General features: G+C 37.2%; 2 protein-coding genes, 1 non-coding gene and 1 pseudogene across 6 annotated transcripts; 1 reads left to right on the top strand and 3 right to left on the bottom strand.

Moving 5' to 3' along the window:
• Nucleotides 1-12447: 12447 nt before the first annotated feature.
• On the bottom strand, nt 12448-12521 carry LOC114237595 (small nucleolar RNA SNORD107). The gene has a single exon (XR_003623123.1). It is a non-coding gene; the product is annotated as a small nucleolar RNA SNORD107 (small nucleolar RNA).
• A 3407-nt stretch (nt 12522-15928) lies between these two features.
• Nucleotides 15929-21826, bottom strand: SNRPN (small nuclear ribonucleoprotein polypeptide N). The gene is made up of 7 exons (XM_007179114.3): nt 21690-21826; nt 20253-20404; nt 17877-17988; nt 17272-17424; nt 16681-16819; nt 16199-16324; nt 15929-16093 (listed from the first exon to the last, which is right to left on the bottom strand). Exons 1-7 carry the CDS (start codon nt 21690-21692, stop codon nt 16056-16058), a joined length of 723 nt encoding a protein of 240 aa, XP_007179176.1. The 5' UTR covers nt 21693-21826; the 3' UTR covers nt 15929-16055.
• SNURF (SNRPN upstream open reading frame) lies at nt 21699-35805 on the bottom strand. Of its 4 annotated transcripts, none has more exons than XM_028165708.2 (4): nt 32837-32976; nt 30956-31051; nt 27343-27474; nt 21699-21835 (listed from the first exon to the last, which is right to left on the bottom strand). In XM_028165708.2, the coding sequence occupies exons 1-3, from the start codon at nt 32920-32922 to the stop codon at nt 27363-27365; spliced, it is 294 nt and encodes a 97-aa protein (XP_028021509.1). In that variant the 5' UTR covers nt 32923-32976; the 3' UTR covers nt 21699-21835; nt 27343-27362. The 4 variants fall into 4 exon arrangements, with proteins under 4 accessions (XP_028021509.1, XP_057398297.1, XP_057398295.1 ...); XM_057542314.1 differs by lacking the exon at nt 32837-32976 and adding an exon at nt 35661-35805 and having other exon boundaries at nt 21703-21836; nt 27308-27474; XM_057542312.1 differs by having other exon boundaries at nt 21703-21836; nt 27308-27474.
• Nucleotides 35806-48978: 13173 nt separating this feature from the next.
• Nucleotides 48979-52530, top strand: LOC103014093 (centromere protein K-like; annotated as a pseudogene).
• Nucleotides 52531-72089: the final 19559 nt, after the last annotated feature.

Consider the following 72089-nt stretch of genomic DNA (forward strand, 5'->3'; position numbering starts at 1 on the left):
CAGAATATGGCATAAAAGATGCTACATGACTTCTGAAACTAGTTCAGAAAGGCCATGCCACTTTCACAAGGCTCTCTTCTAACACTTATTTTTATGATTCATGTGGGAACCTGGCTGTGTGAAGGTACTCTAGTTGAAAGCCTCAGCTAAGCCCAACCTTCCAAGTCATCTAAAACCAGTGCCAGACGTGAGTGAAAAAGTATCCAGAAGACTCCAGTGGTCTGAATCACTCTCAATCATTGGATTGGGCCTTCCCAATTGATCCCACAGACATTCTGGCAGAAATTTTCACCCACAGAATCCATGGAAATAACACAATAATATATTATCCATAACTAAGTTTTAGGATAATTTGTTACTTATATGTTACCCTGAACAATATCCACTAGCTGCCACCAAAAATCCATCAAGCTTAAGAAAAGCAGAATAATCAATTCCTGTCTAACCAAAGTGCCCCTCCCTGAATCAAATGAGCACTCAAAGTGTCCTTACACAATCATTATCGCCAAGGGGTTCTCCTGGGCCCAGGGATGGATGGGAGTGATGAACACTTGAAAAGAGGAATACTGCCAACAGGTCTCATGGTACCAATTATTGATATTAAAAACAAAGATGGCAAAAGTGTCTTTTCTTGGAACTATCATCTCCCTATAGAGAAAAACAAGAAACATTATAAGGTAAAATACATAGCATTTTGACCAAACACTGAAGTAGCAGGTAAATGGAGGCTCATGTTGAACTTTGTTACAATTTCAGTTAAGGCTTAGTAACAGTTCCTCATTAATCAATCCTATAGCTGATTCAACTCTCCAACTTCAACATGACTTTATTACTACTACTATTCTATATCAGTATCTTTTTTAGGTTGCCACGAACTTCTCTCTTTATCATACCACAAAACTACACATGCAAACATAGCTGGTCTAGTCTCTAATTTATAATTATTAAAATATTGATCATTTCCTTTATAATATTAGTTGTCATGTTTAGTCATAAGTAAATTAATTGAAGGAAGGAGTAAGTAACCACCTACATTATTCACGGACTCCATCTTTAATAAAATTATATTTTTAAATAACTGGTTTACTTATTCTCAGGAATGTTTGTAACTCAAAGATACTCAAGAACAAAGTCTACCCCCAGTGTTATTTTCCTGAGCCTAGCCAAAATCTCATCCTAATACAGCATTTCTTGATCCAGAACCTTCTTACCTGTGGTTTACAGTTGAGATTTATAAATTAAGGAACTTCACAGGAAGAATGTTCCTGATGATGTCAGGCATCCTCAGGTTATCTGCATGTTATGTCTTTCTTTCATCATGTTCACCTGAGAAGCAAGTATACAATATTTGACTTTAGAACTGATAGGAATAGTGAATGGAAATAATTAAACTAGCAAATATGACTGCCCAAAGAGACTTTTTTTTTTTTACTTTTTCACCTTTTCAGAGTACCTTTAGCACAAACATTGAGACTACTGAAACATTTTTCATGCCAATTCTGAATAATCTAAAAAGCCATAAAGACCTATTTGAAATCCGTCTGACAGACTCAACTACCGTAAAAGAAAACAATCCATTCTCCAATTATGCCCATTACTAAGAGTAATTCGAGTTTATCCCAAGAGATTCCTCCCCTGTACAATATGCCACAAATATGGCACTGCCTTATAAAATTACCCGTTGTGTTGGTCAACCCAAATGTAATTGTTTAGCACCTACCTCAAATGCCATCTTCTCCCTTCTTTCCATGGATAGTCCAATACTCTGTTTCACTGTGTAAAACTCTCTGCCGCACTAGCACTAGTATCTAAGTCACACGCTCTTCATGATCACTCAAAAACTATTTGTAACAGTCACTGGGAATACAAACTTGGATACAACAGCCCAACACTTCCGAGATGTCAATAGGTAACGAAGACAGGCACAAATTGGTTGTATCTTTAAAATTTCCTCTGTTGTTTAAATGTTGCTTCTGAAATACCTTTAAAGTTTTAAAGGCAGAAAGTGGCAGCAGTCCCTTCTTTTCTGATTTATACAGTAATGTTAAAATTTTGCCATGTTTTTCCAGACAACTTTCTATTCAATAATTCACATTTGTATTTTAGATTGCCATGTAGCAATACACAAATATATAAATAATGTTTTAGTATTTAACTTACACATGTACAAAAATTTCAAAAAGAATGCTAAAATAATCACCATGGTAGTAACACTAATGAGTAAGCATTACTTAACTCCATTATCATGTCTGAATAATCCCATTCCCAAGGAACAGTAACCATTAATGTTTCAAATAGAAAAACCAGAGGCATATGGACACACCTCAGCACACACACTTAGTTGATATTTGTACAAAAATGACAATGTAAAAATCAACTTAAAACACCCTTCAATATCAGAATACTTTTCCAGTGTTTGAATGATATTCATATGAATTAGCTATCATTACAATCGTTCTTTTAATGATGTGTATTTCATACATTCAAATTATTTGTTATACTTGGTCTATAACATACTTTCTTCTTTATGGATTTGAGAGTAGGAATACATAAAAACCCATCAGCAGATTATATCATTTCAAAAATTTTACACACTCAAATTTTGATTGTCATTGCCAAACTGTTGTTCAAAAAGATGTACTGATTACACTTTGATAATACTGGATAGGATTCTAAGAAATTTTCATTATTTACATTATAGGCAACTGAGAATAGTTTTAACATTGGTTACTGATTATAACATACAAATTAACTACTCTCCAGAAAATTTTCAAAAGCTCTCAGAAAAATATTCATAATCATGGAAATTCTGTTCTCATACAGATGTATATATGGAAACATTAAAAAAACATATCCACAGCTGCTTAAACATTTTATATAAAAATTAACATTCATTTAGATATAACATGAAGTGGGCTTCTACACGTTTAAGCTTACAATTGAAATACTATTTCCATAAAAAAAAAAAAAAACAAGTAAAGCAATAAGCTAATAAATGAGAAAGAACACTATCATATCTATACCCCTAAAACTAATTTTACATATGTACATATATATACATTTATAATATGCATGCATATGCATATACATATATAAATTTGCAAATAGTAGGTTTATATAGCATAGCAAAATAACCATTACTTCAGCAATGTTATGTAACTATGAATATACCTGCGGTTTAAAACGATAATTCCCTTCTCATGTCTTCCTTTTTCTTCCTAAAGATGAAAATAAATCCCATGGGCATTTTTCTTTGTTAAAAGTATACAATCTAATCTTTTCTTATAACATGAGAACCTAAAAATCTGAAGATATGGAGACAATCTGTGTACCCCTATCCCCAAAAACTCACTACATAAACACCAAAATGTTACAAAGCCCTAAAAGGCCAATTACTAGTTACCTATTACACTGCTAAAACATTTATAGAAGCCACCTCATGATACTTTACAATGAGATATTTACAAATTTGTACTTCGTGAAATTCCATGCATCTAGAAAAACTAATTTTTAAATGATAAATTTACTGTTATTTACAAGGTTGTCTTGAATGTTGTCATGCAGTCCAATTAAACACAAAACTGTATAATTCAAAGAGAATAAAATCTCCTCTGATTAAAATATGTAATGCCCTATCAGCAACACAACTACAAATTATGACTTGGCTTTTTTAATGTATAAAAATCCAAGCACTAAACAATGATTAAAATGTAAAATTTTCTTTTAGATGAGAACGCAGAAGTGAAAAAGTACCCTTTTAACTTTTGCTTTCCCATAACTCAACAGATCCCGAAATATGTATACAGCTCAAGAAATCCACAGTTCCATCAATTTCACTGCTGAGACATAAGAAGAAAACAATGAAACTTTACAGTGAATTATTTACAAAATTATACTTTGTGAGACTCTATACATCTAGAAAGTCTAGATGATAAAAATTAAAAACTCGTATCTGCCTATTTACAAAGTTGTCTTGAATATTGTCATGCAACCAAGGGAACACATACAGAACTGTGTATAGTTCCAGGAGGTAGTATAAAATCTCTGACAAAGTCATTTATTAATTTGAATATAAAGGGAAAAAAAAATACAAGGGGAGGGATGAGTAGTTGGAGCAAAGGATTTCTAGGGCCATTAAAATACGATGACAATGAATACATGTCATTATATGCTTGCCTAAACCCACAGAATGTACAACACCAAGAGTTAACCGTAATATAAACTACTGACATTGGGTGATTTATGATGTGATATGTCAATATGGGCTCATGAATTGTAACAAATGTACCACTCTGATGGGGGAATGTGATAATAGGGGTGGATTATACATGTGCTGGGTTGATAATGGGGGAGGGATTATGCATGTGTTGGGGCAGGGGGTATATGGGAAATCTCTGTGCCTTCCCCTCAATTTTTCTATGAACTTAAAACTGCCCTTAATAAAAAGTCTTAATAAAAAATAATAATATAAATGAACTATATCAGGAATCTCGGTACATCCAGAAACACCAAATGAATTTACATGGTGTAAGTTTTAAATATACATACTTGATACAATAGCAAATTCTTCTTCTATATGAGAACAGGGTAAATGCATAAACTTGTCAACATTTCCTCTTAACAACCAAACTAATATATGATAAATTTTGCGTAGCTCCAAGAGCCTGTTTGTCAACGTCATTGCCATGTTGATTTTAAAAGACAACAGTATCAATACTAACACATTTACAATGAAAGTTTTTACAAAAGTATACTTTTTGAGACTCTCAGTACATCTAGAAATACCAGATGTTTAAAACTAAATTATTTCTCTTGTCCCTTACTTACAAATTTGTCTTGGTTATTGCCATGTAACAAATGAACACAGAAACATTTCTATAAAATGTTCTTTAGAAAAATGAATTTCATCATGAACCTCAGCACATCTGGGAAAATAAGTTATACCTACATGTCCCACAAATAGAGGTAAAATTATATGTATATCAGAAATGTCTATATCTAGAAAGAACATGGTTTGTAAGGTAATTACATACACAGAAGTCAATGTCGCTCAGCTGAGACTTAGTGTACCATTTCATTTCTACAAGAATAAAAAAGCTTATGTGCTATTAATTTTAGGTAAATATACGTTCAAAACTATGACAGAAATTTCTGCACATCTATTGAATTATATGGTATAAAAAACAAACATCTGATCTCATGCACACAACTACCTAATAATTCCCCCCCTCCCATACAGACGAAGTATAAACACATAGGGGTCATGTAACACTTCTATTGGTAATAGATATTTTTCACCATTAGTTCAACATTAATATATTAATTGTGTGTATGTGTGTGTATGGAGAGGGAGTTCCTAAACACCTAGGAAGTTGTTATAGAAGAGCTTGTCTGTTCAACACACAGCAAATGCTTCCCTTCTCTGTCCCAATATTTAAAACTCAAAAATTTGATGGGAATAAGAAAAACTGTACAAGTTTACGTATTTAAAAATATGAATGGCAATGATTTCTACACTTTAAACAAAGAATGTCTAATTACAAAACCTCAAGAACATAAAAACAAAAAACCCTCAAAAATCAAGCCTAATTCATGAAGATGCTTACTCTACTAGATCTATGATCAATGATTACAACTTTAACATTTAAGTGAAAAGGTATTTCCAAAATTGACAAAAATTATATATCCAAAATTATTTCATGAAATAACATGTATCTTCAATACAGAAAACAAAGTAATAATACAATCCCGAGCAACCAAATATATCCCAAATAGACGTGGTTTAGCAATTCAATTTACCAAAACAGTGTTTTCACCTTTGTCTATCAGTTTGGTACTCACAAAATATATGCCTACTCAGCAAATCCTAGGCAGATGTTATTTAAAAAAAACCAAAACCAACATTTGTTTACCACATATCTAGCAGCCTCACAGTATCCTCCAGCAACTAAACAAAGTTCATAAACTAAAACCTCCTATATCTGCCCTCAAGGCCAAATGGTAATTGTTTAGGCCAAAAAATAATTCCATTCTATGACTTTTAATATCACTAGTTTTATAAAACACAAATGTGCATGTATTCATATGTGTGTGTATATGTATACATATGTATATGTTAAGAAATCCCTATAAACCAAGGACGAAAAGTTTAAAGCAAAACTATTATATATTCTAACTATTTTATTAACAACCATCTATAAAAACACCCCTTTAGCTGGCCAAATATTAGCTAAGATAACCTGACAATTAGCAAAAATTTTCACTCTATATAGTTAATATTTTACAAAACATGCAGAAATTATAGCTCATATGCCTAAAAAACATATAATAATGGTGTCTATTATATACACATAATACAAAAACATCCCTTTGGTCAGTCCACTATTTAATGAGCTCAGGTGTGATATACCATCACTAACATCATCCATAAAAATTTACAAATTGCCTATACAACTAGAAATAAGTACTTTAAAACAACAATTCACTATTTTCATTAAAAGTCAAATTCCACTCACAAATGAAAACTTTTCTAACCTATGCTATTTTACCACATGTGGAGCTTTCTCTAAGATATACAAAGAGCTGTGTTCTATTTGTACACAAATATATCTGAAAACTATAAACAAAGGCAGTCCAGTGACGTTTTCACCATGATGAATCCTGTCATAAAACAATGATATATTTATACTAAATACTACACAATGTATTTCTCACAATCTAAAAATTGAGTCTAGTGATCCAATGAACACAATGAGAGGCTAAATGGAACATTTTTTTTGGCAAACAAAAATATTTCTATCCTATTAGGTTGGTATGTATTTACAATGATGTTTATACATGTAGAAAATTAGAGGTTAAAAAAAAAAGAAAAAGAAAATCAGAGGTTAAACAAGAAAACATTATAACATTGTTTATAACAAACTGTTTAACAATTTCTACCAGAAATGAATTAATATTGATAGGCAATTCCACTGGCAAAACGAAAAAAATTCTACCTGTGTTTAACATTAGAATATTTATAAAATATTATGTAGATGCCCAACATCTGAGCATGGAGTAAAGCCCGTATGCTGTTTAAGAACTGTCTCTGTGCATATGCATATAAACACACAACCCTCCAAAACCCCCTAATTCTCTATCTCCTAAATTCAGCTTTTATTTACTTTTAATACAAAGCGGTCTAGAAATTCCTCTCAGTAACCAACATTATATTCTAGTAACTTAAGTGCCCAAAATGTCACCAACCTCTATGACTGATAGGATGGTACAGCACAGTAGTCTTTCTACTATATACAAAGCAATAAAAAACACCCACTCAACCCTGATCATACAAGTGTTCATAGAGGCTCTTCTCCTGTGCAAAAATTCCATCATGATAAGACAATCTCATACCATACAAATTTTAACATAAAAATCATTTACAGGATAACATCTACAACCAAATAGAGCACCCTTAATAAAATTTCTTAGGTAACAATTGTATACAGAAAAATCCTCCTCCCCCAAAAAACCCACCACAATAATCCAATCAAATGATTTCAAACGTACATCATTCAGAGATATTCTAACAATCCTTATTTCTATAATCATGTATTAAAAATAATTCTTCTACATATATTAGCAAACTCTTTGTTAGCATTTGCAATACATTAAGAAATATCACAAAGCAATTATATTTGGTTATTTCATATACAGTATTCTCAAAATGCATATAAACAGTAATTAGTGCCTTCCTTTGCTTTTATGATTGATGTATTAAACATTCCCATGTCCTTCTCTTTTCTGCTATCCATAAACAATACAGAATTGTGTATAGCTTACAAAATGTCCTCAGAATCCCTTTCTTAAGTCTTTTCCAGAAGACAATTTTACCAAACATGTTTTTAGAAACTTCCTTAGGAAACAAGCTGCATTATTACAACATTCATCTTAAAAAGTATCTAAAAATAATAGATTTATGTTTATAAATGTAGGCCTCTGTACTTGAGTATTAGATTACAAAAGATTAAGCAAAGAAATAATAAAATACAATAAACCCTTACATGTTGAATTTCATTCTCTTCATCTCCTAACATTCAATGAACAGTTCACACATATTCATCATTCACTGAGTATTTTAATTTCAATACCGTTACCCAAACACAATTTTTCTAAGTATTTAAATAAATTCATAAGGTACATATATCCAGTTAATTAGTTAATGGGATTAGATTTCAAGTTGTTTTAAAATGCCGTGGGGGAAAATAAGGTTTATCACATATGCGTAAAAATGCAACATATATAGGGCTTTTTACTGGTAACTTTCGAAGGCAAGTTGGTATTCCATGGCAAGGAAAATACTCCACCCCACCAATCCAAAGATTGCCAATGAAATGAAAATATACAAGAGCCAAGATGAAGTACAGGCCAGTATAAATCTCTATTTGGTCTGTAATTTTAAAGCTGGTGAAGCTTCCAGCTAAACTCAAGATCCGTTGTCCTTCCCTTCCTATCCACATATTCCTACAGGGTTAGCTTATGTTTACTTGAGTTTGTACAGACTAGCCAATACTTCAAGTTTTACCCGGCTGAAATAATTTTCAATTCAGTAGATACCCTTCACACACTTGAATCTTGGGGAGAAACCTGGAATGAGAGATGTTGTCCTAATGCTGTTGGATCAGGCAAATCAATACAGATTAAAAGATCTAGAAAATGTCTCTACAGGAGGGCCCTGGCCAAAGACCCCTTAAATTCGCATGAGGTGTAGACTTCCGTAGCAGTCCATAAGTACCATTGCTCAGGATACTCCAGAAAAATCTGCTCATCTATGTTAACAGAAAAATGGTTTGCGAAACTACCCTAAAATCATCCTGGGTTGCAATCACATTGTATCTTGCTGTGCAAATTTCTTGAGATTCTTATGGATCAAAGGGTAAGAGGAAAGGAGTGTCTGAAATTTATGAATCCAAACGTTCAGCCACTAGAACTGGAAAATTTCCAGTTTTGACAGTGGCAAAAGATGCTCTAAATATTATCAGTTTATATAATCTTTGTCCTCTTCTCTGATTATTGCTTATTCCTAACACTTTTAAAACATGTCAACTGCAGATTTATGAAGGACATGATGTGGTTTCGTCATCTTTCCCAAAGACTGCTATGGCAGACAGATCAATTAGAGAATCTGAAGCTAGAAGTAAGGGGACCAGTTAGAAGTTTCAATATGAAAGGTAGCTCCAAAACAGCCATCTATATTGGAGTATCTATTGTGCAAAAAAGATTCTAAGTTCCTGGATGAAATCCTTTGTCCATCTTTCTTAGGCTCCATTCATGTCCATGAATGATAGCCAGTCACCTTCTAGTTGACATCATGTTTCAAATCTCTGTAAAATTGATAGTGAAATATATATTACACAATGATTTTAAAAGGATGTTTATGAATTAATTTGAGATATTTCCCATTTATTTGCCATTATTTTCTTTGAATTATCTGTACATGTGTTTGTCATTTCAAAAACAAGTATTCAAAGTCTTTTCTTTTACAATGAGTTGTAGGACAACGTTTAAGGTGCATTATAAAAACCAAGAGAATAAATAATCAATATATTTTGCCAACCTAAATAATATCACAGATGAATTTTCACATACTTTTATGTGGTCAAGTACTCTGTTAGCCACTAGTAAGTAAACTCTGTTGTATATGCCTCAACAACTATGCCCTCTTGATTTCTAAGAGGTATGCTCTAGAAATAAATTCAAATAAAGACATGCCTTTTGTTTCTATACATGAAGATTTATTCTCCAGCGAGCTAGACTGAAACAGGGAAAGGTGTCCCTTAAGAAGAGACAACAATTTCTCTTTCCACCAAAGCCCCAAATCGAAATTTGGCACTTTCACATAAGTGAGTTGAAGGCAGTACCATCCAGGGAATTCCCTGGCGGCCCAGTGATTAGGACTCCACACTTTCACTACTGAGGGCCTGGATTCAATCCCTGGTCTGGGAACTAAGATCCCATAAGCCACACAGTGCAGGCCACGGGGCGGGGGAGAAAGTACCACCCAATTCCCTGCTCCCAGGCTGTGGCACAATAAACTTCCTTGTTTCTTGACTCAACCTTTACAAAAAAAAAAAATCAGAAAATAAAGGTTAAACTGGAAGCCAAATTTTGCCTATACTATAAGGCAAATTTCTTGTACCTTTTGTTCATTCATGTGTTGATTATACCAGTAATTAAGACAACAATGTAACAAAAATTACTATCCATCAAAAACCTACTAGATGTCAACTTTTATGACAGGCCTTGGAAAAAGAACAGTCATAATGACACCAAGACCTCTAGTGAACCATTAATGTTTCATTCTATCTATGCACATTCTTGTAACCATTTTTCCAAAACTTGTCATGTTATAATCTTAGACAAACAAAAATATTATTCAGTAACTCAAGGCCTTTATAAAAGTTTCTTCATTGTGACTTCAGCAATTTTGGGGGGTGGAATATTTGTATTGTTACTTTGACATCACTTAGGGCCATAATTCACTCTTTTAGTGGAGAAAACACCCCGTCTAAAATTCAAATCCAGTGTCCAGCCAAGTTCTCTAGAGAGGGTTATACATTATGCAAAAGATAATTAGAAAAATATAATGCCTGAATTTTCTGCCATCCTACAAAAGAAAAATCAGTATCACTGCAATAACTTATTCTCATAGTAATCATATCACAATTTTTAAAAATCCTCTGTGATTTCTTATTTTATTCAGTCCAAGCCATGGAAATGAAGTCTCCTTGTTTCAACTCTGGGTTCATTCTTCAGGTGCTATAGCATGGGGAGTGACTCTGTTTTGACTCATTTTATATTCTTTACCACTTACAAACCTAGAGGAATCCCAACTAAAGTGACTAATTTTCAGATTTCATAAGTAAAGTGGACAGTTCATTATAACACTAACACTACAGAGAACCATCATTAGAAAACAGTACTAGATTTCAATAACCAATATGGCCAACAGAGTATTTATTTACTGCTAAGCTATAACATATTTGATGAGATTTCCCCAGAAAACAGGACACCTGGAAATCTATTGGTATTGCCGGTTTATGGTCCACTTAAAATGACCCAGAAGTGAATGCTTAAAATAAAATATACATGCCTAAATGCAAAGTAATTCAAGTTATGCATAGTTCAGTGACTAAAACAGAATATAAACTGGATAAACCTTACCCTAAAAGTAATAGGTAGAAGTTACCACATCTAGGAAATCAACACACTATTCACTGAGATCATATCTACTCTTAGAAATATTTGTTAAAACATCTACTGTTTCCTAGAAATTTTTGTTTATTGGTCATTTTTATGACTGAAGGGCAGAAGTCACAGAAACAAGGTTTCTTCATCTACCATTTGAGAAGCTGAATGAAGTATCCTGTAGCAAAAACCCAGCAGCTCCCCTGTACTAACTGCTCCTATTCACTGCTGGCAAAGATGGACTGGCCATGTGAACACCTGAAGCTGTATATTAACATTCACATCTAGAACAAACATAACTGGATTTCAAATACTGCTCTTCTAGTAGGCCTTCACCATGCAACTAAGCAAGAGAGGTACTCTCACCCCTATGAACTCAAACAGCACTTTATTTCCACTTTTGACCAAAAATGACTAAAATGTATCCCTATAAATACATCGTAAACTTCATGACAAAGTATTTAGCTTTTCTGAAACACATCCTGGTATACACTAAATAGCTATTCCCAGATAAGGGCCAAACTGACTACTGAGACTACTGAGTATTAAGAGTATGAAAATAGATTATCAGACAGCCCTAGATTCTAATTTCAGATATTTCACTAAAAGAAGTTAACTGTAAAGTATCTAATAACATTTAAAAAAATCAGTAATGTCATATTTCTTAAACATTTACTCTGTGATAGGTTCTGAACCCACTGACCAACTGCAAGCAACTGAAGAAAAAAAAAAAATAAACAAAATAAACTATCCTTAAACACCAACATCCCTGTGAGGGCACTTACCACACTCATTGCGTTTCATATGTGTTCCATAAATATTCTTTCTGGACATCACTTAGACACCTAGAACTCTGTCATTCAATGTTTGATCCAAGAGGTGGCAGCTTCCTTTTTATGTCTTTGTTTCCATCTCGCCACCTGTGTGCCTTCTGAGATCCAAGGGTGAGCTCCCATTTTTGCTTTGAACAGTGTGTGTGGGCACACACACACACACACATATATACACACACATATATGTATATATATGTATATATAAAAAAAGAAAAAAGAAAATAATTAGCTCAGAAAAATCTATGAAAAGAAAAAAAGGGATGTTTGAAGAACTGGCAAAGTGTATGACTACACCTGCCATTTCTAGCTATTCAGTTTTCACATGTCAAGCCAACCTTTTCTGCCAAGAATAATGTCCTCTGAAAAGTCTATTGAGGCACATTGACTGGATTTCAGAGTGTCCTTTTAAGCTCAAATTTTGAAATCATCATGTTCAGACAAGGTCCTGTGTCATCATAAACCTAGCCAAGGCCTCTGCAATACACTCTTACTTTTTTTCTTTAAACAAGGTTATTTTACCTTGTGGTTTGGTCCACAAAAGGAGTGGTTTGTTTCTGTCCTAAAGGCAGCTAATACGACTTTTAGCCTCGTTGCAACACTACTGGGTAGGATCCACACTGACATTTCAGAAAATTCAATGACCAAATTCTCTCTTCCTTTGGCATTGCATATGACTGCAAAAGTTTCAAGACCAAAGAAAAAAAAAAAAAAAAAAAACCATGATAGCATGCATTGCTTTAAGAAAATACAAATACTGAACATTATTATATTTATGGCCAGTCCCAAGGGAATTAGAATGCAAAGATGAGTAAAACAGAATCTGGCGATGTATTATAAACTGAATACCATGTATCTGAAAATTTCATGATACAGTAGAGGCTTATAACTGACTATGTGCTGAAATCAGTAAAAATTTTATTTGAAATTAATACAATAAAGTTTTTTTTCCTGATCTGTGTAAGATTTTGAAAATTATAGACAAGTACTACCATTTTCACATAATTCCATAAATTACTTCTACCAGTAAAGACCTATAAAACAAAACATCAGTTTTGTTTACAAAAATTAAAGACTTCTGATCTCACTTATAATGTGGAATCTAATAAATCTGAAGAATAGAATGGTGATTGCTTCCAGGGGCTTAGGGGGTGGGGGAAATAGGGAGATGCTGATCAAAGGTAATAAACTTTCAATTATAAGATGAATAAGTTCTAGGGACCTAATGTACAGCATGGTGACTAGTTAACAATATTACATTGTATACTAAAATTTTGCTAAGATGGTAGATCTTAAATATTCTCACACACACAAAAAAAAGAAATGGTAACTATATAAGGTAATAGACGTGGTAACTAAACTTACTGTGGTAATCTTCTCACTATATATACACATTACAAGACATCATGCTGCATACCTTAAAATTATACAATGTTATTTATCACTTAGATATCAATGAAGTTGGAAAAAATTACAGGACTTTAAAATTTGACAGGATTACATGATTAAGTAACAATGAGTCTATGAAGGCAGGGAACTATGTCACATCTGACATGCTTTTATACCAAGTCCAGTTTACCTATCACATAAGCACAGAATACCACAAAAAACTCAGAAGCATAAAGGTTATTTAAGGTAGTATAACTATTATATCCCAGAATTCTTACTTCAGCTTTAAAAAGTCCCAGAATTCTAATTGAAACTGTAAACCACACTGAAAATATGTATTGCTATGCAATGTGTACATATTTATGGAGTCACAGTTAATAAATGTGAACAGGAAACCAGGAAGTTGTTGTCTAACCATGTTTTAGATGAAACATGTATTCATTTAAATGGAGGAATGCAGGAAAAATTCTTAGGGACATCAAGTATTTACTTCCATGAATGTTTGCAAACTGAGTATACTGGTACATGACCCCAAAGGAACTCTGCAGAAGCTTTGAATTAGCAATCCATAACAAAATACCCACACTTACCTTATACCGACATGCAATTACATGCATATCTGTGTCCCAAGTTTTCTTAGTATATTTCCCACAATTAAGAGCTCTCAAAAAAAATTCAAGGAAGCTCTAGGCAGAGAAGAATACTATTATCACCAAACAAAAACAGCCATTAGAAATAAGCATCTTGCAGAATCTAGAGCTCTCGTCACTCACCTCTAACTTACAAAAGAGGCCATCTTTAGTTAAGAATATTAGAGAACAAGTCTTCTTCAAATATGCCGTGACCACTCATGTCAAAATCTAAAGGCCATGCATGCCAGCAGATGTATACAAGGATGAATGTCTTCCCTCCAAAAACAGAAAAGAGTACCACAAATTATTTGAAGTTGATCCAGTGAGGAGACCGCTCAGAAAATAAGACTCTTTACATACTCTTGCTCTAAAAACTGAAGGTTGTATCTGTCATATATATCAGGGTCAATTTTATCCTAAAAGAATAGTTTTGTCTACAGTGATCCAGATGCCTGGGGCTCTGATAACCACAGTTCCTTTGTAACATTCACAAACTCTGAAAAAAGTATCACATATGTATTATAAAAATCTCCTAAACCAAGGAAGGCTTGGCTTCTTTTGTTCCTTACCTCATAGTGGTCACTAATCTTAAAAACTACTTTGGGACAGACCACATAAAGTTGGTGCCAGCAACTGTAGTCATTTTGAAGGCCCCTTTTCTTCCAGAGACTATTACTTGAAAGGCCATGATTTAAAAGCTGGAAAAGGAAACACAAATACAACCTCTGCTGATAAACATCGAAGGAGAAGACACAATCAGACTACCAGTCTTAAATTATTAAGGAGTTACTACCAATCTTTAACTGTGGTATTTTACAAGCTAATTCCTACAATCAATAAGGACTCATTTATTGTCTAGTTGAAACCTTAGCTGTAAAGCTTAAAACCTCCTACCTCTTCCGTTTAAAAGTGATTTCATTGTTCCCTAACCAATTCTAACTAGATCTAGATATCTGGCCATTCCTTAACTATTTAACTGGAAGATAATGTCTACTTCTCTGAACACTTCCCATACATCACTAACTGATGCAGCTGGATATAATCATAATTTGTACTTAGGAGTATCAACTGTCCCTGGCGGTCCAGTGGTTAAGACTCCATGCTTTCAATGCAGGGGGCGCTGGTTCAATCCCTGGTCAGGGAACTAAGATCCTACATGCCATGTGGCACGGCCAAAAAGTAAAATTAAAAAGAAAAAAGTGTCAACTATATTTCAGAGTGTAAGTTATCTTTAAGTAACACAACTTGTCTCAAATATGCAGTCTCCCCAGCTCCCAAGACCCACGCTCTGCCATTCATTTAAAAATTTGTAAGTAAATACTCACTAGTAGGGAATGATGATTACTCCAGGATAGTGTCATCTCTCTGACCGCACAGGCACAGGGCACTGTAAAAAGCTCATCAACTGAGGTAAACTTGCAAGGAAAAGGAGTACCCTCCTATTCCAAATGCTTTGATTGAATGAACAAAGTCTAATTCAACACCATAGTTTCCTTCTATAGATGGCCTTACAAGGCCTTTCGTCACATCCCTACTTTCCTTCAAGTATGTATGGCGTAGTAAAGTAGAGGGGGCTATGTGTGAATCTTAGATGAACCACTTAACCCCCTGGGTCAAGTTTCATTACGTGTAAAGGTTATTACCTGACACCAGTCAGTGCACAAAGTCAAAGTTATGAAGCTGAAAAAAGTATCACAACCATTTTATCATAAGAATTAAAGAGAAAATTATTTAAATGAGTTGGTTAACAGGATTTACCTAATCCAAAATAACTTCAAGACCAGAAAAATCCCAGTCTTCACCCTGACCTCAAAAATAAAAACAAAAGGCAAAAAAATGTACAACAGTACCTCACAGTTTAATTTATGCATTTATTAGCTAATATTAATGCAGCAGAGGAGACAAAAGCTCACAAACACTCCACACATTTCACAAGACACATTGCAGGAAAAAAAAGTGACTAAGGATCAATAGTATCCTAGGGTCTTGGTGGACGCATTCCTGGGGGAGGTGGACCTTGAAAAGAAAAAGCAAAATTCCATGAGATCATAAAAAAATAGAAAAACATGTAAATATTCAGGGGCCTGGATAGCACCACTGAGAATATGTATACCCACTCACCTCTTATTCCTGGAGGAGGGGGTCTCATTCCTGGAGGGGGCATGCCTATTGGCGTCCCTCGAGTAGGAGGAAGCCCAATTGGTGGGCCCATGGGTGGTCTCATACCAGGTGGAGGAGCCATAATTCCTAGAATGAAAAATGGCAGAAATAAAGGCCTCATAAATCAGCTAAGATGGGAGCATTAAACACAAGATAATATTTAAAGAAATAAGCCTGGTAGTAAGTAGAATTGAACAATTTCTCCTTGACCACTGCCATGCTGGCCATCCCAACTCAAAAGAGTCCATAGCCTTTCACTAAAAATCAGTGTCCAAAAGTGGAAAACATATTACAAGTTCCTAGTTAGGTAGTTAGGCTGGGCCTTAATTCAGTATCTTAGAGTATTTTTCATCATTACTCCTCAAGATGATACAATTTTTTCACAGATCCACACCTATATCTAAGAATCAAATTGTTTTAATTCTTGTCCATCAATTCCTTACCTGGAGGTGGGGTTGCTCGACCAACAGGTGTAGGTGCAGTCCCGCGCCCTGGTGGATACTGAGTTGGGGCTCCAGCAATACTCGCAGTAGCAGCAACTGCAGCAGCGGCAACAGTGCCTCTTCCCTGTGGGGTCATTACCTGAGAAGGAATGGTTAGAAAGACAGTCAAGGTAAGGCACTTCCTTGCATCATTCAAATACAGAAAATAAGAGGATGATCACAGACTATTAAACAAAAAATTAAGAAGTGCAATTCTGCACTTCTCCTGTTATTCTCATTTAAAAAAAATCTTGGCACACTATCACATTCTCCTTTAAACTGAACATGCCCCCTTTTAACCTAATCAGCCCTTTTGCATTTTCTCAACTCCGGTTTATCCATCCATATTCCTCTTCACTCACCAACAGTGGTGAGTTACTATTATCATGGTGGCTTTAATCTACTGCCTTCCTAATGTGCATCTGTACCTCTCTTCCCTCTACAGCATACGCTGCTTACATAGTATAGCATGTACTTTCAGATTTTTTAATCTCCTCAGCCTCAGGTTATAGGCACTTTCTCCCAATAATATAAAAACTAATGGTTCCTCACCTGTTGGGATGGCCCCCCAACCCCTCGGACAGGGCCTGCTAATCCAGCAGGAGCCTGGGGAATTGGAACACCAGCTGGAACACCTCTGCCGGCTGCCCTACCAACCCCAGGGCCTCCTGCAGCTCCAGCAAGTGGTACCCGAGCAATGCCAGTCTGAAACAAAAAAATTATAGCTTGAAATCAAATGACTTATGAAAGTTATCAATAATCTTATTCCTAAAAAACTACCCTTTCCCCACCATTTTCCCATTATCACCTATCTCATATTAGTTCTGTATTCAAAATAGCATCACAGGAGGCATCCTACAGATTAAATTGTACATTTGTCAAATTGTAAGCCCATATATTTTCACGACCCCACCAAGAGGAAATAAATCACCAACTCCTACCCGTATCTAGGTTGCAGCCAGCATGTAGACTAACCCATCAGAAAACCCTTAATCTCCCAGTATAGACAAGCAAGAACTTACATCAAGTGCCAGGCACGTTTTACTTGACAAAGGCACACTATACTGTGCCTCTGCTGTACCCTGATTTAGCAAATATTTCAAATAATGTGATGTCCTTCCACATTAATGTTCTGTCCTGTCCTACATCTTCCTTACATCTTTGGGGGGTGGTCCCTCCACAGTCATGGAAACCAAGTTCTCCCCACGCAGCAACACCAGACCCAAAACCCGTTTTTCTTCACGCTCTGGCTGCTTAGCATTCTTTGGCCTGTAAATCAGAAGAAAATTTTAGTATGATAAGTTATGGATCACTCACTAACATTTTTATAGATAAGTATCAATGAAGACAATAATTGATGCCCAGATGCTCATGCTCAAACAGTTAATGAGTTATGACAAACAAAACTAGACTCAACTGACATATAAGGGTGAACGGCTCTTTTCCTATCGTACTTCAATCTTCCAGAATGTTCCCTCAATGTTATACTACAGCAAAACTAATTTCTTTGTGAAACACAGATGCAAATAACGTAGCTAGGATTTTTTTTTTAATAGTACTGATTGTAAAACTTGGAATTTTACTTTTTTCTTTCAGTTTTACTGAGATATAATTGACATACAGCACTGTGTAAGTTTAGGATGTACAGCATAATGACTTACATACTTCATGAAATGATTACCACAATACGTTTAGTGGACATCCAACACGTCTTATAAAAGAAAAAATGTTTTTCCTTGTGATGAAAACTCTTAGGATTTACTCTCATAACAACTTTCATATATAACATACAGCAGTGTTAATCATATTCATCATATTGTACATTACACCCCTTGTACCTAATTATCTTAAAACTGGAAGTTTGTACCTTTTGACCACTTTCATCCAACTCACCCTCCCCCATCCCCTGCCTCTGGCAGCCACAAATCTGATCTCTTTTTTCTATGAGTTTCTTTTTGAAGTATAAGCGACCTACAACACTATGTTAGTTTCTGATGCACAACACAGTAATTCAATATTTCTATACATTATAAAATGATCGCCACTGGCTAAGCCTTTAAAGACAGGCAAAACTGAAACCTCGAGTTTTCATGTTAAGATGGGATTTAAATCATTTTTTAACTATATAAGTAAATACTGACGACAGACAACTGAAATAAGGGATGGGAACAGCAAGAGGCAATGACGGCGTACCAGAAAGTTTTTAATAACAGACACCTGTTTATTCCTGGACTTACCACATACAATATAACCATGGGAAATTTTTTTGAAAACTTTTTCTAACCTCTGTGATTCTAATTTCTTCATCTGTCAGCAGCAAAAATCATACATGCATGAGGTTTATACTACATACTATAGGTAATGCATCATTTAGGTGAGATTATCCCTGTAACTTACTGAAGGGTGAAACAGAAATTAAGAATATACCTAAAGCATTCATCAAATGTCTTTAGTATTCATCAACATTTTAAGTATTTTTAAAAATTCTTTTCAGTAAAATGGCAGATTATTTAAACAAAAAATTAACATTGAAGCATTCACCATCCTAGAATTTCTGAAATGATCCAACTTTGTATGCAGGAAGAAGACTAAGAATGAATAAAAAGGGAAGGACAGGAATATGTTACTAATTCTATTCAGATTTGAGAAGAACAGACTTATAGCAGGCAGGCAAAGGTCATCATCACCTTTCTCTTCATATCTGAAATCCCTAAATGAAGTGGTCAAATTAAATTTTTGGACAGTATATCGTTAACTGTGGAAATAGAAGAAATAAAGCTAATGGTCAAGGGTGATGCCTTGTAAATTCTGCCAAGAGCCTGAAACAAAGCCATCTTGAACGTCTGGAGATATTACAAGCACTGACCCAAATACTCTGAATGAAAAGTCAACTGAATGGAAGTAGAATGTCCCTGGGATCTAGCAAGTGGCATGCTCTTATTGTTAAAGGAAGCTCCCCAATCACAGGTGCAAAGAGGGTGACCTCCTATGGTAAGGCACAAACACACAGAGGTTATTTCTGAAGAAACAGCATGGGCAAATCACAAAGATAAATAAGCAAGGGGGTTAGGGATTGAGACCAAATCAACACTCACCATGAGGATTCAGACAAAACAAGGGGCATGAAAACAGGCTGGCCGAACAATTGCTAGACACAGCCTGAATTATTCTATTCACATCTCAACTCCTCAACCATGAAGAGTAATTGTTATTCTTAAGGTTCCCTCAATCTGAAGGAATGTTGCAGATTAATGTTACCTATCATTTCTCAATTTTCTAAATAAATATAACTTGTTATTTTGATCATACCATACAGTCTTATTCCCAGTTTAGTTCATAATTGTATTTCCAAAATTAAAACAGTAGTGTGGATACAGCTGACTCTTAATACTGGGAGATTCATCCAATTCAGAGATGAGGCCAGGACATTAGACAAGAGACCAGTCCTGTCTTTTCCCTACCTCCTTCAGTTACCCTCACTACTGTTCTGCCTCTCCCTCAGTATCCCACTGCCCAAACCCAAGTGGCCTTACTTGATCTTCCTGAACTCATCACAATCACAGAGGATCAAGTTCATATGCTTGTCAAAGGCCTTAAAGGTGCCAATGAAGATCCGGCCATCTTGCAAGATACATCTCATCCTATAGTCAATGTGCTGCAGCATCTTGCTGCTCTTTCCCACAGTCTGGAAGGAGTAAGAGAAGAGTTAGTCATCAGCTTGTCTGCAGCTACTTTCTAACCCTTTCCTGTTCCTTCTCCACTCCTATACCAATCCAAACCTGGCTTCCTTAACAAAAATATCATGCCTCCATTTCTTTTCTCCATACCTTTAAGATACTAGACCAAATTTGGACCCAGGGCCATTTATACTCCCCTATGGAACCCTCTGCTTCTCAGAATCCCTCCCTATGCAGTTTTCCATTGCCCTAAATATATTTCCTCCCCAGTAAAGATTCCCAAACCCAGTTCTCCCTTTTAGTATTCCATCATTTTAATCCCTGTCCTTTCCCCAATTCTAATCCCAAGCCCCACCCTCCTACAGAATACTTTACCCTGTTGGCTATTTCTTTTCCTCTAGACACCTAGCCAAATGGTGGGAAACTCCTATCTCCATCAAAAACTTTGCAACTCCCATCGACCCAATGCAAATACGATGTATCATTTCTCAGTTCCCTTTTAAAGGTCTCTGTCCTAGTTCCACCACACCCCACATCCCATATCATTCAGAACTTTGATCAATGTTCCTCAAACTCTTTTTCTTTCATTTTTGTCCCGCTAAGGCACCTTTTAAAAATATTTTCATCTTAATTGCCCACTCCAATGAAACTTTAATATGCAGAAATACTGTATCTATTTACATACTGTGGCACTTTGGAAGACCACAAACCACGTAAAATCTAACATTCTTCCCATTCCTCAAAAACTAATTTTCAGTCCCTTTGGATATCTTTCCAGTTAATATATGTTCTTGATTAGCTAAACTTAAACAGAAACACAAAATGGATTAGAATGCTGTATTTCTCTCTACAGACAGCCTTCCTTTGAACCAATCAAGCCTCAAAGCCCCAAACCCCTCCATTTTTCTTTCCCTGCTGATTCTGCCAAGGCCTTTCCCTTGGCTGTGGTTTCGCTGGACCCTCCATTTTTAAAGTAGTCTTTTTATCTATTGAAATCTGACCTCAGAGTCCCCCATCTGTAGGACGGTCCCTTACCACTGTAATTATGACCAAAAACTCTCTTCTGTATTTCCTCACAATGCAAGATTTCTCTTAAGATGTTTCCCAAACCATTATACCACTGTAACAGGACAACAGACATAGGTCTTCACCAGTTGTTATTCCATGAAATGATGCATCATCTCTATAGATTAATTCCATATTAAGAACCCCCAAACACCCCACACTCTGGAAATCTATTATATTGGGCATTTACATTAGCTTCTCACCCCTCTGCCCTAATATACATCTTACCATGATTGCTGCTCCACCAAATCCAATGTCCACAGGGAAGTTTCAGGATCCTTAAGACCTAAGGGAAGGCTACAGATAAAGGTATGACGCAGGTTCTCCTACAAACAACGCAAGCTGGGGCGGAAGCTTCGAATAGTAGATGGAGCCTGCAGAGGAAAGCATGATCTAGCTGCACTGCAATCTACCATGTTTTAAAACAGGTAGACAATTTTGCATGAAAAGCACTATAAGAGACATTCAAAAATATCCCCTCATGCTCTCATACGCACCAAGTAAACACCAAATTTCACCATTCCATCACCTTAACTCCCACACTGTACACACCCAGAGTTAACAGGTGGTTAAATTTAATTTTACACAGAAATTCTTAAATGTTTCAAAAATAAGCTTCATTTTCCATTCCCAAAATGTATTATTTTCTCTTTCCATCCTTATTTAAGGTAGTGTTTCATTCTCTGGTCACAAATTAACACCAAGTCATCTCAACTTCAACATTTTGGTATCCTTAAGTTTCTCCCTCTGAGTTAGTCCAAACTTCTGCTCCTTGGCTGAACCACCTAAATGTTTTCTACCTCAGTGTTCCCTTTCCTTAAGCCAAAGTCCCTTCAAAATAAGCTAGGAAATCTCCCTTCACCAAGAACTTAATGTATTATCATATACCTGCTTAAGATGTCCTTTGTTAAAAGGGGACATACAACTACTAAATGCTTACACAGATATACAGTCAACTTTCTAAGTAATCAAAGAAATAAGCATTAGAACAATACTCTCATTTTCCCCCAATATACTTAAGAAAATGCTTTGAATAAGTATGAGAACCAAACCTAGCCAAAACTGGTAAAGGGTCTCAAACTAATCATACTCATTTAAAAGGAAACACACAAATTATGTTCCTTTTGAATGGGAATTTGGATTTATGCATAAAAGTAACTCAGTATCATAAACAAAATCTGGTATAATTGTACTTTTAACAATGCAAACATTTCCAGTAAGATTGTTGTCTCCACTGTTTTTTCAATAGAGAAAATTTACAAACAGTAAACTGCTTAAGTTCATTTAAAATCATCTATTTTAGGATGTGAAAATGAAATCATTTAAATAGTGGTTATGAACTATGGCAACATCAAAACAATAAGGTAAAAGAATGGTGAGGATACCATTATACATGTGGAACTATAACACTAGAAGATATCATAATGATATAAAATAAATAATTCAGTAAGGATGGTAAAATGCAGAGGGGATGTTTCCCTATAATTACCAAAATTTGATGGCAGTTCAATACATTTTTATGAGAACTTGGAGGGTATCAGGTTTTCTAATAAAATAAACTGATCATTACTCAGAATATCTTCCAAGCTTTGTTCTCCACATGCAAACTGCCATGCATCCTTTGTGCAGCTTTTCCTGAAAGTCAATCCTCCCCGCAATAAATGTAGTTTCTAATCCAAATTCACATGAGAAGTTTAAGGCCTATAATTCAGATGTTCTGAATTCTGATAGGATTCTCTATAAAGCAGACTATAAATTCAGGAATACTTGGTATATGTTTGAATCACTACCAATTTCCATTTTTATGATAGCATATCTAAGATTTAAGATCTTCATCAACCCATGGAGACAGGAAGTAAATTAAGTGGTTGTCTGAATTAGGGGTGGAAATGGGGAATGAATTAAATGGGCACGAGGGGATCTTACTTGGGTAATGGAAAATACTAAGAGTATGTGTTGCATTGACTGCAAAATTCTGTAAATTTACTAAAAAGCACTTGTTTGTAACTGGGTAAATTCTATGGTATAGGAACTATACACCAAGAAAGCTGTTTTTAAAAAGTAAACTGTCTGGACTTTCAAATAATGGTCAAAATCCATAGTAAGATTACTTTTTACACTGCCATTGGTGCCCTCAAAGAAAAAAAACACAGCTAAACGTTCAACAAGACACTACTACTGAAGCTCACTCCCTTACCAACAATGGAGACGTGCTACCGGACAATGAGCCACAAGACAGTGATTATTAGGAAAAAAAAAAGGATGTAGCTGGATGTAGCTTTTCAAAACTTCATTTAAAGGAAAGAAATGCAATCACAAAAAGGTTTCAGATGTAAAGATTAATATAATGGAAACCAGTATCAAATGTGCATTTAAGGTGGGAATTTGTAGTCACCTCTCCAGTAAAAGTTTAAAATTCAGAGACAGGGCTTTTACCTTCAAGTGCCAAACAGATTTTAGAGTTGAGATTTCCCAATCCAACCCATTTCAAAGGTTTTATCCCGCTTGGCCTTTCAGTGAACACATACCTCATCAGCCCTAGTTCATAGAGTTTAGCTATTAAGAGATCAACAAATGCAAACAAGATTTCCTGGTATAGTGGATCAGAACAAAAAAGGAAGGCCAGTCAGGCATGCGTCTGTCCATCTAACCTGTTTGAGGTTCCAAATCCCTCCCATACGCACTATCTTGTTACCCAGTTATCAAGTATAAAAATGCATCTGGTGATTTGAGTCATGGACTAAAGAACTGGAGACCTCAGAACTGGGGATGTAATATGTATAAAATAATTTGCATAATAGGAGATACACATTTCACTCAGAATAGGGGTTGACTGACTGGGGAGGTTAAGAAAGGCTTCCCTTAATGAAAGGGACTTGAAATTTAGGAACAATTATCTCTCGTCCCTGAATTTAGCAGACCATAATCGTGAACTCTTGTAGGGGAAAGGAGATATATCACTTTGTAGAATGATTAAATGTATCTCCACAGTAAAGGAGAACGAAATGCTTTATGAGGAAGAAAACAAGAGCAGCAATATCACACTGAATTAAGGAATTAGCAGTTACAGTAAATCTCCTGATGAAAGTGCACATAAGCAAAAAAATGGCCCCGAGACCCTGACCAAAAACATCCTGGGATTCCTCAGAGAAGGAAGTTCTCAAACTTTTGAAACGTGTGGAGTTTGAAATGTTAAATTAAACTACATAAATATGTAAAGCTTCCTTAAATCAAAGGATATGATGGTCAGACTTGGCCAAGCAACATGTAAGAAATGAGAAGTCTCAGAATAATGGTAATGTATTAGTGTTCATTCTCCTGGTTAAATAACAGACCCTTCACAGAAAAAAAATGCAAAAAGTCTAACATGAGAAAACACAAATAAGTGGAAACTATTAATCCACAAAGCAATGCCATTTAAACCAGAGGAAAACAATTTTTCCCTTTTTGAAACTATTTATCAAAGGGAAAAAAAAGACAACAAAGGTAGTACTAAGAAATTATCACTCTAGCAAGTATTCTTGATGGCAATCAAGAATACTGCTTGAATACTGCTTATAATGCTGTTAGAAAGCAACATAACAAAACATTTAAGAATCATACTAGTATTTATACCCTAAGCCCAAAATTGGATCCTTACCCTAATAAATTAAAAATACCAAATATATCTTAAAAATATAGAACTAAGATTCATAACAGCATAGCAAACTAGAGGAAAAAAAACACAAGTACAAAGGAAAAGTAAATCATGAATGGACCATCATTTATTCATTACAAATGATAATTGTGACTACTGTGTAATAAAATGAAGGAACATTAATGATATACATGTAAGTGGAATAGTGTAAAAGCATGATTACAATTAACTACATTTTCAAAAAAAAGCAGAAGGGCAAAATGAAAGAAAATTCAACCTCATGCTGCTGCCGTTGAAACATGGGTATTTAAAGTCTGTGGTTTACTTTCCCATTTTTCTTGGCTATCACTCACATGATTTAGATTTTTATAATGAAAAAGAAAACATATCAACTGTTAAAATGCCTTTACCCATTTACATGTATAGCAGACTTTAGCACTAGTCTCAGACCTGACCCTTATCCCAAAAATTCATCTGGTTCTCTACCCTGGAATATTTACTTCATATACTCTCCTTCTACAACCCCTTTCCCTCCACCACATTGTATATTATCACCACTCCCTTACTGGCTCCACCTTAGTGTTTTCATCTTTGAAAGTGGTTCTCTAAGAGAGTAAGAGAGAGATTAGCCAACTTTTTCTTTTAAAGGGAAAGATAATAAATATTGTAGGCTTTGCCTGCCATTCAGTCTGTCACAAATACTCCCATCTGCCACTGTACTGACAATAACAGCCACAGGCCATACATAAATAAATAGACATGGCTGTGTGCCAATAAATTTACAAAAACAGGCAATAAATGGGCCAGATACTTTACCAACTCCTGCTCTATAACAATCCTAGTACCTAGTACTGTTTAGATGAAACGAGCACTTGAAACACAGAAAATTGGATGGCCCTACTTACAGATCATAATGTATAATTTAAATATTACTTTACTCAGGAACTTACAAGAGTATGTAAACTGCACTGAGGAGCCAAAAAATTCTTGGTTAAAAATAGTCAATTATGCACACTTACTCTTTTAAAAATGCCCTTACTCTGGGGAACAGCTGAGGACAATGATCAGATTCTATCGCCTGAAATCAATTCCACTGTCTTGCAATCAAATCCAATCAATTACTGGAGAATGCTGGGTAAAGGATTCAGCTGGGGAGGGTTTTCCCTTTGCTTTAAAATTCGAAATGATGGCCGTAAACAGGCCTAATTAATTTGAGTTGAGGGGTTATATTTCAAAATGGAAATAAAGAAAATCTAGAAGAAAACTCATCTATAAACCCCTTTCCTCTCGTGGTTTCTAAAAAGTATATATTAAACCCTTTGGATTGAGATCTTAATTTTTAAAAAGTCGGAAAGGAAAAATAAAGTATTAAATCAAAATTAATAGCGTTTTCCTAAAAATCTAAGCAACCAACACAAGAAGACACATTGTAAATAAATCTACGTAACATTGAAAAATCATAGATTAATAGCTTTATTACATTGTCAGCTGATTCGAACACATTGGTAAAAAAAGGTAAGAAAAAGATAAAACAAAAAAATAATTAGTAAATAAGCATGGGAAATACTTAGCTTCTAATTTGCTAATGGATGTGATGTGTATTTATAATTCAATAGAAACAGATTATATATAATTAACATAAGCAATGAAGATGAAAGTGTAACTGACACTATATTTTTTCATGATAATAAAGACTAATAATTCATAATACAATTCAGAAAATGTACCTTAATTTCAAATTCCTTGCCTCAATTTATTTTTACATCTGCATATCCAAGGAAATGATCCTATCTAAAGTTTTATTCAAAGCAATTCACTGAAGTTTTATTTCAAACTACCAGCAGAAAAAATGAAGTCTCTCACAAAAAGAAATTATAAAACATATTAGCAGGATATTCAGCAGCTATTTATAATGAAATATTTTTCATATGTTAACTTGAAAATCAGTACAAGTTAAATATGAATAAAACTACCTAAAAAGCAAGGACTATACAATGTCTGGAAAGTAATACATGACAAGTGTTAGGGTAAAAGCATTAAGATCCTGCTTTTACTTTTTTAAACTTTCTGCTATGTGTTTATTTGTATGAAGCCTTTAAGAAAAAAAATTTCTTTGGACATATCCCAAATAATTAAATGACCTCCAAACACCCTACCCTTTAATTAGTTCTTTATTCTTGATCATGACTGCAACAACTCTAACCTGTTTTGTTTTGTTTTGTTTTCTCTCTTGGAATCAGCTACCTGGGTGTTCCAATACTGCTTTAACCACCTCTTGGTGTCTCAGCTAAGAATGCCTGTCTCAGTTCCGCCTGGAAATCCACCACAGGTACTTGCTGCTGCTGCTGCTGAGATCGCCTTGGATACAGGTGACACCTATGACAAGAGCACAATACACATAAATGAAAAGACATTTTCCTATATAGATAACAATGTGAAAGAAAACACAGAGACCCTTACATTTAAGGAGATCCTCATTTAGGGTCAGAGCATGCCATTACCTTATGAAGAAAGTATAAAACAGGAGACTCCACACAGTTACTGGGACTGAGGGATACTTACCCTCTTTGGGGATACTAGCAAGGAACTTCAAAAAAAAAAAAAAAAGAGCTCTTTTTGTTTAAAATGCCCTGTGAAAGTACCGTCAGTATAATATCCACTACTTACTTTCCAATCTGGAAACAATTCTTTAACCCCCAAGGAGGGAGGTGGGCATTTGTTAAGGCATTTCCAGTGAGACATTAAGGCTGTCATTCATGCTGACAAGAAGTCACTACCTAAAACAAAGAACTTCCAGGGCCCAGGCTATTTAAGCTCTTAAACTATGTAAACAACCACCTATTAGTCATCAGGGAATTCTGGAAAAAAATGCTCAACATATTCCTACCTATCAGTCATCTGGCTGTGAATCTGATCCTGAGGATAAGAGATGCAGGAGGTTACACAGTTGCTGGCTAATAATACAAGCACGAAAAAAAAAAAATCACCAGCCAATTCTGCCCTTGTTGATAAGTATACATATATGAAAATATTCAACAGCAGCTGGATTTGAAAATGGGACTGTGATAAAAGGTTTTCCGCTATTTTCTGTAGTTTTTAAATAACATTGTTAACATTCTGTTATATAATAAAGAATTAGGCTGGACTTTGTCCATGGTTCCTAGGAGGTAACCTCTAATCATCTGAGTTTAACAAGTGATAGCAGTATCTTTGTTATTCATGGTGGGCCTCTGGGATCACACCAAAGTTAATGTTAACTAGATGACTCAGGATTAAAGCTGGGTTTAGAGAATATCAATACTGCTTACCTGTTCCTATAATCCACTCACAAAGTGGATAAAGGTGGCTGGGGAAATTACACTATTTTCCTAACTCAAAACTCCCCTCAGATTCTTCCCCTAGTGCAGCATCCTCTAGTATTTTTACATAATATACATAACAGACATCAGGAAAATGAAGTTATTTCTTCTTCAAAAGCAACAAAATATTTCCATAGATATTGACAAACTAATGACACCTAAAGCAGTCTTTTACAAGATTAGGACATGATAATCTGTTATACTGGTCCACATTGATGCTGCACTGGATAAAGGCTCTAATAAAATATAACAAATATGATAGAACCTTCACCCACTAACAAAGATCCTCCCCCAAGAAATCCCCTCCACCCATACCTCCACCAATCTCTAAACTACATCAAGATATTTCTAGAGAGTCTGGGGAGGAAAAAATGGCACTTTTAAAAACTCTGAAGTTACAAGAGACTGAAGGGGAAAAATGACATTACCATATAAAAGAAAATAAGCAAATGCCTATTATAAAGGACAAACTATATAAAATATTCATTCTTAAATATTCCTTTTCAAAGTAATTTCCAAAACGAAAATGTAACAAAGAATAATGAACTATGAAGAATAAGTAAAATAAACATGGGAAAATGGAGAAATCTTTCGCCTAACCAATAATTTTAAATGTGCAAATATACTGAAATTTTTCCACATATAAAATGAACAAATAACAAAAATAAGACACAAAATGTTACCCACTTTTTACAACAATTTCTGTAAAAAGCTTTATATTTGAAGTGAAATAAAATACAAATAAATATTAATAACTACAGCTGACCCTTGAACATGGGTTTGAATTGCGTGGGTCTACTTATATGTTGATATTTTTTCCAATAAATATATTGGAAAAGTTTTTTGAGATTTGTGACAATTTGAAAAAACTTGCAGACAAACCACAGAGGATAGAAATATCAAAAAAAGAAAAAGTTAGGTATGTCATGAATGCATAAAATATATGTAGATATACATTTAACATAAAAATATGTGTTAATCAACTGTTTATGTTATCAGTAAGGCTTCTGGTCAACAGCAGGCTATTAGCAGTTAAATTTGGGGGGGGCTTCCCTGGTGGCACAGTGGTTGACACTCTGCCTGCTAATGCAGGGGACACGGGTTCGAGCCCTGGTCTGGGAAGATCCCACATGCCGCGGAGCAACTAGGCCCGTGAGCCAGAATTACTGAGCCTGCGCGTCTGGAGCCTGTGCTCTGCAACAAGAGAGGCCACGACAATAAGAGGTCCGCGCACTGCGATGAAGAGTGGCCCCCGCTCACCGCAGCTAGAGAAAGCCCTCGCACAGAAACGAAGACCCAACACAGCCAAAAATAAATAAATTAAAAAAAAAAAAGCCAAAAAAAAAAAAAAAAATTTGGGGGGACTCAAAAGATATATGGGGATTTTTGCCTATATGGGGGGTTGCACCCCAACTCCCTTGTTATTCAAGGGACAACTGCAATATTATTTTTCAGATTGACTGCTCTTACCTTCATTGTAATAACTAAGAAAAGCAAACAACCTAAATATCCATCAGTAAGCTAATGATAAATGTAACTATGTTATTACAGCACCCATACTCTGCAATTTGTAAAATAAGGTAGATTTATATGCACTGACATGGAAAGATCCCCAAGGCACATTGTTACAGAATAAATCTCATGTATGTAAACAAACAAATCACAAAGATGCCTCCCCTCACCCCATGTGTGTATGCAAGAATGCATAGGAAAAGGTTTGAAACAATAGAGATCAAAGTACCTGAGGATTATATCTGGAGAGAGAAGGGGAATGGACTAGTGGTATACTGAAGTAGGCATTCACTTTTTATCTCAAAATTATGTGTTAAGAAGAGATTATATTCATATATTACTAATACTTATAATTTTGAAAAATAACAGCTTTAGGAAAGAAAAATGATGTTACCCACAGATACTGTCAAGATTTGTGGTAATGACAAAATGCACATAACTGTAGACTCAATATATACCATGTCATTAGAAATGTTAATATATTTTTAATTGAAATGTCTCTTCTAGAAACACATATGCATATCCTAAATAAATGAAGGGAAAAAATGTATACAAGTTTTTAACTGGATAAATGTACTAACTAAAAATAAAATTCTAAATATTGCAAAGCAAGCATGAATACATAAATTAACATCTCTTCAAAGCACAGAACATTTTGCAAGCACAGAAAAAGTGACTTAGTAACAATATAAATACAGCAGAAATAATTTTAATATAAATATGTTGAAGGATGTAGAATTTTATGAAGATACCACTCACCCACACATATATGGAAAAAAGGGAAATACATATTACTAAAATTTTAACAAATTTGAGTTAAGTTAGGATGGCACGGTTAAGGATGATTTAACTGCTTTTTTGCTATATCGATATAACATGCACAAGCTTCTTTCATTAATTAAATTCATTTCAAGCCCCTGATCACAGGATACTTTGTTCCAATTTGAAAATGCCCTAAATTGGTTCTCAACGCTGACTGTACTCACTCCTGGTTGCTCAGTGAGGCTGTTCTTCTCCGTTTGACTTGGACTTCTACCTCTGGTACGTGCTGTTCTGTGGTCCGTCTCAGGTGTAAACGGTCCCTGAAGCAGAAAGAGGATTTGTTTTATACACGTCATCAATTTTTGAAATAACCATTTATTTAAAGATTATAGGGACTTCCCTGGTGGTCCAGTGGTTAAGAATTTGCCTTCCAATGCAGGGGACCCAGGTTCAATCCCTGGTCGGGGAACTAAGATCCCATGTGCCGCAACTAAGACCCGACGCAGCCAAATAAATAAATAAATAAAGATTATATTCAGAACTGTATTTAGTATGATGGGAGTTTTTAAACTCCATCTAATTAACCTAATTAAATCTAATTAAAACACGGTAGAGTGATGTATGTCAATTATATCTCAATAAAACTGAAAAGAAAAAAAAGTAAAATTGAAATCTTAGAATATCTTTATCCACCAATAGTCAAAAATCTATCCTAAAACCACTTTCTCCCTTTAGCATCCCTTTGACCTCAGAAAACTTGGAAGAAAAACTATCAAAAAATTAAGCAAAATTGTGTATTCCTACATATATTCACACATACAGATATAAAACTATACACTTACAGAGATACATTTATATACAGGCATACTACCCATACCTACATATCCCTGAAAAAATAACAACGTTGATTCTAAAAATGGTTTGAAAAATAGTTTACTATGATAGATCATTTCGTATAGTGGAATAAAGAATAAAATTTAAATTTCAAAATGTCTAAGCAACCTCTTGTGCAAATGCTTCTTAGGATTTGCAAAACAAGAAATTTTAAAACTGTTTAAAAAAAAGAAACATAGCCACTGACATTATAATCTGCAGAACAGCGCACAAAATGTCTGCTCAAGGGATCTGAACATGAAATCTACTTGGGTCATCCAGATTAGAAACTACAGGAACCACTCATGAAACTGAAATTTTAAAATGTCAAATCAGAAAGGAGAGAAAGGCATTTTACACAAGTCATGCAATGTAATTTTTCAAAGGCAGAATTCAAAGGACACATCCCAAAAGATAATTCCCTGAACCTGTGCTTTTAGAATTCATATTTAGATTATGCAAAGTAACCAAAATAGCCTACCAATGACCCCAAATTGTTTTCTTGCTTCAAAAACTTCAATGTTCTAATCAAGCAGTAGAAAAGACCATTTTTTTAAAAATCACATATCAGATTTTTAAATGGTAAAACTACTGTAAATACTTTGCTAATTTCCTTGACCTTTGATTAGACAATGTGACAACACCTAAAGTACCTAATGAGAAAGAAATCCATAAATAGGATTTCATCAAAAGTGAACATTTCAGAAAATTAGCATTTAAGGAAATAAAATGTTGTTATATGTACATAATGTTAATTTTTTGCTCCAAAATCACTTTCATTAAAAAAATACTAATCTGGAAATGCACTGAAAAGAAAATGTGATGAGATCACACAATATTTTTCCTAACGGCCTAATATTCTATCAAATATTTAGGATGTCTTACACCTCTCCCCCCCAAAAAAACCTCAATTATAAACGGCCTAATAGTCTATCAAATATTTAGGATGCCTTACACCTCTCCCCCCAAAAAAACCTCAATTATAAACTCAATGACTAGGACCTCAAGAATGAGAAATAAAAATAAAAAACACAAATATAATGTGAGGTAATCCCAGTCTGTGATCTTCCAACAAATATAAGACGATCAGTGTCTCCAAAAAAAACCCTATAGAATCATCAAAAAGAATTCTGAGCCACCCAGCATTCAGGAATCAGAAAATAAACTTCTCTGCCAAACCTTTATTAGTGAAGGATGCGGCCTTAACCGTCAACAACTCTTGCTCAACATACCTTGCTTTAGAAAGCAACACACAGTCAGTCCTTCGACTAAGTGTCCTTGCTCTAAACTTCAGAAAGCATTCACACTCCCTCCCCATCCTCAAAAAGCCGTGGTACTATGCCAAATATTCACAAGTCAGGAGAGAGACCTTCAAACTTCAGCGCTTTCCACAGGGGCCGCCATATTGAGGTCCTCAGCCCGAGGGCAAGACTACAAAATGGCGGACCAGGAATGATGCACACTCATCTTGCAAAGGGCCAAATGATCAGAAGTTCATATTTGAAGCACTATCTTCCTACAAGCAGAAAAAAATAGGTGCAAATCATAAGTATCGCAAAATACCAGACTCCTGCTATTTTTCAAACTACTCGAAAATAATTCCAGAACAAAGCTTCCCAGGCTTCTGAATTTATATTTTCCTTAATTACATTCTAACTCAGCACACAAACAGGCGTACTGTTTATGATGCATGAGAAAAAAAAGAAAAAAGGCAAGCCCATCAAAATCCTGCAAAGAAAGTCCTTAAAACTTTACCCCCAAAAGTCAAAGTAGTGGAATACATAATACGGGAATACTTTGTTAATTATCCTTTCTCAGCAAATATTCACAGCAGCTCCAACTTCAAAAATGATGGAACGAAACCATTAATTTAAAAATCCGATTAAGGGCAAGAATTCACTAATCCCACATACACCCACATTCTACTTTTCTCTCTCCAGTCCTCCTTGAGCAAGCACAACTCAGCCCTCAGTTCCTAGGAGCCCTGGAGGAGCTGCGACCCCCTGATTTAAGGAAAGTTATCTATAAAGATGACATCACCAATGGAATATCCAGCGATTAAGAAATACGACAGACACTTAAAAGAGATGCAGTTGTGGAATTATATAACCTGGAAAGTTGAAATCAGAGGTTATAGGAACGGGAGTTGTCTAAAGGGATACTTAAGCTACCTGAATGTGGCGAACAGTTAAGATTGTTCACAATACAACCTAGGGAGAATCTACAAAAATGGAAAAGCACCTGCACCGGTGATGGAGGCTGTCTTAAGTAGCACAGTAAAATCCCGGAATGCCCTCACCTCTCTTGGCCTCCAGGCCCCCACCTCTCCCTTAAGCGTGACAGAAAACCAGGGGCACAGTGCGGCTGCCCTGCCATTCCAGGCAGGCACAGAATGTACAAATTGCCCCCTGTATAAATCTCTGGTCTCCCCACCTTCCCCACGCCACTGCGGCACTGCAGGGAAATGGTGGAATGCCAGGCAGAGGCTGAGCAAACCTGTCTCCTTCCTCCCCTCCCCCTACCCCCACTGCAGCACAGTAGGGAAGAAAACAGGGATTGGGCACACAGGCGAAGGAGGTGGCTGGCCGCCCCACACAGCAAAGGCTGCGCAAACCCCGTCCCCCGCAGCATGCCCCACTGCAGGGGGGAGGTGGTGTCGTCGCTGCTGCGCCTGCGCACCCTCAACCCACACCTTCCCTACTGCGGCATTAGGACGCGGCAGCCGCCCACCCAGGCCCACCTCCTCTACCTAGCGCGTCGCTTTGCAGAGGGTGCGGCTGACACCCCTGCCAGGCAGAAGTGGCACAGCTGCCCCTCCCACACTGCGGCACTGGGGGGGAGGGGCAGCACCCCCCCCACCCCTCGCGCCTGCGCAGACCCGTACAGCTGCGGCAGCAGCCATCTTCGCGGAGCTGCACAATGGCAGTGACGTGACACCGACCCCCGCGCACTCCCGGGCTGGCCTTCGAAATTTTCATTCCAAACGCAGGGAAAACCTATGCGAACGACAGACGCCCCTACGTGTCACATCCCAGAACGTGGCAGGTCCCCCGCAAGATGCACTAAATAGGCTGTGGACATAACATCCCTCATCTTACACCAAACCCACAAATGGGAGAAATATAAAGGAGTTACGTATATAAGGACCGGGCATTTCTGCAGCCACCCCTTCAGTTGAGGCGCAGGGTAGGAGTTTCGCCACAGTATTCAAATTCTAAGAGCACCACCAGTCACACAAAATTGAACGTTCTCTCTTTTCTTCAAACGAATGGCCTCCTCCAACTGCCCGCCCCCGCCCCTGCCCCTGCCCAGAGGGCCACTCTGTGAGACCCGCAGCCCTGTCACGGCCCCACCGCCACCCTGCGGCCCCCGTCATCGCTGTCACCCCGCCGTCCCCACACACCGTGGCAACACAGGCCACCCCACCACACTCCCGCCACCCCCTCCAATCACCCCCGCCACAGCCACCGCGGTCACCCTGCCGCCTCCTCCAATCACCCCCGCCACAGCCACCGCGGTCAACCCGCCGCCTCCTCCAATCACCCCCGCCACAGCCATCGCGGTCACCCCGCCGCCCCCTTCATATCAGTGCCATAGGAGGCACCCCAACCACCCCCTCCCACTACTGCCACACACCAGTGCCTCCGTGGACACAGCACCTGCTGCCCCTTGGCCAGTACTGCGGCCCCACTGACCCCACCCCGTGTACCCTCCCCCACCTCACACACCGCGGTGGCCACCGCGATGTACCCTCGCCACCCACAGTCACGGCCTTGGACCTCAAGGACAAAGGGCCACCCTAGAGAGGGTCTGAGGGAACGCGACAGGGTGGTGCAGACGCGCCAAGACCTGACAAGACGCGGACAGAATACCCCCAAGGAGGGTCAGCCCAGCCCCAAGCCTCCAGAAGGTGTCCTATCCGGCCTCCGGACAAAGAACTTGAGGGCCCAGATCCCCAGTAAATACTGAAATACTTCTAGTTCTGGAAGCCTGGGATATCATGCAAACAAAAATGTTTCCCATGCTGCCTCTGAGGGAAGACACCACACAGCTGACCTGGCCCGCTCCATCGCGCCGCTGGCCGCTCCTCAGAACACACCGTTAGGCATCTCCGGCAGCAGCTCCACTCTACGCGGCCTTTGCCGGGGCGGCACCAAGAAATACGCCGGCTCTGCCTGCGCGTGCGCGGCAACCCCCTCACCACCGGGCCTTGGGCACGCATGCGCGTCTGTTTGCCGCAGTAGCGAGGTGCCGCAGCCCTGCAGGTGCCCCGGCGCCCTACCTGACAGGAAAAACTGGGGGATGGTATCTTCCAGACCCCAGGTGATCAAAGCACGGGGGCCTTAGGGGTGGGGGGACTCCAGGAGCCACCACCAGCCTGCAGTTAATGGCTCTTAGAGTCGCACTAAATGTTACAGTGGTACTTCCACCCAGGGGAGTGGGAATTATTTATTTTTTGTGAACTTTATAAAGTCCGTACCTTTTTCAGATTTCCTTAGGTTTTTCCCCAGTGTCCTTTTCCTGTTGAAAGGTAACACAAATATTATGTTCAGTAGTCATGTTTCTTTAAACTCCTCTTGGCTGTGACAGTTTAGATTTTTTTGGTTTTGTTTTTTAACTTTTACCATGTTTATATTTTTACAGTGATCATTAATTACTTTAAGAATTAAAAATCAGTATTATTAAGATAAAACAAAATTAAACTTCACTCTAAGCTCTAATGTACTTGACTGTCAGTTTCCTGACTCATCTTCACCCTTTTCTAACCTGCTTTCTGACGAGTCTGAATACTCTCCTAATTTCTTGGCTGCTCTATAGTATTAAGAAGCTGCCTTTGGATGCCGGGGAAGGCATGATAGGATCCCTGACCTTACAGACGATCTAGAGACAGCAGCCATTTTGGCTCACTCATTTATTGAAAGCGAATATTTTAAATCAGTTTATAGACCTGGTGAGCATATCCTGCAATTTGGTAGTGAATATACAGAAAAGGAGACTTCCCAGCAAACTATGATATAAGAACTGTGCAGCTAGAACCTGATGTCTCCCAACCATTCCTTTTTGTAAAAAAAAAAAAAAAAAAAAGTCGAGACATCCCAATTCAAACACTCAAAGATATGAGGTTAAAGAACATAAAATCTGGACTAAAACTATTCTGTATACAACTGAAGCTGGAGTCTGCAAAAACCAACCTGAACTACATTACACCGTATACAAAAATTAACTCAAAATGGATCAAAGACTTAAATGTAAGAGTAAAATGTAAGTCTCTTGGAGGAATCAAATGTAAATTTGTGTGACCTCGACTTAAGCAATGCTTTCTTAGATATGACATCAAATGCACAAGCAACCACAAAAAAAAAAAAAAAAAGATAAATTGGACTTCATCCCAAGTACATTAAAGTTTTTGCTTCAAAGGTCACTATTAAGAAAATGAAAAGACAACCAGCATAATAGTAAAAAAAAATTTGCAAATCATATACTAGCTGATAAAGGAAGACTTACAATTCAACACTAAAAAGACAAAAAAAAATTTTAATGGACAAAGGATTTGAATTAGATAATTCACCAAAAACTGGCAAACAAATGGCCAATCAGCACATGAAAAGATGCTCAGCATCATCAGTCTTTAGGGAAATGCAAATGAATAGCTCGTTGAGATGCCACTTCACACTCACTAGGAGGGCTATAATCAAAAAGACAATAACACATGTTAAGGAGGATGTGGAGAAATTGGAACCTTCTAACACTGCTCATAGGAATGTAAAGTAGTGTAGTCATACAGGAAAAGAGTTTGGGAGTACCTAAAAATTTAACCATAAAGTTACCCTATGACCCCCCACAGTTCTACTCCTAAGTATATAACCCAAAATAAATGAAAACATACATCTGTGCAAAAACTTGTACATGAATTTTCATAGCAACCCTGCTATAACAGTCAAAAGTGGAAACAACCGAAATGTCTATCAACTGATGAATGGATAAACAAAATATGTGGTATGGCATAGCTGTACAATGGAATAGCGTTTGTCCATTAAAAGGAATGAAGTATTATTCACGCTACAAAATGGATGAACCCTGAATATGCTAAGTGAAAGGCCATATTTTTTATGAGCCCATTAAATGAATTGTTCAAAATAGGCAAATCCATAGAGTCAGAAAGCTGATTAGCGATTGTCAGGAAATGGGAGAAGGGCAAATGGAGATTGACTGCTAGTGGTTACAGTGTTTCCTTACAGAATGATGAAATGTTCTGGAATTAGATAGTAGGGATGGTTGTAAAACATTGGGAATATATTAAAAAGCACTGAATTGTGCAATTTTTAAGAAGTAGGTTTTCTGGTATGTGCATTATAAATCAATTTTCTTTTTTAATCCCAATTGAGGGACATTCTACAAAATACCTGACTAGTAATCCCCAAAACTGTCAAGGGCATCAAAAACAAAGGCTGAGAAACTTTCTGAGTCTTGTCACAACCAAGAAGAACCTTGAGACAGAAGTACTAAATGTAATGTATTATCCTGAATGAGATCCTGGACATTATGGAGAAACTGAGGACATGAATAAAGTATGAAATTCTGTTAATAATAATGTACCAATATTGGTTCATTATTGTAACAAATGTACGATACTAATGTAAGAAAGACATTGATAATAGGGGAATATATGTATGAGGTACAGGGGAACTCTCTGTACTACCTTCAAAATAATTACGTAAATATAAAACTACTCTGAAATTAAAGTTGATTAAGGGAATAAAACTGATCAGAAAATGATATACAAAAATATCTTAACATGACTGCCTATAAAGGAGAAGAAGGCTCACAGACAAGGGTAGAAGGGAGACATCCCACTGAAAAAAATCTCTGTAATTCTAATTTAAAAGATATTTTTCTGTAATTCGAATTTATGAACTGTATGAAATAAAAAGTAAAGGGTACAGAAAAAGTTGTTCAAGGAAACTTGTCTGGCAAAAGACACAATAAACAAAGTTAAAAGAAAAAAAAAAAACAAGAGAACTCATTTGCTAGATACTTATATATTGAATTAATTATCTACCCACTACATCAAGAACTTATAGAAATCAATAAGGAAAAGGGAACCTCAAAGAAAAAAATTTCAAGGATGCCCAGTCATTATGAAGTACTTTAACACTAGTCCAAATAACAACCATATAAGTTATTTCCAATCTCCAACCCTTTTACAGATTAGGAAACAGACCCAGAGCAGTGAAGAACCACACTCAAAAGTCACACAGTTCACAGGTGGTTGAACCCAGATTCAAGCCCAGCACCCTGCTTCCTGTGCCTCTGCTCTTAACCACTACTGTATGCTGTAATGACTGTCTCATAGGGGTAATGACTCTCTTCCTTATAATTTTAATTCCACAAAGGATGTGTACCAATCCACATATATGAACCTCAAGCCCAAGCAGAGAGCTGGGAGAAAAGAGAAAACAGCACAAAAGCCCAAAAACTGCCCCCTTAGGCTCCTTGCTTAAGGCACTGGGTGGCAGTCTTTCACTACATGCACAATTGGTTCACAAGAAAGCTGAACAGGAGAGAGAAATCTTTGCTGCAGGATCCCTCCCCGATCCTCGGAACTGCAGGAGGGAGATTATCCTATTAGCAGCCTTCTTGGAAAATCCCAGGACCAACTCAGGAAGAGGCTGAACAGAGGAAGAAAGTAACTACTCCTCTAGAAAATGGTCAAACAGGACACAAGCAATAAAAAGACACTTCCACCCACAGATTTTGCACACATTCTCACTGTGTCTCCAGGCTTTGGGACAAGAATTCTCTACACTGTCAGATAACTACATCAAATCCCACCTACAGCCTATGCATTTTTTAAACAGTTGGGAGAGAATCAAAAGAAAGACTATTTTGTGACACATGAAAATTATATGAAGTTCAAATTTCAGTATCCAGGAATAAAGTGCATGCAGAACATAGCTGAATAGAAAAACCCAGGCACGGGCTTCCCTGGTGGCACAGTGGTTAACAATCGGCTGGCAATGCAGGAGACACGGGTTCGAGTCCTGGTACGGGAAGATCCCACATGCCGCGGAGCAACTAAGCCCCTGTGCCACAGCTACTGAGCCTGCACTCTAGAGCCCGCGAACCACAACTGCTGAGCCCGTGTGCCACAACTACTGAAGCCCGTGCACCTAGAGCCCGTGCTCCACAAGTGAAGCCACCACAATGAGAAGTCTGCGCACCGCTACGAAGAGTAGCCCCCGCTCACCGCAACTAGAGAAAGCTTGTGCGCAGCAACAAAAACCCAATGCAGCCAAAAATAAATAAATTTATTTAAAAAAAAGAAAAAAACCAGGCTTTCCCTGAGTAGGGATAAATCCAGGTCCCTAACTCCTGTGTGTTTCTCCTTTAGCCTTACACAATTACCAGGCTCACATACAATACTTCACTTCTGACACTTTTGTCACCAAATGTGTGTGGGGTTTTCTCTACAACAAGCAATTATCCATTACGCCAGCTGAGTGTCTTACAATTTAACTCAATTCTAACACTAACCACCTCAATACAGTGTGATCCCACAGGTCAGATCCCACAGTTCAGTCCCACAAGACTGCTCCCACCCCACATCAGATTCCAAATGCAAGGAACATGTCCCCAGGTTACCCATAACTTCTGTGGACAGAGAATGTAGACTGCCATATCAGTAAACAAAGGATGTTGCCACCAGGAAGCCATCGGCCACAGCAGCCGCCCCCAACTGTGCACCCTGAGGGGATTCAGGATGGAGAAAAACAGGATGCTGGCCCTAGATGGTTAAGGTGCATATCAAAGGAATGATTTCAATGAGCCCAGACTCTTGCATCTTCCCAAAGAAAAGTGTTAAATTCATTAACTTGAGATAGTTGGTTTTTCTTTAATTAACAGTAATCTTTTAATGTTCCCACTACCTGGTTTTGGGGGAGTTTTTGTTTGTTTTTTGCAAAAATTTCTATATATCCTGGCTCCTCCTTTACCTCTGGGGAACAGTCCTTCAGAACTATCTGAGGGGCTGTCTTCTGGGCTTAAGTCCTCAGAAAATCTGCTGAATAAAACATAATTCTCAACTTATAGGTTGTGCCTTTTTTTTTTTTTTTTTTTTTTTTTTTCCAGTTGACACTTCTGTTTGGCTTGGCTACAAATTGGAGGTTCCTATAACCTCCTCCCACTTCAGGTTCAATTAATTTGCTAGAGCAACTCACAGAACTTAGGGAAAATTTTACTTACATTTGCTGGTTTATTAGAGGATATGATAAATGATACAACTGAATAGCCTGATGAAGAGATACTTATGGTGAGGTCTGGGAGGGTCCTAAGCATAGGAGGTTTTGTCCCGTGAACCTGGGGTGCATTACCCTCCCAGTACATTGATATGTTCACCAACCTAGAGGCTCTTGGAACTCTGTACTTTGGGGATTTTTATGGTGGCTTCCTCACGTAGGCATGGTCAATTATTAAGGAGAGGTGAGGGGTGGGGCTGAAAAATTCCAAGCTTCTAAGCATGGCTTTGTCTTTCTGGTGACCAGGAGCCACCCAGGAGCCCACCCAGGGTCACCTCATTAGAATAGACAATGCTCCAAGTGTTCTTATCATGTAGGAACTTACAAGAGATTTAGGAGCCCTGTGACAAGGATGAGGTCAAAGACCAAATATTAGAAAAAGAGATGCTCCTAGTGTTCTTATTACTTAGGAAATTTAAAAGGTTTTAGGAGCTCTATGCCAGGAACTGGGAACAGAGACTGATATATATTTTTTCTATTATCCCCCAGCAGCTTTGTACATTTGTTTACATATTATCTATGGCTACAGCTGCACAGTTGAGTAGTTACAACTGATGGGGTTAAGGGCATACTACCCCAACATAGGGCACCTTGGCATATTGAATATTTTAAGCTCAAGGTGTTTGAGAAAATGGCAGAAGCAGGAAGGTCACTTTGATCTTCTCCCAACCCTCTTCCTCTGAAACAACTCATAAAAGCCTCATGTGAGATGTGCCCTCCCTATACCCTGGGGGGAAGGACCATCCTTATTTCCAAAGACAAAAGGATGCCAAGAAGAATCAGAACAAACAGGTTTTAATAAATTTCCCCCAGTTTTCTACACTAACCTCATCCTCTCTGACCTATCATATTTCTACACAACTGCCTATTCCTCATCAAACCTAGCATAAAAATACTCAAGGTCTGTTTCTAGGGTATTAATTTCCTTAGAAATGAAGGCTCCCATGTCACATAAAACTCACATTAAATAAATTTGCATGGGGAATTCCCTGGCAGTCCAGTGGTTAGGACTCCACGCTTTCACTGCCGAGGATCCGGGGTTCCATCCCGGGTCAGGGCACTAGGATCCTGCAAGCCCCGCGGTGCTGCCAAAAAAATTTTTTTAAGTCATAAATAAATTTGCATGCCTTTGTCAGTTTAATTTTCAGACCCAGCCAGGGGGAACATTGAGGAAAGCTTTTTCCTCCCCTACACAGCAGAAACTATTTGGTTCACAAAGCCAAAAATATTTACTATCTGACTGTGAGGGTAATTTTATGTGTCAAATTGACTAGGACACAGTACTCAGATATTTGGTCAAACACTACCTGTATACATACACTACCTGTATGTTGCTGTGAAAATATTCTTCAGATGGGATTAACATTTAAATCAGTAGACTTAGAGTAAAGCTGATTATTCTCCATAATGTAGGTGTCTCATTAAATCAGCTGAAGGTCTTAAGCAAAAGCAGACTGAGGTACCCTAAGAAAGATAGAATTCTGCCAGCAGATGGCCTTTGGACTTAAGCTGTAACATCAACCCTTCCCTGGGTCTCCAACCTGCTAGCTTACCCTGCAGATTTTGGATTTGCCAGCCTCCACAATCACATGAGTCAATTTCTTAAAATAAATCTCTGTCTCTCCAATAAATTGGCCCTTTAGAGAAAAAGTTTGCTTATCTCTATGTTCGTCACCTGACTTACATCACAAAAGTTGTCAGGGATTCCTAGTCAGAATAGTGTAATTAACAATCTTCCTTTCAGGGATTTCCCTGGTGGTCCAGTGGTTAACACTCCATGCTCCCAATGCAGGGGGTCCGGGTTCATCCCTGATCAGGGAGCTAGATCCCGCATGCCGCAACAAATATCCCACATGCTGCAACTAAGACCCAGAGCAGCCAAATAAATAAATAAATATTTTTAAAAATCTTCGTTTCACAATATATGTAAATGAAACCATCATGCTATAACATCTTAAACTTATAAAGAGAGGTATGGCAATTATTTCTGAATAAAACTTGAAAAAATCTTCCCCACTGTATTTATTCCTATATGCTGTACTAGGAATGCTGATTTTGAAATGTAAAGCCTAAAAAATATTTTTAAAGAAGAATGCAAAACATATAGACCAATGGAATAGAGAGCCAAGAAATAAACCTTTGCATATAGGTCAAATTATTTCAACAAGGGTGCAAAGACCATTCAATAGGAAAAGGACAGTCTTTTCAACACATGGTGCAGGGAAAATTGGAAATCCACATGCAAAAACAAAAAAAAAAAATGAAGTTGGGCCCTTACCTTACATCATACACAAAAATTAGCTCATAATGGATCAAAGACCTAAACTTAGGAGCTAAAACTATAAATCTCTTAGAAAGCATTAGGAAATGCTTTATAATATTAAATTTGACAACAATTTCTTGAATATGACACCAAAAGCATAGGAAACAAAAGAAAAATAGATTAACTTGAGCATATCAAAATTAAAAACTTCTGTGTACCAAATCAACAGAGTGAAAAAAGCAACCCACAGAATAGAAGAAAATATTTGCAATCTTATAAACTGATATCCAAAATATATAAAGAACTCCTACAACTCAATAAAGCAACCTGGTTAAGAAATGGGGAAAGAACTTGAACAGACATTTCTCCAAAGAAGATATACCAATCAGTAAAAATCGGTATACAACAAGATACCACTTTACACCCATTAGGATAACTATTATATTAAAAACAAACAAAAAAATAAAAATAACAAGTGTTGGCAAGGATGTAGAGAAACTGGAACTCTTGAGCCTTGCTCTTGGGAAGGTAAAATGGTGCATCTGCTGTGGATTCATCTCTATGTTATTTCTGGGGAAAAAAACAAAACAAAACAGAAATACCATATGTGGTATGTACATGTGGTATGTACATACAAGGGAATATTATTCAACCTTGGAAAGGAAGAAAATTTTGACACATAGCTACAACATGGATGAAATGTCAGGCCATTATGTGAGTGAAATATGCCAGACAGCAAATAACAAATATTGTATGATTCTACTTATACGAGATACCTAGAGTAGTCAGATTCATAGAGACAGAAAGTAGAATGGTCATTGCTAGGGGCTGGGAATAGGGAGTAATGGGGAATTGTGTTTAGTGGGTACCATTTCAGTTTTGCAAGAGTTCTGGAGATGTATGGTTGATGATTGCAGAACAATGTGACACACAATGCCACTGAGCTGTACATTTAAATGGTAAATTTTATGTAACATAAATTTTACCACAATAAAAAAAAAAATAGTGCAGAGCATTATGATGAGTAAGCAAATTATTAGATTCATGAAAAGCAAGTCCAGATGCAAATTTTTTAAAAACACAAAGAAAGTCAGTATTATACCTTTCCAGGGAAATTATTTTGGTTCTATCAATTGTTTTATAAGTTATTGGTAAAATATATTTAATTAATTTTTGTATCAACAATAAATTCTGTTGATAATTTAAAATAAGTAAAATATTTCTTTGGTCCCCACTACCCTGGCCCCAACCATCATTAGTCCATTGGTCCAAACATGCACTATGATCAAAATCTGACTCCCCTCCACTGAGACTCTGGTTCCCAACACCTTCACATTTCAGCACCACCCTTCTTACCAGATATCAGGAATCTGGGTTCCCTGAAAGTTTATAAGGCACCAAACTTGGCCTCCCAGATCTTGATGCCAAAGGGCATGTTAAGCTGTCCCTGATTCTTAAAGACAAGTTTTACACAAAATCATGGAATATAAGTAAGTGTATATTTCAGCAAGAGGTTCATTAATTACACAATTCAGAGGCCACTCATGGGAATCTTCAGTGGGAAGGAGCAGGAAGAGTGCAAAAAGGAGAAAGAACATAAGCCACACAATTTATAATACTTCTCTGCCTTAGTCCCAAAGAGTGAACACCCATAGTTCACTTTTCTCAAAAGCAGGAAGAGCTTTCTAATACCTAACCTTATTGGGGGGCAACTTTTCAGATACCATTGCACAGAAAGCTCTCCTGTTTAGAACCTCCCTTGATTGTGTTTACTCCAAATAGGCCACACATGCTAGAAATGACATGCTTAGAGCAAAGTGATCTCCAATCCAGATGACTTGGCATGGGTCATTCTCCTTGGGATCCTTCAATGTCTCCTCTCCCTTCCTTACTCTCTTCCAAAAATGCTTTCCACTTCACAAACAAGACAAGAAATGTTACCAAGGGTGTTGCCCAAGAATCATACCCCTGCCACTCTCTCAAATGGAAACCAATTACACTTATCTAAGTTTCAGGAGGAAGCTGCATAGAGAAAAAAAGACAAGAAGTGGTTGGAACCAACTAGGCCCAAGATGGCAGAAGATTCAACCTCCAGTAGACCTTGAGCCTCATTATACACTCAGAGTAACACATTAGCTAAATGACACTCCCACCAGCGCCAGAACAGTTGATGATTGTCATGACAACAACCAGAAAATTCCACACAAGGACTAAAAAGGAGCGTTGCATCAGTTTTGGGTCCAAACCACACACCTGTCTCAGATAACTCATGAATATCCCTCTCACTCTTTCCAAAACCCTCCCTTTTATTTCAACTCTCCTATATATTTGGTGTCTCTGCCTGAATTGGGTTGAGAAGTTGATTTGTGAACTAGGTTCGGGCTTCTCCATTCTTTGGCCACTGCTGTTCCAGTCTCAGCCTCAGTTTCATTATTGACTGCATGAATCCGATCAGAAAAAGAACCTCCCTGGCTGAGACAAGGGGTCTCAGCCAGGCTAGGACCCCAGCATGGGTTCAGTCGACGAATCTGGTAATAGAAACACTCCCCATTCCTCCATGGTCCTATCACATCCGAATTTCAGCTCAGACTCTTGCCTCTGGCCTCTAACCTCTTTCCATCCTTGTCTCAGTTTGGACAGCATGACCTTCAGGAAGTCTCTGAGGAGGTTTTCGGAGGCAGAGATGCCATAACATAAAGCACATTCCATATGCCAGTATTTCTATCTAGATTTCAGATAAACCCACCTATTAAGTAAAATTTAACTTCCACCAAAATGGAAGCTCTAACAGGAAAGGGGTCTTGTCTTCTTAACCTGTGATCCCCTACAACATATACATGAATAACTGATAGGCTGCCTTGACATGGGCATTCAAAAATAGTTTAATTCTGTAAATTACAGGTTAGTAATCCTTTTCTGTAAAGAGCCGTAAATATTTTAAGCCTTAAGAGATATAGGTCTCTGTAGCAACTACTCAACTTTGCTGCTGTAGTGTGAAAGCAGCCATAGACAATGTGTAAACAAATTTGCATGACTGTATTCCAATAAAACTTTACTATGGACACTGAAATTTGAAGAAATAGTACTCTGATTTTTCTCAACTACTTAAAAATATAAAAACCAATTTTATTTCACAAGCCTTATACATACAAGGCAGAGGTCTGGATTTGGCTACAGGTTGTACTTTGTTGACCCTCAGTATAAATGAATACAGTTTGAATCAGTCCCAAATGTATCTCTATGATCCCATTCTTTCTGTTTCTCCAATTATCCTGTAGACTTATCCATATCTCACTAGAGAACAACACTGATAAAAATCTTTCAATGCATGCCATGTTCCCTCTACTCTATGGGGCCTGTAACATGTTAAATCCCAAACTTTTGCTCTCCCTTCTCTCTCCATATGTTTGTGAGGCAGGTCTTTTGCTTTTTGGCAATGCCTCTGATGTGTTCAGTTTCCTTGTCTGTGAACTTCCATCAAATCCCTCTATTTCCATACCCCGGGCTTACCCCTGAGCCCCAACCCAATTATTGCCTTTCCTAAGAATCTCTTCCTGATCACCCTCCACTAGGCTCCTAAGCACCAGGCACTTAGCTCATTTTCCTCTCGTAGACAGCAGGTTGTCTGATTGTTTGCCCTCTCTCTTTTCCAAACTAGCTCCCCACAAGAGTCATAGCTGTTTTGCCAACAATTCCACAAATGGGCTGACAAAAAGTAAACGTTCAATCAACATTACGGAATCAATGACTCTCACTGCTGGGAGGCACAGTATAATTAACAAAGAAGAAGACTGAAATAAGCTAGAAACCATTTAGTATATCTGGCATCATTGCTAGTATAGACAGGGGCTTAGGAGAGGAGGGCCAACAGGCAAAACTAAAAAACAGAAGCACTGGCTCTGTGGTGGTAAGTGATGGGATGAGGAGAGTGCCATAATGGTTGCAACTTGCCACTGGGGCTGCCTGGCAGTTCACAGGATATGGAGACCCAGCCCTGAAGGAGAGACCCCTTACTGCTGGTAAGATAGGAAGGGGGCAGGGCACTACCTTTAAAAGAATGACAGCAACTGAGGATATGACATAAACTGGTTAGAACCAACTAGGTCAAAGATGGTGGATGATTGACTTCCACTAGACCTTGAGTCTCAGTGTATGCTCATTGTAATATATCAGCTAAATGACACAACCACAGGCACCATGACAGTTCTGAGGCCAATGACTATAAAAGGCCAAAAAGCAGGTGGTAGCCCAATTCCTTGAAATCCCCACCCCTTCCCCAAAATAGTTGGAATAACCCTCCCATTCATTAGCCTATGAAATTACCCACCCCTGCAAAAACTGACAACCCTTTATCCTAGTGCCTCTCCCCTTCTGAGATGGCCCAAACTCTATGGAGTGTGTATCTCCCTAAATAAACCTTCTTTCACCTTACTATGGCTCGCTCTTGAATTCTTTCCTGTATGAAGCCAAGAACCCACACTCGGTGGCTATCCCAGGGACTTGGATGTGACCTGCGATGTTACCATTCTCTCTGGCCCCACTTTCTTTCCTGCAACACTCAGGAATTGGATACCTGTGATACTGCAACTTAGAATAAGAAATATATATTTGGTCCCTCTTTCTGGCACAGAGCTCCTAAAACCCTTGGAATTTCAGGTGCTGAGATTGAAAAAGGTATCTTTTGTTATGTTAATAAGGTGACTTTGGAAGGTAAGGAAGGGTGAGGGCTGGCTTGGTTGCCAAGATAACCAACTGATAAGAGAGTTGAAACTTTCTGTCCCATCCCCAGACCTCTGAGGAGGGGAGAAGGGCTGAAATTAAAATCAATCTCCAGTGGTCAATGATTTAATCAATCATGCCTATATAATGAAGACTCCATAAAAAAACAAAAGAATGGGGTTTCTAAAACTTCCAGGTTTGTGAACTAGAACACTTCCATATGCCACAGTGCTGGACCCAAACTCCATGGGGACAGAAGTTCCTTTGTTCAGGACCTTACTCTAGGTATCTGTTCCTATCGCTGCTGATTCCTAACTTTCAATATCCTTTGTAATAAACTGATAATCTAGTGAGTAAATTGGTTTTCTAAGTCCTGTGAGCCATTCTAGCAAATTAATTGAACCCAAGGAGGGGATCGTAGGAACCTCTGATTTTTAGCCAGTTGATCAGAGACACAGGTGACAACCTAAACTTGTGATTGATATCTGAAGCAGAAGGGGGCAGTTTTGTGGGACTGAGTCCTTAACCTGTGGAATCTGATGCTATCACTGGATAGATAATGTCAGAATTGAGTTGAATTGCAGGACACCTAGGAGTGTCAGAGAATTGCTTGGTGGTGTGGGGGAAAACTTCCCACATGCTGGAATTGGGAATTGCAGAATCCTTAATACCCAAAGTCCAGCCAGGCTTCAAGTGCCACTCTTATCTAGCTCCTGCACCAATGACAGCTCCAGAAACCCACCTGTTAGGAGGGAAAGACAAAGTGGTAGGGAACTGAGGAAACTGATTAACTTGAGGGCTTCCCTTCAAGTACTCCTTTATTCTCTAGCACATCCTCTGAATAGAATGATAAGGAAACTCATGCACAGATAGTATAAGGCAGGGGTTCCCAACCCCCGGGCTGTGGACTGGTACTGGTCCGCGGTGTGTTAGGAACTGGGCCGCACAGCAGGACGAGAGTGGCGGGTGAGCCAGCGAAGCTTCATCTGCTGCTCCCCATCTCTCGCATTACCACCTGAACCATCCTGAACCATCCTTCCCACCACCCCGGTCTGTGGAAAAACTGTCTTCCACGAAACCAGTCCCTGGTGCCAAAATGTTGGGGACCACTGGTTTAAGGGATTGCCTAAGGTCCCAAAACTTTTTAAAATTATCAGAAGGCTATGAAAATCATAAGCGCGAGTCACTGAATCAGCAAGATATAGACTGTACTACAGATGTGGAAGACACTAGAGATGCTGAAGAAGAACTTACCAAAGAAGGTGAAGAAATATGAAATGATATGGAAGAATGTCAGAATATATCATTGCTTGCTGGAACTGAGACATTCACTGATTCAAATGCTCAGTTATCATTAATTATGTCAGTGAAATGTTTGACCACCACTGGAATTAGTCAATGGCAAAAAGAAACTCCTAAATCAATCCCACTGAATGAAGATGTTCTAGTAATATTAGGAAAAGAAGAGTTCCAAAACTTAAGACATGATCTAGAAATGGTACTGTCTAGAATGGTAATGTCAAAGAATGAAAAGATAAAGAAAAAATAGTGGCTGGATGAACAGCAACAGATACTGGAATCTCTTAATATAGTAAACAATGAAACATCACATAGTGACATTTTTTTCTGAATTGAGAACCTTTAATAAGCTGAAAACAAAAATGCTTAATATAAAAGAATTAAGGGTGTGGAGAAAAGGGAACCCTCTTGCACTGTTGGTGGGAATGTAAGTTGATACAGCCACTATGGAGAACAGTATGGAGGTTCCTTAAAAAACTAAAAACAGAACTATCATATGACCCAGCAATCCCACTACTGGACATATACCCTGAGAAAACCATAATTCAAAATGAGTCATGTACCACAATGTTCATTGCAGCACTATTTACAATAGCCAGGACATGGAAGCAACCTAAGTGTCCATTGACAGATGAATGGATAAAGAAGATGTGGCACATATATACAATGGAATATTACTCAGCCATAAAAAGAAACGAAACTGAGTATTTGTAGTGAGGTGAATGGACCTAGAGTCTGTCATACAGAATGAAGTAAGTCAGAAAGAGAAAAAAGATACCGTATGCTAACACATATATATAGAATCTTTAAGAAAAAAAAAGTTCTGATGAACCTAGGGGCAGGACAGGAATAAAGATACAGACGTAGAGAATGGACTTGAGGACATGGGGAGGAGGAAGGGTAAGCTGGGATGAAGTGAGAGAGTAGCACTGACATATATACACTACCAAATGTAAAATAGATAGCTAGTGGGAAGCAGCCACATAGCACAGGGAGATCCGCTCTGTGCTTTGTGACCACCTAGAGGGGTGGGATAGGGAGGGTGGGAGGGAGACACAAGAGGGAGGGGATATGGGGATATATGTATACATATAGCTGATTCACTTTATTATACAGCAGAAACTAACACAACATTGTAAAGCAATTATACTCCAATAAAGATGTTTTTTTTTAAAAAAAAGAATTTAAGGAGAAATTCTTGATTACCTTGGGTGAGTTTTGAGAAGACCATTTCCCTGTAACTGATAGAAAATTGAAACAGAAAAACATTGTCTATTCTTGCCTCCTTTGTTGTAGATTAATTGACCATAAGCGCCTGGGTTTAGTTCTGGGCTCTTTATTCTGTTCCATTGACCTATGTGTCAGTATCATATCATTTTGATTACCGTAGCTTTGTGTATAGCCTGAAGTCAGGGAGCCTGATTCTTCCAAAACTGTCCTTTCTCAAGATTGTTTTGGCTATTTGGGGTCTTTTGTGTTTCCATATAAATTTTAAAATTATTTGTTCTAGTTCTGTGAAAAATACCCATGGTATTTTTTTTTTTTAATATTTATTAATTTATTTATTTGGCTGTGCCAGGCCTTAGTTGCAGCAGGAAGAATCTTTGTTGTGGCATGCTGGATTCTTAGTTGTGGCATGCGGGATCTAGTTCCCTGACCAGGGATCGAACCTGGGCCCCCTGCATTGAAAGCATGGAGTCTTAACTGCTGGATCACCAGGGAAGTCCCACCCATGGTATTTTGATAGGGATTTCATTGAATCTGTAGATTTCCTTGGGTAATATGGTTATTTTAACAATATTGATTCTTCCAGTCCAATCACACAGTATAACTTTCCATCTGTTTATGTTGTCTTCAATTTCTTTCATCAGTGTCTTATAGTTTTCCAAGTACAGGTATTTTGATCCCTTAGGTAGGCTTATTTTTAGGTATTTTATTCTTTTTGATGTGATGGTAAATGGGATTGCTTCCTTAATTTCTCCTTCTGATTAAAAAATGGGCAGAAGACCTGAATAGACATTTTTCCAAAGAGGACATACAGATGGCCAAAGGGCACATGAAAAGATGCTCAACATGGCTAATCATTAGGGAAATGCAAGTCAAAAGTACAATGAGGTATCACCTCATATCTGTCAGAATGGCTATCATCAAAAATAGCACAAATAAGGGAGTTCCCTGGTGGCCTAGTGGTTAGGATTTGGCGCTTTCACTGCAGAGGCCTGGGTTCAATCCCTTGTTGGGGAACCATCCGGCATGCCGTGTGGTGCAGCCAAAATACAAAAAAAGAAAAAAAAAACAACCCACAAATAATAAATGTTAGCCAGGACTTGAAAAAGAAAACCCTCATACAATGCCAGTATGAATGTAAATTGGTACAGCCACTGTGAAAAACAGTTTGGAGGTTTCTCAAAAAAACTAAAAATAGTACTAACATATGTCCCAGCAACTCCACTCCGGGGTATATATCCATAAAAAATAAAAACACTAGTTAAAAAAGATACATGCACCACAATATTCATAGCAGCATTACTTAAAACAGTCAAGATATAGAAGCAACCTAAGTGTCCATCAACAAATGAATGGATAAAGAGGCTGAGTAATATTCCATTGTATGTATATATAGAACATATATTTTGTTCCATATATACATGGACAAGAACAAAATTTTGCCATTTGCAGCAACATGGATAGACTTGGAGGGTATTATGCTAAGTGAAATAAGTCAGAGAAAGACAAATACTGTATGATATCACTTATATGTGGAACCTAAAAATACAATAAGTTAGTGAATATAACAACAACAAAAAAAGCAGCAGACTCACAGATATAGAGAACAAACTAGTGGTTACCAGTGGGGAGAATGAAGGGCGGAGGGGCAATATAGGGGTATTGGATTAAGAGGCACAAACTATTATGTATAAAATAAGCTACAAGGATATATTGCACAACACAGGGAATATAGCCAATATTTTATAACCATAAATAAGGCATAACATTTAAAAATTGTGAACCACTATATTGTACACCTGTAACATACAGTATTATACAGCAAATATACTTCAATAAAAAATTTTGAAAATAAATTAATTAAAAAGAACTACTTTAAAAATGATAACAAAAATATGGAGAAAAAAAGAAAATCATTAAAAAATCAACTGCATAACTGATAGCATTACATGAAATGTTAGAGATTCATATAAATAGATTATTTGGTATCCCACATGATCCATATGTCAAAATTAGTGATTACTTTTGGCCACCTTATAATGAACTGCTATTACTTAAAGGAATTGCCTTGAGACATCTAGAAGATTCAATCCAAATAAGATTAGAATTCTTCTATGAGTAAAAAGATGGTCTTTTTCTTTAAGTGCACAATACTTACTGTTATTCAAAGATAACAGAAATACTGAAGACTACTTGAATGAAGAACATAAAATCAAAGCACTTAGTCCATCTTTCTTTTATTCTTAAAATGGCATATGCTGCAATCTTATTCATTTTAATATAGTCCTCTTTCATTCAAGTCAGTGCTTTAGTGTTTTAAACTGTACGAACAAGAATGCAAGTAAAGGGCTTCCCTGGTGGCGCAGTGGTTGAGAATCTGCCTGCCAATGCAGGGGACACGGGTGCGAGCCCTGGTCTGGGAGGATCCCAAATGACGCGGAGCAACTGGCCCCGTGAGCCACAGCTACTGAGCCTGCGCATCTGGAGCCTGTGCTCCACAACAAGAGAGGCCGCGATAATGAGAGGCCGGCGCACCGCGATGAAGAGTGGCCCTCACTTGCCGCAACTAGAGAAAGCCCTCGCACAGAAACGAAGACCCAATACAGCCAAAAATAAATAAATAAATAAATAAAAAATTAAAATAAAGGAATTCCTTTAAAAAAAAAAAGTAAAATAAATATCCTTTAAAAAAAAAAAAAGAATGCAAGTAAAAAATATTCTAGACCTAATCATTACAAAACATTTAATGTACCTTACTTCATGCAGTACTCTTTAAAAATTCTTCGTTAATTTATATTGATAATGAAATATTTTCCATTTAAATTTTATGACAGTTTCTTTTACGTATTTTGACTTCCATTTGATGTTTAACTCATTCATTTAGGAATTATAATGGGCAGACCATTTTATTTGAAGATGGTTCTAAAATTAAAGTAGTATCTGATACAGAAGATAGCAAAATTTTAAAATATTTATCAAATCTGTTTCATGTATACTGCCTTCGTTTTAGATTTGTTTAAAAAAAGGAATATAAAATACTAATGGATAGAGTTAGCATGAAAACTAATGGATAAACTTATAAACTTTCATAAAATGAAAACTATTTTAATGTGTATTATATACCAAATGATATTATATATTAAACTACTCTTGATTCTGTTATTACCAACAAAATTGTTTTCGTAAAATTGTATTAATCCTTTTCTGGACTTTTCTGTAATCCTTTTCTGTGATTTTTCTGTAAATAAAACACTCTAATTTAAAAACAAAAACAGGGAATTCCCTGGCAGTCCAATGGTTAGGACTCAGTGCTTTCACCGCAGGGGCCCGGGTTCAATCCCCAGTCGGGGAACTAAGATCTCACAAGCCACGTGGCACAGCCAATAGATAGACAGACAGATTAATTAATTAATTAATTTAAAAACTAAGCAACAAAGTGGAAGCAAAACTAATTGTGAAGTTACTGGTAATCAAAGACTATGCAATTGTAATTAAAATAACTAAAAATAAATTTTAACAAATTAGCTTGTAGCAATGTACTTTCAATTACAAAACAGCTTTTAAAATTGTTAAAACTCAGTTCCAATAATGTATAGATATAACAGGATATAGATTCATAGAGTTATGAAGATAGTAATCTATCTTCCAAGAATTTAAACTAAGGACATGGGCACAATAAAAGAAAAATATTTATGCATAAAATATCCTTCCCTCTCTTTCATAAAGCAATATATAATTGTCCATTCCACCAAGGAAACTTTAAAAAACAATAAATCACCTATTCAACATTTACTCAGAGACCTCCTTACTCAGAACACCAAAGTTCAATCTTAAAGAAGTAGGTTTCTCATTCTCTTCTGTAGGCAAACTTGAAATTTGTTTACTTAACTTTACTTGAAAAATATGATTTTTCTCCTGTTGCAGATTCTGATACTGACAGAAAAATCACTGCTTGAACCCAGACCTCGTGTTCACTATCCAACAGAAAAAGAAATGTTGGGCATAGCTTGGAAGAAAATGTCAATATGACTTTCATAGGAAACTGTGTGGCAGCCCCAAGGAAGGTTGGCTGGGACTCAGCCCAGGGTCTGAGGCTTCTTCTGCCACGCAAGGCTCAGGCAAATAGGCTACCACTGTCGCGAGGGTGGTACAGGGTCCCTGCAGCTGCCCCTGAGCCAAGGTCACTCGAGGCCCTGGGTGCCTACAATTATTCCTCTTCCTCTTGGATCAAGCCCTTCTCACTTTCCAGAAGCCTGTTTTCATTTTCTGTGACATTTTCAAAAGTTTGATATTAAATCTTTGATGGCTGTATTGTGCTCCTCCAGCCTGACAAGCAATGGTAGGGAAGGGGAATGGAGAAGAGGAAAGGAAGGGGAGAAAGAGGAGGAGAGAAGACAACACTGGGAGAGAGGGTTGTCAATGTGGAAGGAGGTGATACAAATAGGGAATGGAAGAAGGCAAGGAAAAATCCTGTGGGACTGAATTGGGATTGAACACATTATATATACTTGAAAAAAATACAAAACCCCATACAGAGTTTTATATGTCTATATATACTTATATACAACTACATATAGTTATATATACTATATATAGTTATAGTTATATACATAGCTATGTCTATATATCTGAAAGGACCTAAAAGCAATAATCTATTAGTAGCACTGAGACTTTAGCTTCTAAATACCTTTCCACATTGTAGGAAATGAGTGGGGGGCAAGATGGGAGGATGGGGGAGAAAAGTCCTTTCTTATAGAATGTCAACTACAAAATACTGAAGGAATGATGTAGTTATAAAACATCATTTTGGACTATGATAGTAAAAAATTGTTTCATGCAAACCAAAAAGGCATCATGATTTCAACCTAAATAGCGCTTGGCAAGTTTTTTTTTTAATCATTACAAGACAAAAATTTAATGAAAATTAGTCAGTGGGTATGTAATAATCCAAAGGGCTAAACAGTTACATGGAACTGTATTAGAAATTTAAAATAGAAGTAAATGAAGTAACTGTTACATGTTATCATCATCTGATTCATCTTGTTCCTTCAAAGATTCCTTGGCATATTTCTCTGCCAAGGTGACACAGTCTTGAAGACATTTCAGACAGACCTACACAGAGGACGTTCTATAAAATACCTGGCTTGTATGCTTCAAAAATAATAACCACATGAAAATCAAAGAAGGCTAAGGAACCATTCCAGATTAAAGATAATCTTAAAAAGGCATGGCAGCTTGATTTGATCTATAGTCCTGAACTAGATTTGTAACAGAAAAAAAAAAAAAAATGCTATAATGAAAATGATTGGGATAGCTGAAGAAACTGGAATATAGACTGTAGATTAGATAAAATAATTGCATAAATTTTAAAGTTCCTGAATTAATAACTGTACTGTGGGTACATAAATGTACATCCCTGTTCTTAGGAAGTATATAAGCATATGTGGCATGATGTCTGCAACAGTCTCTCAAATTGGCCAGAACAAACAAAAAAGTTTACACATAGTGGGAAAGGGGGACATGACAAACAAAATGTGGCAAAATATTTAAAATTAGTGAATCTGGGTAAAGGGTAAATTAGAGTTCTTAATAATATTCTTGTAATTTCTATAATTTTAAGGTTGTTTCCAAATAAAAGTAAAATAAAAATAGCATGGTTAGAGTATACCCATGTATTTAATACATGTGTTGCCCAAGTGAGCACTTACACCCATTTGTTTAAAAAATTTAAAATATGTAGAATATGTATGTATTAGTTATGTAAGTATACAAGTATTTGTATTGTATAAAAAATTTTTCTATTGTGAGAAAAAGTTGGGTTCTGAAACAAGTATAGATATTTAGATTTATATTTTTTGAGTACTCATAGAACAGATCTACCTAATTCTCTTAACTCTAAGGATATTCCAATAATTCAGCCAGTTCCTGATGCTAATTATTTTTATGAATATTCAAGTGGTTCCTTATCTAATTATGTTATTTTTATGTATTTGAATAGCTAATATGTTCACATAGTTTAAAAAGATCAAATGTGAGACTTCCCTGGTGGTCCAGTGGGTAAGATTCCGTGCTCCCAATGCAGGGGGCCCAGGTTCGATCCCTGGTTGGGGAACTAGATCCCTCATGCATGAGCAACTAAGAAGTCTGCATGCCGTAACAAGACCTATTGCAGCCTAAATAAATAAATAAATAAATATATTTTTAAAAAATCAAATGCACAAAATGACATACAGTGATAAGTCTGCTTTTAACCTCTGATGACCATATATCCCTATCTGCCTCGTAAAGACTCAGTTTACAACCGTTATCCTGGAATGATTATGAATAGCCCCTTCTTCCAGAAGTATGCTAGTTTGGATGATACTTAGATCCCTGTTCCTTTACCAGACTGCCACACCAAGACTTACATCAACACCCGTGTAAACAGTGTCTGTGTACACTCCTGGAGGAATATTACGCATATATAAGTTTACATAAATCTTATCTTTTTAAATTTTAAACAAATGGGTATATCCATGCTATTATTTAACTTTCATTTTGAAACAATCTTAAACACATGGAAATTGCAAGAATATTAAAAAGAATTCTCATTTACTCTTTACCCAGATTCACTAATTTTAAATATTTTGCAACATTTGGTTTATCATGCTCTGAGGCACCATTACTTTCACATGGATTACAGTTTCTAGCCCCACTCCTCTCTCAAACGTCCTTCTAAATGATTTGGAAAAATTAATACAGAAAGGAAGACTCCAAGAGTACAATATTGAAAACTTCATAGAGTACATTTGCAGAAATGGTAGCAGAGGAAAGGGAGTGTGGAGCCAGTAGAGTGTGGAGGGTACACAAGGGGAGCTAGCAATCCTAATTTTGAGAATCGAAGAATTACAAAATCTGTAGGCATACAGATACTTCTTCTGTGATTTACATAAAACACTGGAAACTGTCTTTCCCCCAAGAGCCCTTTATAGACAAATAACTAACATGTGTACCATATGCTTGGAGGCATAGATGAAAAGAAAAAAGAGGTTGAAATTTTAGCTTTTCCTGCCTCAGTCCTGAATAACTTCAGTATAAGCTTTCATACACACAATCCTGTTTAAGTCAACAAAGAAAATAATCATATGGATTTTTCCATTACTGTTTTCACAGTCTAATAAAGAGATAGATGGAACTAATGGAATTTGTATTTAAGTAGCCAGAAAATCACCATAACTAAACCAGAGGCCTCAATCCTCACCAAAACCTCCTGCTGGACATGTAGGTATCTATTAACAACCATCATTTGTCAGTTTTCACATTGCTAAGTGAACGTGTCTGGTCTACTCTTACATTTAAGTGCTAGGGTCTAAGGATACACATACTTAGATATTCATGGCAGCAGTGTTGGTGAAAACTGCAGACTTCATATGATCCAAACAATAGTCAGGTATAGAAGGGGCACATCTACGGTGGGATATAGATATAATGGTATCATTCATACATATATACATATATTTAACATTACTATGTACACACAAATATTCATAAGTATATATGTATATATACACATCTATACATATATAGTGGTATGAGATATAGACATAGTGGTGATAGACACAGATGGATAATGATAGAATACTATCTGGAGATGAAAATGAACAACTGTAGTTACAAATAAATGGATGAATACTGAAAACATAATACTAAGTGAAAAAAGAAAAATATATACAGTTAAGAGCAGGCAAAACTATATCAACTGTATTCCTATAGCTTAAATAGGTAATCACAAGGGATAAAATTATAAAGAACAGCATGGAGGATTTATCTCTGTTGGAAGAGGAGGTCAAGATTGGGAAGGGATACCCAGTAGTTTTAGGAGAGCCATGCATCTTCTATTTCTTCACTTGTGTGTAGGCCTGAATAAGGCACTTAGCCTCTTTGTATGACTTTTTTTTTTTGGCTGCACTGTGCGGCTTGTGGGATTAGTTCCCCAATCAGGGACTGAACCCAGGCCCCCTGCAGTGGAAGCATGGAGTCCCAACCACTGGACCACCAGGGAATTCCCTGTATGACATTTTTATCATCTGTAAAATGGAATATTCCATGGAGAGCAAGAACAAGTGACCAATATAGAGCAAGTACTCAATAGATGTTGGCTGGTACTGGTTCCATTCACATCCTCTGTTGTACTCAAACCCCAATAATCCTAGGTTCTGCTCAAAAGTGCAACGGTTTTAATGTGCCAAGGAGGACCACTGTGAGTTGGTCTGGATGGCTGTGCCCACCTTCTTATCAGCCTTGGTCGCTTGACCAGAAAATGGAAGCAGGTTCTGAGTTCTGACATGATCACAGGCCCAGGGCTGAACATACATGTTGTTTACCAAGCCCTGGGCTACTCACTTCCCTAGGAGTTCAGCTCATCTCTCTGGCTGGAGCCCCTTAACTACAGGATGACTTGGAAAAACTGATCCGGCACATCATCTGTATTACAATTAAACCTCATGCTTCAGGATTCTGCATCACTGTTGCTTACCTGAATAATCAGTCGGGGTCTCCTTAGACTAATAGAAGGAAGACTCTTCTTGAGTGCAAACAGAAAATGATTCCCAGCTTATTCTGCAGCAACATTCTCCGGGAGGGTCTACAACTCCTTCAGGACATGTGTTTTTCAAGCATATTAAAGCACGCACCTGTTTCCTTACTGATTCCTGAGTAAGCCTCAGGTCAAACTCGGTTCACCTGCTTGATGTCAATTTTCTTAAACCTGGGTGCTTCAGAATCCTTCACAAATCCAACTTGCAGAGCTAGTTCTGGTTCCATTGGCTTTGGGTCAGATCCAGTCATGCATGAAGGTGATCCTGTCAGAAGAGCCTTGCACAGTTGGGATATCGTAACCCTCTTTGGATATACACCGCTCCCAGAACTTGTGAGTGTCCCCACCAGGCAAATCATGGGATGTCTCTGCCCTGTCAGTTAGAAGGTGTCCTGAGGTAGAAAGAGAAGATACTATACCTCTAGGGCTTTACATCCCTGTCTATTTGAAAGGGTCCCACACCTGGGTAACTCTCCAAACCAAATCTTAAACAGCAGCTGACTTAGGACATAACTACAAAGCATTAGCCATCCAAATGCTCTCTGGGCTGAACTCTGCTTCTGGGACTTGAGATTTGGGAGGCAGTTTAAGTCTGGTGAGCATAGTATTCACCAGAGAGCTTGTTACCCTGTGGGTTGTGATTCAGTAAGCCCGGGGTGGGAGCTGAGATCTGCATTCCTAACAAGATCCCAGGTGATGCCAATGCTGTTGGTTCACAAACCTCACTTTGAGTAACAAAGGTCTAGCATATTGCTTAAGGGCTTACTTGCCAGTGAGGCAGATGTAGATAGACTCCTAATTTTAACTAAACTGCTGTGGGATCTTGAACAACTCCCTTGCCTCCAGAGTTGAGTTTATGACTAAAACCCCTCCCCCATTTGCCTTAAGAAAGTTTGAGTATGTAAAGCATACTCATTTTTTTCAATAGAAATGCTATAATTTATTCTTTTGTTTAAAAAAGGCATCCTTATGTAAAAAAATGTCTTCTAAGAAGAAATATATTGTTTCAGGTCATAAATAATCAGCAAACATACAACTGCTGACAACAACAAAAACTGACACTGGTGTTTTCCATTAGTGCTGAAAACAAACCTGCTTAGGATATATTTACAGGATATTACAGTACTCAACCACAAAAATTGAGATATTTGAGTCTTCTAGGGGTAGACACTGATATTTGTAAAGGCAGAACACCTACACAAAAATAAAAAATAAAGTATATTTTCACACATATGTGTTGTCATAACAGTAATACTGGTAGGTATGTTAAGCACAAAAAGTTTCTTCAAAATACAAGGACAAGCAAAAAGAAACTGGCTTACATGCTGAGTCCAATATTAAACTGGGCTTCAGCTCTGCACTCTCAGACTTGGCGCACTTTAGTGATTTTCTCCACCCCAAGTTAGTGAACCCCAGTCCCACTGTTTGAACTATTACTTCTCTCAAAGTGTGGTCCTCAGATCAACTCTGGCACTTGTTAGAAATATGAATCCTCAGGCCCCAAACCAGACCAACTGAATTAGAAAAACCTGGGTGGGTGTTTGCACTCTGTTTTAACAAGCTCTCAGTTGATGCTGATGCACAGTCAAGTGGGGAAATCACTGCCTTGCCAGAGATACAGAAGACTCAAGCAGAACCACAGGAAAAAAAAAAAAAAAAAAGCAAATATCTAAAAATGAGGAAAGGGCTAAACTGTGTGATTAAATTTTAAGTGAAATGATGATTGCTTTAGCAATATGAAAAATGTTTCTAAGATTAAGAAAAGTTTTCTTAGCATCCATAACAAATAGAGGAGGTGGTGGACTAGACAGGGTGTGCATGCAAGTGGAGGGTAATCAGTGAGAGGCTAGAGATATGTAAGATTTCTACTTACATAAGAGAAAGTACCACCCATGACTGGAAAAAGGGGCAGCAAAACATCCAGAGGAAATTCAGCTTCATTTTGCTGAAGTTGAGAATTACAAAGAGAAAATCTATCAGTTCATTCAAAATACAAGTGTATAAATCTGAAAGTATGTAAAAATGTGCTTTGTGTTCATTGGAAAGGGGAGATACAGATAGGAGGAAAGTTTATAGAAGTTCAGTTTCCTCCATTCTCTCTCTCTCTCTCTCTCTCTCTCTCTCTCTGTCACACACACACACACACACACACACACACACACACACAGGAAAGTGAAACTATATACTGATCTGCAAAACCTGTATGATCTTTAAATGTAAAGCAAATGATACTGCGGCAATTTCCTTTAAGAAGCCCTTGTCTCTGCTGTATGTATGCAGGAATACTTAGAAAAGTGACTGGTAGAATCAGAAGAAAACTCTGAATACTTTTTTTTCTTTTAAATAAAAGGAGTCTCATTAAAATAAAAAACAAAAGAATGAACTCAACCATCAAGTTTACAGAAATACATTTAAAACATTTTGTCAAATATATTAAAAACAGCACAAAATAATATTTTAAAAGGAAGGCACACATATTTGCCCACAGATGATTTCTATAGCCATAGAAACAATGCAAAATATTTTCATATCGTTCTGTATAAAATCCAAAGCTCTCTTTAAACCACATTTTGTAATGTCAAAACTAAAGGAAGAAAATAAGAGATAAAAAGGGGAAGTGAGGTCTTTTAAAATCTGTATTAGGGGCCTTCCCTGGTGGCGCGGTGGTTGAGAGTCTGCCTGCCAGTGCAGGGGAAACGGGTTCGAGCCCTGGTCTGGGAAGATCCCACATGCCGCGTAGCGACTGGGCCCGTGAGCCACAGCTACTGAGCCTGCGCGTCTGGAGCCTATGCTCCGCAACAAGAGAGGCCACGATAGTGAGAGGCCCGCGCACCACGGTGAAGAGTGGCCCCCGCTCGCCGCAACTGGAGAAAGCCCTCGCACAGAAACGAAGACCCAGCGCAGCCAAAAAAAAAAAAAAAAAAAAAAATCTGTATTATATAGGGTACACTTCTAAGTGCGTAGGTGCGAATTCATGTTTTAAAAAACTAAATCCCGAACATAATAACGAAGGATCAAAAAACCCAATTATGAAACGTGTTGGCTTCCCTGGGCAGCGGAAATGAAGACAGAGAAGTGCAGCGACATCCCACGCCACACCGTGCAGACGCAGACAAGTCACACCCCCGCGGTCACCCCTCACCCCATTAGGTACGTCACCTTCCCAGAGTGCCCCGCGGGCAAGCCAGCCGCGCCGGGTAATGACGTATTGCATCTGGGCTGCGGTGCCGGTTGGTCTCGCTGGTAAAGACTGACACGGGAAGGACTTAGTAAGCGCGGATCTTCTAGTGAAACTTTTCTAATGGTTTTAATTTTCTAAGCAGGCTACATTGACCAGAAAAAAAAAATTTTTGGAATTACTCATTACTTAAGTTAATCAAGTAATGAGTAATTTCCCCTCAGAAGAGTCCAAAAATACAAGTTTTAAAGAATTAAGACAGCATAACACCACCGTAAAACATATGCCCCTTTAAGAAGTGTTTGATTCAGAAGGAATTGAATCATTGACAGCCCCCCAACAAAAAAAGGCAACATGTAAGGAAATTTCCCTCTCTTTAGTTATATTACAAACTTGGCATATTACATCCTGAACAAATACATGCTGCTACCGGCTAATTTAACACTGTTGCCACTGAATGAACTGTATAATACATACACACTTATACAATGAAGCATACATAGAAACATTCAATGAGGGCATCTCTTAAGTGTAGATCTGAGCAGAAAGAAACCAAAATTCAGATGCTACAAGGTTTACCTGCACAACTTAGAAGGCTGAGGTGGACTTTCATTTCCTAATTTTTGAATTGGTTATTCTTTCAATTTGTAACATTAGCACTCCTTAAAAATAAAGTCTACATGGTGAAAAAAATACATACAGCCAACATGTCTCTGATTACTAAAAAAAAAAAAAAAAAAGAGGACTGGAAATATTTGAAGAGCATTCCTAACTATGACACTAGTTTTATTGCGTTGGAATTTTTCCTTGCCTCCCCCTTAATTTTCCAGTAGTCCTAATGTTTTCAATCATTACTTTAAAAAATTTTAAAGTTAACCTCCAAATAATTAACATTAAGGAAATAAGGAATTCACAATTTTTGGAGTAGATTGAAGTATTGACTTATTTATGTAGTGGAATACGACATATAAAAGTTTCTGCCATATTTTTGTAAAATGCAATGAAGCTGGAAGGAGAACAGCCAGTGGAGAAACGGGTCCATTGGGCAATGATGTTGAGGCAGCAATATGTGCTCCACTGCAAGCTGGTGAGAGGAAGGAAAGGGAGTGGTGATGCATACAGTAGGGGTGAAGATAAATGAAGTTGAGTAGTTACTTTGGAAAGAATTCTGACTTATTTATTTCAAAAGTTGACAAAACACACAAAAACATGTCAAAGAACATTTTTAATTATCAAAATTCACATTTTTCACATAAATCTTGAAACTCAGGTGAATTTTTTTCCCATCCAGGCAAATGTTCTTGAGTTAGTTTATGGATTTTTTTAAAAAGGAAATACCCAAGAATGCAAGACAAAACCTAAAATTTAGCTTTGTTAAAGTGGTATTCCCACTGAAAATGCAGACCAGTTAAATTAGATAAAAAAATGAAAACAATATTTTAAGTTTATAAGCGACTTTTTACAGACCATAATTATAAAATAAAAAGTATATGGATATAAAAATAGTACTTTATTTTTCTAAGTAAAGGCTGATTATATGCTAAAATTCTAAAATCACAACACAAGAATTCCTCCCCTCCCTCCTCCCAGGAGAGAACCAGTAGGGGAGTTAGGCGAGCACTATTGGTGGTCTCTGATGGAAATTCCCCAAACTGAAGGATCCCACAGAAGCTTGGAAGACAGAGGCTGGGAGGTGGAGGGAAGTCTCACCTGGATCTGCCCCCCAGCTCGAGTTTATTCCCGGGATGGTACCTTGCGGGACACAGTCCTCCTGGCCAGTCCCTGGACCTTCTCAGGTGCCGAGTGACCCAGCTTGCAGACAAGTAGTGCTTTTCTTGCTGGCAGCAGTGTCAGGTGGGGCGCGCTGATGGAACCGAGACCACAGCTCCTGCCCTTTAGGCTTTGGGACAGTGGCCACATAGTCTTTGGTTTCCCACTATCCGATATCCTGCAGGTGGTTCATAAATAAGAATTTCAAATTAACACTTAATTCAAAAGCGAGGTACCATAAAACTGACTCTTCCAAAAAAGCGTTATAAATTAAAACTTATTATGTACCCATATACTGAAAGAAAATCACAGACTTCAAGAAGGTTTTGTCCTCTTTTAAGTTTTCAGATGCTGTGCAAATTGGCTTAAAATGAACAGATTTCAATTAAAACCTTAACTAAATCTCAGCATAATAAACCTAATCGGTTGGCTTGGGGGAAAATACTCAAGACATTTCTAAGAGCATAAAATGGCAAAGTTAAATCAAATGTTACAATTTCAATACAAAGAAAGTATCTTAACTTCAGACCTAAGAGTACCTTTTCAAGCATGATAGGAAATCTGAAAATTTGGACTCTATTACAAAGATTTCAAAGAGCTATAGAGAAAAAGTGGATAGAGAAAAGCCTGGAAAAATAAAATGCTAACAAAACTTCAGTTGTTAGAAAGAATAGAAGAATTCAAATTTAGTAACTAGACCCCTTCCGATGAAAAATTAGCAAAAGAAGAAAAACAATCATGAGAATATAGTTCACTTAGAGAACCTCCAACAAGGTGAAAATAAAGTCATTTTTTTTTTCTTAGTCAGGTTGGAAACCTTTTTTAAAAACAATCTACCAAGGATTTAGGCTATGTAATTACATTCATCTTATGAACCATCTTGCAACTCTTGAGGAAAATGGCATGCATACATACACACACACTTATGGAAGGAAGAATTTAACACAGGACAAACACAACTGCACAGGTTTTATAATAAAATATGAACTATGTATGTGTGTCCATGGAAGCACACTCCTGTATGCCCATGTTTGTAAATGAAATCAGTCAGCCTAATAGGGTTCACAATAACATTAACAACAGTTAACTCTAGAAAGTGGCATTAATAAATGGATATGGAGCCAGGCTTCCCTGAATTTTTTACTGTGATTAATTCTGAATTGTGTTTTTTCTTCAGTCTTAAAATAAAAATTAAAAAAAGAAAGATTCTTGCTCAAATGAACACAGTTATTTTTGGTTCTTGTGCCCATCTTTTCCTTGTTTTGACTTTTTCTTCTTTCAGCATTCTGAGACTTTATTCCTTCCATCATGACTCAGCATTATCCCCAGCAGCTACTGATAACCCTCTGTGAGCTTTACAATGAGGCTGACTTTGGCCTCTCATTTTTTTGCTGCCAGATGGTGCTGCAACCCTGAATCCTATAAACCAATTGAAGTTTCCATTTCTGAAATGATGAAGGCACTGAAGTAACTTATAGTACATGGAATATTCACGAACTAATTTGGGATCCTGCAAGGGAAAATCTAAGTGAATGAAGAGAATGGTGCAAGCTATAAACCATAATTCCTTGTGACCTCTCCCTTGGCCCTTAGGATTTTTTTTTTTCCTCTGTCAAACCCTCTACCTTTTTGCCTGCACAGACTCTTTCTCTAAAACCAAGGGTTTGCTTTAACAACATCTGAGACACCAAGAAACCAAAATATTTCAATTTACATTCACACCAGTAGCATTCCTCCTAGGAGGATGTCAAATGTAGCTAATGAATGCATAAGAAAAAACAACATAAAATCAAGTAATTGAAGTGTCATTCTCAAAATCTAGCCCTAGCATATGTATTCAACTTGTCAGGTAGATGAAATATTCTCTACCTACAGTACCTCAAATATTTTGTCATTTTTTATAACCTGTTACCTACCTTGAACAGGAATCCCATTTTTGTCTTCCCTGTTCTACTTTCCTTAAGTTTCTACTAATTATCCTTTATGTCTCTTGTCATATGTCTCTTCCTCTAGGAAGCCTTCCTATACCACTTAAATCTAGACTGCATGCCCATACACCCTTTGAAATCCTCCAGTGCTGTGCACAATCCAAATCACAGCATTCCTACTGCAGGGGAGGAAAAAAAATCTTTTTCTTTCTACCCTTCTAGGTTCTCAGCAGGGTCTCTGTAACAAAAGACTGATTAACAAGAGAAAAGTATACAAATTTATTTGTTTTACATGATACAGGAGCCTTCATAAGGAAATGAGGATGCATAGAAATGGTTAAACCTGAGTGTTTTTATAGGAGGTTTGATGAAGAATGGAAAATCATGGGAAAATGTGATAGGACAAAAGGATATGAGCTAAGTGTAGTAAACAGTTGGAAATTTATCAAGGCCTATTCATTCCGCTTGGTGTTCCTCCTTCTTCAGAGATAAGAATGTTCCTTTCCGCCGAGTGTGGGGAGGGAACCTCTCACTTGAGCCTTCTTATTACCTCCTTCAAGGAAGAAGGTCAGAGAATCCTCCCAGCAACTTTCCTTTCTCAAATTACTTCAGCTTAAAATACTCAATATACCAGGGTACTGTATTTTGGGGTAGTGTGTCCTGAACCCTGTCACTACCCACAATTTAATTGCCTATTCATTTATCTGAGTTCCACTCCATTGATGACAGGAGGAAAGCTGTATTTTTCATTCACCTGTTCATCCACTAAATATAACAAAGTACATGCCACATAGTTGCCATTTAAATTTTGTTTGTACACATGCAAAAATTTCCTTATAGCCATCTTCCCTTTTCCCAATTAGGCACAATTTAGCATTTAAGTAGCACCACCCTAAAGTTGAAAAATGTCATTAGACCTTTTCCTACATTATGATTCCTCAGTTTCCCCTAATTGCATCAAGGTAAAATGACATCAGTTTACCTTACCAGTTTGGTCTCATTTCCTCCTCCAAACCTTCATTAACAACTCTATGAACAGAGCATTTTGATCCTTTTGGAATTTGTCTGTGTGCCATGCTCCTCCTGGCCTCATTACACTTGCAAATTTTCCTCTCCACTTGCATGTTCTTTCCTTTCCTTATTCTGTACACTGAAAATCTGTATTCACCTTTAAAAAATTATTGAAGTATAGTTGATTTAAAATGTTGTGTAATTTCTGCTGTACAGCAAAGTGACTTAGTTATATATATATATATATATATATATATATATATATATATACATTTACGCATATATATTATTCTTTATATCTTTTCCAATTATGGTTTATCACAGGGTATTGAATATAGTTCCCTGTGCTGTACAGTAGGACCTTACTGTTTATCCATCCTATATATATTAGTTTGCATCTGCTAATCCCAAACTCCCAATCCTTCCCTCCCCAACCCCCCTTCCCCATTGGCAATCACAAGTCTGTTCTCTAGGTCTGTGAGTCTGTTTCTGTTTCATAGCTATGTTGATTTGTGTAGTGTTTTAGATTCCACATATAAATGACATCATATAGTATTTGTCTTTCTCTTTCTGAGCTACTTTGCTTAGTGTGATAATCTCTAGGTCCACCCATGTTGCTGCAAATTGCATTGTTTCATTCTTTTTTATGGCTGAGTAATATTCCATTTTATATATATATATATATATATATGTATATATATATGTATATATATATGTATATATATATATGTATATATATATATGTATATATATATATATATATATATATATATATATATATATATATATACACACACACACCAGATCTTCTTTATCCATTCATCTGTTGATGTGCTGGACATTTAGGTTGCTTCCACGTCTTGGATAATGTAAATAGTGCTGCTATGAACATTGGGGTGCAGGTATCTTTTTGAATTAGAGTTTTCTCTGGCTATATGGCTAGGAGTGAGATTGGTAGATCATATGGTAACTCTATTTTTATTTTTTTTTAAGGAACCTCCCTACTGTTTTCCATAGTGGCTGTACCAATTTACATTCCCACCAACAGTGTAAAAGGGTTCCCTTTTCTCCACACCCTCATCAACATGTATTATTTGTAGACTTTTTAATTATGGCCATTCTGACTGGTGTGAGGTGGTACCTCATTGTAGTTGTGATATGCATTTCTCCAATAATTAGCGATATTGAGCATCTTTTCATGTTCATATTGGCTATCTGTATGTCTTCTTTGGAGAAATGTATATTTAGGTTTTCTGCCCATTTTTCTATTGGGTTGTTTGTTTTTTTGTTATTGAGTTGTATGAGCTGTTTGTATATTTTGGAAATTAAGCCCTTGTTGGTCACATCATTTGCAAATATTTTCCCCCAGTCCATGGATTGTCTTTTCATTTTATTTATGGTTTCCTTTGCGTACAGTAGCTTATACGTTTGATTAGGTCCCATTTGTTTACTTTTGGTTTTATTTCTATAGCCTTGGGAGACTGACCTGAGAAAACATTGGTACAATTTATGTCAGAGTATGTTTTGCCTATGTTCTCTTCTAGGAGTTTTATGGTGTTATGTCTTATATTTAGGTCTATAAGCCATTTTGAGTTTATTTTTGTGTATTGTGTGAGGATATGCTCTAATTTCACTGATTTACATGCAGCTGTCCAACTTTCCCAACACCACTTGCTGAAGAGACTGTTTTTTCCCCATTGTATATTCATGCCTCCTTTGTCAAAGATTAATTGTCCATAGGTGTACTGGTTTATTTCTGTGCTCTCTATTCTGTTCCATTGATTTATATGTCTGTTTTTGGGCTAATATCATGCTGTTTTATTACTGTAGCTTTGTAGTATTGTCTGTAGTCTGGGAGGGTTATGCCTCCCAGGGTTAACATTTTGTAGTTCTCAGCATATAAGTCTTTCACTTCCTTGGTGAGGTTTATTCCTAAGTATTTTATTTTTATGGATGCAATTTTAAAAGGTATTGATTTTTACATTCCCTTTCTGATATTTCACTGTTAGTTCAAGAAATGCAGGTGATTTCTTTATGTTAATCTTGTATCCTGCTACCTTGCTGAATTCATTTATCAGTTCTAGTAGTTTTTGTGTGGAGTCTTTAGAGTTTTCTATATATAGTATCATGCCATCTGCATATAGTGACAATTTTACCTCTTCTTTCCAATTTGGATATCTTTTATTTCTTTTTCTTCTCTTATTGCTGTGGCTAGGACTGTCAAAACTATGTTAAAGAGAAGTGGTGAGAGTGGGCATCCTTGTCTTGTTCCATATTTTTGTGGGAAGGCTTTCAGCTTTTCACCATTGAGTATTATATTGCCTGTGGGTTTCTCATAAATAGGTTTTATTAGGTTGAAATATGTTCCCTCTATACTCACTTTTGTAAGGGTTTTTATCATGAATCGATGTTGAATTTTGTCAAATGCTTTTTCTGCATCTATTGAGATGATCATGTCTTTTCTTTCACTGATGTGGTGTATCACATTGATTGTTATGCCTATGTTGGACCATCCTTGTGACCCTGGGATGAATCCAACTTGGTTGTGGTGTGTGGTCTTTTTCATGTGTTCTTGGATTAGGTTTGCTAATATTTTTTGAGAATTTTTGCATCTATATTAATCAAAGATATTAGCCTGTAATTTTCTTTTTTGTTAGTGTCTTTGGTTTTGGTAACAGGGTGATGGTGGCTTCATAGAATGTTTTGGAAGTATTCCTTCCTCTTCAATATTTTGGAAGAGTTTGAGAAGGATTGGTATAACTTCTTCTTTGTATGTTTGGTAGAATTCCCCAGTGAAGCCACCTGTTCCTGGACTCTTGTTTGTAGGGAGTTTTTGTTTTTTTTTTTTTTTTAATACATATTCTATTTCACTTCCTAGTGACCAGTCTGTTCAAGTTATCTATTTCTTCTTGATTCAGTTTTGGTGGGCTGTATGTTTCTAGAAAGCTGTCCTTTTCTTCTAAGTTGTTGAATTTGTTGGCATATAATTGTTCATAGTATTCTCTTTTTTTTTTTTTTTTTCTTGTAGTTTTACAGTATAAGTTGTGATTTCTCCTCTTTCCTTTCTTATTTTGTTTATTTGGGTCTTCTCTCCTTTCTTCTTGGTGAGACTGGCCAGAGCTTTGTCAATTTTTTTACCCTTTCAAAGAATGAGCTCTTGGTTTTATTGATTTTTTTCTATTGTTATTTATTTATTTATTTATTTATTTATTTATTTGGTTGTGCCAGCTCTTAGTTGTGGCTCACTGGCTCCTTAGTTGTGGCATGTATGCTCCTTTTTTGCATCTTGCAGTCTCCTTAGTAGCAGCTCACCAGCTCCTTAGTTGTGGCATGAGAACTCTTAGTTGCAGCATGCATGTGGGATCTAGTTCCCTGACCAGGAATCGAACCTGGGCCCCCTGGATTGGGAGTGTGGAGTCTTAACCACTGCACCACCAAGGAAGTCCCTCCAATGTTTTTTAATCTCTGTTTTTTACATTTCTTCTCTGATCTTTATTATCTCTTTCCTTCTGCTGACTTTAGGTTTTGTTTGTTCTTGTTTTTCTAATTCTTTTAGGTGGTGAGTTAGTTTGTCTATTTGAGATTTTTCTTGTTTCTTAAAGAAGGCCTGTATTGCTATGAACTTCCCTCTAAGAATTGCTTTTGCTGCATCCCATAGATTTTGTATGGTTATGTTGTATTCACCTTTTAAGAATTAACTTGCCCATTATGTTACTTCAGAAACTAATGTTCACACCTCATTTTGTTTTGAGACAGTTGATCCTCATTATTTGTGGATTCAGTATTTGCAAATCCACCTACTCCTACAATTTATTTGTAACCCCCAACTCAATGCTGTGGCACCTTTGTGGTCATTTACAGATAAGTGAAGAGTGGTGACAAATTTGAGTCACCCTTAGAGAGCATGTTTGCAGATAAGGTCAAACAAGGCAACAATTAAAGTAAACAATTAAAGGGGAGAGGGGCAATATAGGGATAGGGATTAAGAGGTACAAACTTATATATAAAATAGGCTGCAAGGATATATTGTACAGCATGAGGAATATAGCTAATATTTTATAATAACTGTAATTGAAATATAACCTTAACCACTATATTGTTCACCTGTAACTTATATAATATTGTATATCAACTATACTTCAATTAAAAACTTAAAAGAATTTGAATTTGATACATAAAACAGTAACACTCCAATAGGTGCCTGTGGCAAGGTAGCAAGATATGTCACAGATAAACAAGGTTGGATGCTCGTAAAAAGGTAAGGACAGATTTTAGTCAGAAACACACTATTATTATAGGGAAAAGAATCCAGTGTGAGCTGAACTCCACTTGGATTTGCTCAGAAGTGACTGGACATTTTAAAAGGAAAATGAAGGAATTCCCTGCTGGTCCAGTGGTTAAGACTTGGTGCTTTCACTGCCGTTCATCCCCTGGTGGGGGAACTAAGATCCCGCAAGACACACAGCATGGCCAAAAAAAAAAAAAAAAAAAAAAAGGGAAAATGAGGGAATGAGGAGGGGCATGAGAGGGGGCTCAGTAGAGTCAGGAAAGTGAAAAATTACAAAAAGCAGGAAGGGGTTGGTCCATGTGAAACCCATCTGAGTTTGTTAACTGGCACTCTTACCTTCCCACAGAGACAGGGAGATGGGGACGCAGGGGGGCTACCTTCAGGTATAGGTTGGAACAAACAGAAAATTCTCTTGGTAGCCTTGGGTTTTCTCAGGCAGGCACTTTAAAAGAGTTTAAGTCCGCATAAGAATGGAATCTAAGGAAAAAAAAAAAAAAGGTCATGAAGAACCTAGTGGTAAGACGGGAATAAAGACACAGACCTACTAGAGAATGGACTTGAGGATATGGGGAAGGAGAAGGGTAAGCTGTGACAAAGTGAGAGAGTGGCATGGACATATATACACTACCAAACGTAAAATAGATAGCTAGTGGGAAGCAACCGCATAGCACAGGGAGATCAGCTCAGTGCTTTGTGACCACTTAGAGGGGTGAGATAGGGAGGGTGGGAGGGAGGGAGATGTAAGAGGGAAGAGGTATGGGAACATATGTATATGTATAACTGATTCACTTTGTTATAAAGCAGAAACTAACACACCATTGTAAAGCAATTATACTCCAATAAAGATGTTAAAAAAAAATGCTACCTTAAGCTGTTAGAAACTATATTATTATTTGTTCAAGTTTTTATAGGCCAACGTTCAGACTTAGTA

The sequence above is a fragment of the Balaenoptera acutorostrata genome, chromosome 3, assembly GCF_949987535.1.
Source record: "Balaenoptera acutorostrata chromosome 3, mBalAcu1.1, whole genome shotgun sequence".
Lineage (NCBI taxonomy): Eukaryota > Metazoa > Chordata > Mammalia > Artiodactyla > Balaenopteridae > Balaenoptera > Balaenoptera acutorostrata.

Bases quoted from the DNA above. Each gene is read 5' to 3' on its own strand.
- SNURF (XM_028165708.2), bottom strand. From the start codon at position 32,922: ATGGGGAGGGAGTGTGAATGCTTTCTGAAGTTTAGAGCAAGGACACTT. The intron at 31,052-32,836 runs GTATGTTGAGCA...TTTCTGCTTCAG, and splicing joins GTGTTGCTTTCTAAAGCAAG to GGACCGTTTACACCTGAGAC. The intron at 27,475-30,955 runs GTGAGTACAGTC...CTCTTGTCATAG, and splicing joins GCCTCACTGAGCAACCAGGA to GTGTCACCTGTATCCAAGGC.
- SNRPN (XM_007179114.3), bottom strand. The intron at 17,425-17,876 runs GTAAGGAAGATG...TTTTTGTTTCAG, and splicing joins AGGGACCACCCCCCAAAGAT to ACTGGCATTGCTCGGGTACC. The intron at 16,094-16,198 runs GTGAGTGGGTAT...TTTCTTTTCAAG, and splicing joins CCCTCCTCCAGGAATAAGAG to GTCCACCTCCCCCAGGAATG.